Below are 72,089 nucleotides of genomic sequence, written 5' to 3' on the forward strand. Positions count from 1 at the left end.
AAAAACAAAAGCATGACCTTTACAGACAGGTTTGTTCCTTTCCTAATTTTACTTGTACTGAGAGGTTAATGCTAGACCAGTGGTGATGTCCTGCACAATTCTTCCATTCACTTCAATGCTCAATGTTGGCGGATGCCCTCTGTGAATACTACATGATCAAAACTCTGTGCAAGTGCCATAGTTAACAAGTTCTGACTGTCAAGAGTAGCTCTGTGGGTAAAATAATAATTATTGACTCAGGCCGAACGCTCTCTTAGAAGGACTTCACTGTGCCTGAAAAACAGCGGGATCTAGAGGACATTGCAAATTATGTACTTAAAGTGCACTCCAATTGAAAACTAAACAAAAAAAAAAGGAAATCAAATGCATGTGGTCGGCTCAATGCAAGTTGAAACAGTTCCTTTTAGACTGAAGCATAAATATTTAGACAGACAGCATACAATTGTTAACCCTTTTAAGTTACTTTTTATTCTGGGGTCTCACTGTTTATTGTACTCATGGTTTTCCTGAGCTAAATTTCTGTGTCAATGCCAACTGGTGAAGCATTAAAGGGTAATATTTTTCCAATTGCTCATTATTGACTGGGACTCAGATTAAAATTGCACAAACTACTTACTAAAGGACTCTAGGGTCATACATTTCTCTCTTCAATAATATTAGCAAAAGAAGTAGCAAGAAGTAAAAAGTGGTGCAATATAGGTAGCAAGTAGTGACAGACTCTGCAGTGTGTTCAGTGCTTTGCTGAGGATTGTTGCAACATATCTTTGTGAGAATCGGGAACAGTTAGGGCATACCCCAGATTTTTATTCATTGTGGCTCTGTTAATGTCTGGTCATGAAATCTTTGTGCTAAAATTATGCAGCAGTGGATGATAATCCAGATGTGAGTATTTTACTTTACAAAGAACAAAGAACAAAGAACAGTACAGCACAGGAACAGGCCATTCGGCCCTCCAAGCCTGCGCCGATCTTGATGCCTGCCTAAACTAAAACCTTCTGCACTTCCGGGGTCCATATCCCTCTATTCCCATCCTATTCATGTATTTGTCAAGATGCCTCTTAAACGTCATTATTGTACCTGCTTCCACCACCTCCCCCAGCAGCAGGTTCCAGGCACTCACCACCCTCTGTGTAAAGAACTTGCCTCGCACATCCCCTCTAAACCTTGCCCCTCGTACCTTAAACCGATGTCCCCTAGTAACTGACTCTTCCACCCTGGGAAAAAGCTTCTGACTATCCGCTCTGTCCATGCCGCTCATAACTTTGTAAACCTCTATCATGTCGCCCCTCCACCTCCGTCATTCCAGTGAAAGCAATCCGAGTTTATCCAACCTCTCCTCATAGCTAATGCCCTCCAGACCAGGCAACATCCTGGTAAACCTCTTCTGTACTGTCTCCAAAGCCTCCACGTCCTTCTGGTAGTGTGGCGACCAGAATTGCACGCAATATTCCAAGTGTGGCCTGACTAAAGTTCTGTAAAGCTGCAGCATGACTTGCCAATTTTTATACTCTATGCCCCAACCGATGAAGGCAAGCATGCCGTATGCCTTCTTGACTACCTTATCCACCTGCGTTGCCACTTTCAGTGACCTGTGGACCTGTACGTCCAGATCTCTCTGCCTGTCAATACTCCGAAGGGTTCTGCCATTTACTGCATACTTCCCACCTGCATTAGATCTTCCAAAATGCATTACCTCACATTTGTCCGGATTAAACTCCATCTGCCATTTCTCCGCCCAAGTCTCCAACCGATCTATATCCTGCTGTATCCTCTGACAATCCTCATCACTATCCGCAACTCCACCAACCTTTGTGTCGTCCGCAAACTTACTAATCAGACCAGCTACATTTTCCTCCAAATCATTTATATATACTACAAAGAGCAAAGGTCCCAGCACTGATCCCTGCGTAACACGACTAGCCACATCCCTCCATTCAGAAAAGCACCCTTCCACTGCTACCCTCTGTCTTCTATGACTGAGCCAGTTCTGTATCCATCTTGTCAGCTCACCTCTGATCCCGTGTAACTTCACCTTTTGTACCAGTCTGCCATGAGGGACCTTGTCAAAGGCTTTACTGAAGTCCATATAGATAACATCCTCTGCCCTTCCTTCATCAATTATCTTTGTCACTTCCTCAAAAAACTCAATCAACTTAGTGAGACACGACCTCCCCTCCACAAAACCATGCTGCCTCTCGCTAATAAGTTTGTATGTTTCCAAATGGGAGTAAATCCTGTCCCGAAGAATCCTCTCTAATAATTTCCCTCCCACTGATGTAAGGCTCACCGGCCTATAATTTCCTGGATTATCCTTGCTATCCTTCTTAAACAAGTTCAGTCTTCACATTACTGGTGAAATAGGGAAGATTTCGAAGTATCATGATAGCATTAATGGGAGTGAACATTGCACAGGAGTTTTGTGTCCCGGAGCATGAGTGCAGCGGCTATTGCTGAGCTTCTGAGAGGAGGAGGAGAGAGAGATGGGCAACAGCCTCAGAGCACAAAGGACAGTGGAAGCATGCTGTGGCCCAGACAGCAGATCTATTGCAACAAAATCACTTAGATAGGCATTATGCAAAAGCAGTGGTCTGCCCTTGGAGCTAAGCTTAGGGCTTTTGGATACCAATTTATATATGGTTGTCATCCAAGCCTCTTGGAGATCTAGGCAATTCGTGAATCGATGTCTGAGCCCCATCATCATGTCTATTCACTTAAAATGCTATGTGCTTCAGGTATGGTTGGTGAGCAGGGAGCCACTCCATTGACTTGACCTTGGGGTTTGAGCTTGGGGTGTTGCATGCCATGCCATGCCACAAACGTCCATACTGGCTGACACGCTGGCCCTTATATCTCAGATTTATAGGCGGTTGAGCGCCTCTGAGCTGCTGCCATCACTGGAACCAGGGTGAACAAGGAGCTGGTGAAGACATTGATGAAAGTCAGCTGTACATGACAAGTCATCCCAACATGCACTGCAAGTAACATGTTTCAACTGAAAGGGATGTTGAATGAGGAAGATTGTGAGCCTGTCAAAGACATAGGTGATAATAACAAATTGGTTTTCAGTGAGTCATGTGACTCCTTGGTGCCCTTGACCAAGTTCCCTCTCATAGGAACATTCAATACGATCATGGCTGATCTACCACTTCAATGCCTTTTCCCACACTATCCTCATATCCCCTTATGTCATTTGTATTTAGAAATCTGTCAATCTCTAAACATACTCAATGACTGAGCTTCCACAGCCCTCTGGGGTAGAGAATTCCAAAGATTCACAACCCTCTGAGTAAAGACATTTCTCCTCATATCTGTCCTAAGTGGCTTCCCCCTTATTTTGAAATTGTGTTGCCTGGTCCTAGACTCCCCAGCCAGAGGAAACATCTTAGCTTCATTGACTCTGTCTATCCCTTTAAGTATTTTGTAGGTTTCAATGATCACCTCTCATTCTTCAAAACTCTAGAGAATGCAGGCCCAGTTTCCCCAATCTCTCTTCATAGGACAGTCAGGTTATCCCGGGAACAAGTCTGGTGAAACTTCGTTGCACTCCCTCTATGGCAATAATATCCTTCCGAAGGTAATGGGACCAAAGCTGCACACAGTACTCCAGGTATGGTCTAACCAAGGTTCTATACAATTGAAGCAAGAGTTCCTGGAGTGGAGGTTCATCATTTTTGCAAGAAAGCTGTCATCAAACGAATAAAGTACAGCTTGCCCTAGAGAAATGGTCTGACATAATGTTGTTTATTTGATTTATCATAGAAACATAGAACCATAGAAAATGTACAGCACAGAAGGAGGCCATTCAGCCCATCGTGTCTGCGCCAGCTGAATTAAACCATCCGCCCAAACTAATCCCATCTTCCAGCACCTGGTCCATAGCCCTGCTGGTTCCAGCACCTCAGGTACATGTCCAGGTACCTTTTAAACGAACTGAGGGTCTCTGCCTCCACCACCATTCCCGGCAGTGAATTGCAGACATCCACCACCCTCTGGGTGAAAAAGTTTCCCCTCATGTCCCCTCTAATCCTTCTACCAATCACCTTAAATCTGTGTCCCCTGGTAACTGACCTCCCTGCCAGGGAAACAGATCCTTCCTGTCTACTCCTGTCTATCTAGGCCCCTAATAATTTTGTACACCTCAATCAAGTCACCCCTCAGCCTCCTCAGTTCCAAGGAAAACAACCCTAGCCTATCCAATCTTTCCTCATTGTTGCAACCTTCAAGCCCTGGTAACATTCTTGTAAATCTCCTCTGTACTCCCACCAGGGCAATTAGGTCCTTTCTGTAATGTGGTGACCAGAACTGCACGCAATACTCCAACTGTGACCTAGCCAATGCTCTATACAGTTCCAGCATCACATCCCTGCTTCTGTATTCTATACCTCAGCCAATGAAGAAAAGCCTTCCATATGCCTTCTTCACCACTCTACCCACCTGTCCTGCCACCTTCAGGGACATGTGGACATGCACTCCAAGTTCTCTCACTTCTTCTACCCCTCTCAATATCCTCCTGTTTATTGTATATTCCTTCACTTTATTTGCCCTCCCCAAATGCAATACCTCACACTTCTCTGGATTGAATTCCATTTGTCACTTTTCCACCCACTCAACCAAAACATTGATATCATTGTGGAGTCTACGACTAACCTCTTCACTAATAACTACACGGCCAATTTTTGTGTCATCAGCAAATTTCCCAATCATGCCACCCACATTTAAGTCCAAATCATTAATATATATACCACAAACAGCAAGAGACCCAACACTGATCCTTGTGGAACACCACTAGAAACCGCTTTCCATTTGCAAAAACATCTATCGACTACTACCCTTTGTTTCCTGTCACTGAGCCAATTCTGGATCCAACCCACCACCTTCCCTCGATCACTTGATTGATTCCAGAGATGAAGAGTTTGTCTCATGAAGAGAGATTGAGCAGTTTATGCCTTTACTTTCTAGAGTTTAGAAGAATGAGAGGAGATCTAATTGAGGTATATAAGATGATTAAGGGGGTTGACAAAGTAGACGTGGAGAGGATGTTTCCTCTTGTGGGAAAATCCAGAATGAAAGATCATAGTTTTAGGATAAGGGGTAGCAGATTTAAAACAGCGATGAGGAGAAATTACTTCTCTCAAAAGGTCGTGAGTCTGTGGAATTCACTACCTCAGAGTGTGGAGGCTGCCGGGGCATTGAGTAAATTTAAGGAGGAGTTAGACGGATTTTTAATTAGTAATGGGTTGAAGAGTTATGGAGAACGGGCAGGAAAGTGGAGTTGAGGCCGAAATGAGATCATCCATGATCGTATTGAATGGTGGAGCAGGCTCGAGGGGCTGAATTGCCTACTCTTGCTCCTAGTTCTTATGTTCCCCAAAGCTCAAGCTTCTGCAACCAGAGACACTTCCTGCAGAAGTGTCTGTCAAGGACACATGGTGCGTCCACGACTTCCCACATACCACAGGAGGCACATTCCACTTGGCCGATCTGCCCTGCCATTACGAAGCTTTACAATCCAATTATTGCTAGTGCAATAAGTGTAATAACATACCATTTATTTGCAATCAGCTTTATCCCCTGCACCATGGAGGCTGAAAAAGCAGAAAAGAAAGAGACCAAAGAGCACCTCCCCCATCCCCAGCCAGTGAAATCCCCCACACACAACTCAGCCTCACTCTGTGCAAACAGCACTATTCCAACTATTAATCACTAATAAATTACAGGTAGCTACCCTTGGGCTTTATTTTAAAGAACCTTTTTTTTTACTCTGCTCTATCTAAGCTATCCACAGGAAACAATAACTGCCACCCACCGACCAATCAGCCCACAGATTTCCTGTGATGGCATTGGTAGCTTTTTCCCACTTATCAAACAAAACATGCGTTGACACAGCCAGAGAGCCTGCCACTACCCCAGACTACTGGTAAGTGAGGGCCTTGAACCCCGTTCTTTAATTTATATAGTTTCGCTCAGTCCCGGTTCCTTGCAGGTCCGCTGCTGAGTGCCGCTGCCCTGGACTTCTGGTAAGTGAGGGCCTCGAGCCCTGCTCTTTAATTTATATCGCTCCGCTTGGTCCCAGTTCCTTGCAGGTCCGCTGCTGACTGCCGCTGCCCTGGACGTCTGATAAGTGAGGGCCTTGAACCCCGTTCTTTAATTTATATAGCTCCGCTCCAGTCCCGGTTCCTCGCAGGTCCGCTGCTGAATGCCGCTGCCCCGGACTTCTGGTATCAACACCATCTGTAAGTCAAACCAGAGAAGACCAGCATTGCCATCCTTCCAATGTGCACTTCAGTTCGGCATTATTATTTTCTGTTGGACATATTTACAATCTATAAATTGCTGTTTGCCTTACCCTGTACACTTTTTGCAGAGAGCTGTATATGTCCTGTTAGGTCTATAGTTGGACACCTGTGCTTTCTTTCCCATATAATGAAAGAATTTCAAGTGAGCAGATATATTAAAAGTGAATGATAATTGTTATAATTTTGGTTACAACTCATGTACATGTCCCAGGGGTTTTGTTGGTGCTTTCACCAGTAATTCTTGTTAACTTCTCTACAAAGGTTGGAGATGTGCCTGTGAATTATAAAGTGATTCTCTAGCTGATAATGTAATCTTTTGAACAGCTGCATGACCAATAGGCTATCTGAGGGATACAGAGGCCTGCTACCTAGATCGGTGAGAAACCCTGTTATACCTGCATTTACTTTGCTATACTCACTATTGTTATGACCAGGTGAGAAAGGGGTCTAAGGGTTCCCACTCAGCCTTTTCCTGATATGGCCATAGCAGGGTTTAATTTTTAAAAACACCATGTTTTCAGCTTCCCCTTACTGAATCCTTGTTCACTGCTCTCCAATTGCAATGGCAAAGAAATCAGCCCGACAGGTTTTCATAGATTTAAACAAGAAAGGTGTAGGTTTATTAACCTTAAAACCCTAATTTGGTTAAAACTACTACGAATACATGACGTGACCACACTAGCATGCATACGCGATAAACACACACAGATGGAGACAGAAAAGGAGAAAGAATCAAGGGGAAAGGTTTGAAGCAATAGCTGGAGTTCATTTACTGTCTTTTGAATTTGATGTAAAATCTTTGATTGTTGTTAAATCTTGCCATCTCGTTGGGGCTCAGTGCACTCTTTCAAACTTGTTTTGATGGTTTTCTGTCTTGGCTTAGTTTTTTCTGTGGATCCCCATCTTTGCATGAAAGGGAGAGACAGCGAGACAGGGAGATGCTGTCTTCATTCAAGTTCAGTTGCAGTCTGACCCAAACTGTTCTGTGAACACAATTCAAACCAAACCTGGACCAGCAGGCTAGCCATGTGACTAGCTCCCCACCTGGATTGTTTGTGGATTCTTTCAATCTCAGTAGACATCCTCAGTAGGGGGTCTGGAATGCTAACTTTCACACACTCAATGCTTTTTGATCAAGCTCCATTTGGTTAATTGAATCAGGGAGCAGTTCCATTGTCTTCACCAGGCAACTGTCTCTTAGAATGCAAATGTTTCCAGCCACTGCCCTTTTAGAATGCAGGTGCCACCATGTTTTCAGTCCAGTAAGAGTTTAAAATTAATGTTCCATATGACAAAATTAATATTCCTCCTTCTTGGCAGGTGTGGTTTTCCTCGCACTATGTGCTCAATATTTTCAGAATCAGCACCTATTGTCTTTATGTGGTTATGTGTTGTAACAGAACAATTCTGACATGAGTAGAACAACCAGGATTGTAGCACCCATGGGCTACCCAAATGGCACCTAGACCCATCCAGATCTGAGCCTGTGTGAATGTATTAATTGCACTCCTGCTGCCTGACAGTAAGGGGTGTACTCCTGCAGTCTCTCTGACCCCCAGCCTACTTGTCCTTAGGATATTTCCAGCTTCTCTATCCGTCAATTGTGCTGACAGAGTGGATTGGGAAATCTGTGTTGACAAAATGATTTGATCTTGGCCTCCCAACTCCTTCCTTAATACATTAAATGACAGACCGTGAGATCCTTTACTCCAGTGTGGCACTGTTAATCTGCCATTGGTTCTTCATCACTGTCTCTGTAGCCACCAAACTTGCTGAGTCCTTCTCATTAGTTGATTGTGCCAAGAAGCAGAGGAACCAGCTGAAACTACGGGTGAGCTGCCTTCACCCCACCTCGAATCATCCACCAATATTTGGGGCCACCCAAATGTCCATTCCCAGAAAAATCCACGGGCTTTATGTCTACATACATTCTGTACTGTTTCCACACTCTAATATAGTTGTTAAATTTTGTACTTGTTTTTCATTCTGACAATTGCTCCAGACTTTCTCCCAGGTATTTCAAGTTATTGACGTGGAGCTCACATTGCATATGACATAAAGCCATTGTTGTTTATTTCTGTATCCTAGTTGGAGACCATTATCCTGTACAAAAAGCAATGGCCCAGATTTTGCTAGAATGGGGCATCTAACACCATGCCCTAATTGTTATACTTGTTCGTTCATATTTAGGTTTCAACATTTTTGCCCACAATGTTGCTGAAGGGCAAACTGATAATAACACATCTAGGATCTTGGTGAACAACAGAACCAACAGCATTTCTTCTTAACCAATGAAATTTAAGCATTGAAAACTAAATAGAGAAAGGACTGAGAAGGATAGTGAATTCAATGTCAAATCAGGTATAGAAAGAAAAATAAAGAGAGCCAAAGAAAGATTGGATTAAGAGAAATCTTAAAATCTTCAACAGCAATTCCCAACCTGAAGGAATGAGACATCACACTTTTAATTGTTCGCTTTCTGAGCCAGAGAGGTTGATTGACAGTCATTAACAATTATCACATAGCTATGGTGTTAGTTGCTGGACTTAATTTTCTGTGGTGAGTTTAATGGGTATTAATTTCTTCTTCAAAAACCAAAGTTTGGCTCTAAATATGTGCCAGAGGGAGAGAGAGAGAAAGAAATGGAGCAATTGTGCAAGAAAAAGAAAAGGAGAGACCTTCAAATGCCAGCCACCTCTTGAGCTCTCCGTTCCTCCTTTTCTTCCTCTTCTTTTTCTTCACAGTCCTCCTCCGAGGTGGAGTGATGTTCCAGCTCCTCCTCCTCATCCATCTCCAGGCCTCTTTCCAGTGCCATGTAGTGCAGGGTGCTGCAAATGACCATGGTATGGAACACTCTGGCTAGCTCATACTGGAGGGCACCACCTGACTGGTCAAGGTAGCGGAAGCGCATCTTCAAGATGTTCAATGCAGGTCCATGTTAGGAGATGGCTCTGGTTGTAGTGCCACTCCCCCTCCATGTTTATGTTTTGCATGGGTGTCAGGAGCCATCTTCTTAGCGGATACATCTTATACCCCAGCAGCAACCCACAAAGTCTGGATGTGGGCCTGAAGAGGTGCAGCAACTGGGACTCTTGCAAGACAAAGCAGTCATGACAGTTGCAGCCCTGCAAGATTCACTTCCTGTGGTTACTGACCAACTGGACGTTCAAGGAGTAGTAGCCCTTTCTGTTCAGGAATCTAACTGGCTGGTTGTCAGTGCATTGAGGGCTACATGGGTACAATCAATGACCCCCTAAACCTGAGGGAATCCAATGATGGCAGTAAAGCCCAAAACCCGATGTGCCTGCGCTGGCCTATCTGTGTCAAAGTGGATGTAATCCCTCACCCTCCTGAATATGGCATCCATGATCTGCCTGATGGCATGATGAGCAGCCGATTAAGAGATGCCCCCGAAGTCCACAGCTGATCCCTGGAATGACCCAGTTGCATAGAAATTTAGGATAATGATGACATTGATGGCTGTAGGTAGGGGACTGCCATGGGGGTCGTGAGGCCTCAGGTCATTGTGGATCAGAGCACACAGGACCGAGACCATCTGCTTGGATAGGCATAGCCACTTACAGCACTGAGGCTCTGTCATTTCCAGATAGCTGACTCATGTCTATGGCAGCAACCTCTTCCACTTGCGGCCCTCGCTGTGCTCCTCTGGCCTCCTGCTGTCCACGAAGTTGCATCTGCTGAAGCTCATCCCATTTGCTCTGTCCAATGTCAGAGTATCCTGTTCCAATATCAACTCTCTCAGCTGGGTTTTGCGCCTTTACCAGGCCTTCCCCTACCAGCCCCAGATGTCTAAATGATGCCAGTGGGCTCACGTCCCGCTCCGGATTCCTACTACTCACCAATGAGAAAAACAAGTCTTTCAGCGCCAGCAATGGCAACTCTGTAGCACTTTTGGAGAAGTTGAGCTTTATTTGGGGCCTCTACACTATTTAAGTCAGCCTGCCCATTGCCCTCATGCAGTGTTCATGGCTTGTCCACCCTGCTGTGTTCCAGTCAATGGTGGGCTGGATTTTAAGGGCTGCCTGAGGCGGAGCCAGAGGCGGAAGGCACAGTGTATCACAACAGGTGGCGGGGGCACGGTGCCTATTAATGGCCAATTAAGTGGCCTCTTCCTACTGGCACTGGGTTCTTACCAACAGCGGGTGGAGTGGGGTGGGTACCTCCACCATATGGGGAAGCACCTTGTAAAATATGGCGCACTCCCTGTGGACTTGGCTGAGGGTGGGGGTCCTTCCTTCGTGGGAAATTTGTGGTCCATGGAAGATCTCTGCTGGGAACCACTTCACCAGCCCCCCCCCCACCCCCGGGAAACACCCACCCCCAGACTGCATGACTACCCCCTTGACAGGCTGTCTGGACTGGCCCGGCAACCTGGCTTCACTTACTTCTGCTCCAGGGTCGAGTGCCAGGCCTTGGTCCCAGGCCTCTGCAGTACTGGCCTTGGCCGTCGCTCCTAGTGTTGCTGCAGTTACAGGCTGGCAGCTCATGAAGGCGCGATCCCCACCTTGAAAGGGACAGGGATCTCGACTTGTGAAACTTTGATGTAAAAAGACTGAAGGATTGCTTCGGGGCGACACGAAAAGGCCAAGGTGGGGATCCCCCTGCCTTTTCAGCCCAACGTCGGGAGTCCCGTCTTCTACACAAACACCAGCACAGTGTTTTCCATGTTCTCTTCTTCTAAAAATTGAAAACTGCTGATGACGAGCCTGCAATGAGTTCTGCAATAATCTCACCAGGCAATTAATTGGAGGCATGCAGGGTTGTTGTTTCCTCCTTCCCAGCATCCCTCTAAAAATGGCTTTGCATTACAGAAACGGTGGGACCCAGAGCCAACCTCAAAGAACGCAATCTTCAAATCACGCCCCTGCCCCCACCCTGCATGCAGCGGGCTTTAAAATTCCAGCCCCATATGTCTGAGTTCAGCTCAAAAACTGTTAGAATTGAATGGGAAAACCTGTTGAATACAGTGAACATTTGTGTCCTTCATTATTCATTCACAGGACACTAGTGTCCCAGTTGAACTAAAAAAGAAACTAGAGCAGTAGCTTGCTGTTACATTTTACACAAGAGTGGAAAACGTTCGGAATTTGAATAAATTATTTTATGCCCTGGAAAGTAAGTGGAGGAATATAACTATTTCTCATTATCAAAAGTGGCTTTGGAAAAAATATAGGTAGAAGGATGTTTTTCTTCAGTTAATGTGCTTGGTGCCGCATTAAACTGCCATCTGCACAAATTATACTATCACTAGTGTCATGCAGGACCCCATCTGCCAAGAATGAGGCATATTAATTTTGTCATATGAACATTGATTTTAAACTTGCTGGGAAGAAGAGAAGGCCTGTTACAAGGGCTGTCAGACACTTAGCTGAAAAACATTTGCATACTAACAGACAGTGCTTGTGGAGACAAAGGGACCATTCCCTGACACATTCAACCCACAATGGATTCTGATCACCAGACAGTGAATGTGTAAGGAAGAGCATTCCAGAAACTGCTAAGGTAATACAATCTACAAAAGCCAGGACTGGTTAAACCAGCTGGTCACATGACTAACTGGCTGGTCCAGGGTTTTTTGAACCAGCCACAGAGTTTTTGAACTGAAAAAGACTGTTTGCTCCTGGAGTGAGAAGAACTCTCCTGTCTGCTCCCATCTCTTTCTCACAAACCTCGGGACCCACTGAGGGCAATTGAACTTCAAGAGAGAAAAGTCTCCTGCATCAAATAAGATTGAAGAAGAAAACTGGGCCCCAACAAAAAGCAAGACTTACCTATAATCATGGACTTTACAGCGAGCTCAAAGAACAGTAACCAAAACCATCCTCAGATAGTGCCTCAAACTTTTCCACTTTATTTTTTCTACTCTTTTCTGTCTCTAGCTGCATGTGTGTATCACGTATGCATAGCGTCGTGTATCCGTAGGCATTAACCAGATTAGAGTTTAAGTTTAATAAAGTTCAACCTTTAAGAAAACCTGTTTGACTAGTTTCTTTGCCTTAAATTGGAAGTTAGTGAGCAAGGATTCACTAAGGGGGAGCTAAAAAAAAGTGTATTTAAAATTAAACCCTGTTACAGTAAGACCAGTGAAGTCTGAGAGGAAACCCTAGACCCCTTTCTCACCTGGTCGTAACATGAGCAAAGAATTGAAAGCTAAGCATATGGTTATTAAGTATAGTAATTACTTGAATGACATTCACCTTTCAAACTAATGTTAAAATCCTGAAGAGGCAGTGCAGATCAATGACTTCATTTACACTTTTGTTATCATGTTACCAGCATCATTAAATGACCCATTATCCAATGAAAACTGACAATATTTTGACTATGCCATTGATCCTACTGATATGCTTTCAGTTAGCTTGGTGACCTGGGAACCATACAGTTCCCAGTCTAATCTGCAGATGCCTTTACAGAGTGTTATATCATTTGTTATTAATTCCAAAGCATAAGCCAAAAAAGGGTCTCAGTTTAAGCATTGGATTGTTTGGGCATCAGTGCCACAAAACATGTGTGTCTGGTTTGAAGATCTGCCCAATCCTGGAATCCCATGTGATACCGATAAAAGCCAATTTAAACCGAGGAAAAGAAACAGACCAGACCCAAGTACAGGACGCCCTGTTTGTTGTGCAAGTGTAAACTCAAGGGAAATTACTTCATCAAAACCTGATCCAGGCTGCAGTAATAAAGACTGTGGTGTACCCAATCCACAGCCATGTTGACTTTACGGTACTGGAATGAATCCATCTACATTGCAGTGAAATGAAATCACTTCCAGTCCCCAGTCTCGCAGACTGATTTCATCCTTTAGGCCCAGATGCTTCATCACAGCACTAAAAGGAATTTGTGTCTCATCACAGAAATGCAGGTAACCTTTTAAAGTGACACTGACTTCTTCACAGAAACTTTGTACAGTTTTAGCACAGAATTTAGATATTGGAGGCACACCAGCAAGGGATAGATATAAAGTTTTGCCAAAATTAAGATTGAACACGGGAACCTATAAAGACTGCACATCTGAAGTTAGTTGTAGGGCATGCAAAAAGTCATTGATGCAGTGTTTTGTGAAATATTTTAAAATGTATTCATGCAAAATACACTTCTTAATGTCATTTGACAAGCATATGTTACACAGAAAGATTGGCACACTACAGCATTTTCTCATTTTTACATTACTCTTCTAACAATTTGTACTAAATACAATTTTATTGTGTGTGTATATATATATATATATATATATATATATTCAACATTGTGTGTTGGAAATGATGAAGTTATCATGGTTTTGTTTGCATACCCATTATATTCTTTTGCATTCACTAAGAAGTCACAGCTGGTGCAATTATACATTTTATGCTTTACCCCAAAAAAAGAAGTAAATACAAAATGTTCTGTGAGAAATGTGATCACATACAGATTGATATGGTAAGACATTTGTGAGTTAAATGCAAGCACATTGCATACAGTGGATTGCATGGAATAAAGTGTGATTATCCATAACATTCAAAAAGTCTGGTAATTTAGTAAGAGTTGATGGCTTTGTGTTATCCATGCTGTTAGGCTTTGGTGCTGAAAGCATGATAACAGTTAGATCATTGAATAATTGGAGGTTTGCAATTGCAATAGATGTAGCTCCAGTTGGTCTTGGGCCAGTATAGGCAAAAATCAATGATCCACACCATACATGTCTGTAGTTCATCCCTGACTGAGTCTCTGGAAATTTATATACGTAGTCTTTGTTCACTTTTGCAGATGGAAATTGGTCCTAATTATATTGCAGTGAATTGGCTGCGTCAGTGAGCAGACTGTCAATAATGAATATGTAGGCCGCCGCTGAAATAGGCAGCAGGCAAAAAAAATGCTGGCCCCCACATGTCACGGAGCCGCCGCTATTCCAAATGTGGCGGCTCATTAGCATGGCTGGGGCAACTGAGCCCCCCAAAGACGTGGAGGGGATGGGTGAGCTGTCCCCAGCAATGGCATCCAGCGTCAATTTTAAAGGGCTTAGAGTCCTAAATGACAATATAAATGTTTTAAGGTAAAGTGCAGTACAAATTATTGTAAATAATTTTTAAAATCTTTTCAGCCGCTCTCCTACCCCCCTAAATAGCATTACACATCAATCCTGCCCTTCCCACCCCAACACCCCAGAATACCAACCTTGAATATATGACCTTTCCCCCACAAAGTTCACAACTTTGTCCTTTACCCCTTCCTATCACCCCCTCAACCAATCCGAAGGGTTTGACCCCGTTTCCCCCTTCCCGCACTGAGAAAAGTACCTCCTCTCCCCTTCTCAGAGGTGGCGCGCCTCGTTTCCCCAGACGGGGATTCGAAGGCACGGCAGTGCCGGCCACCAGGATTAAGATGGGTGCGGCAAATCAGGAGGCAATGGGACATTCATTAATTCAGGTAGGTTTATTTATTTACATGTGGAAATTGCAGTCCCGTCACCGAGTGGCAGGGGAGGGGACTGCCACGAGGCCGCTCTGCCTCCGTTGAGATCGGGCTGGGCCTTGCCAGCATTAAGGTTGGGGTCAGTGGCGTGCCTCATCTGTAGCGATCTTCATTCAGCAGCCACCCACCCGCCGGCTACCGTTACCGACATAGGGCACCCTATAAAATCCAGCCCGTGATGTCATAAGTTCAAGAGCAATGGGTGGCTAAAGTTTGAATTGCTTAAATCAAATGATATAATTAGAATTTTCTGACATTGTAACGTACAATTGGTAGATAGAGATACAATTTTCAAACATTATTGGTAATATGTATATTGTGCAGAGATTCATCTACATCTACATAAAATATACTGAATGATCAGGAATTTGTTTATTGGGTAATAACAAAATGATGCAATGATCCCAAAAAAGAAATCGGTTATGAGATTCCCAGTGTCACAAATTGCAGTCATAAACCCACCATTCCCACAATAAGAATTATTTTTTTATCATGTTCAGAGTGGTACACGACAATTTGATATACAATTTCAGAGTTAATAATTGCCAGATTAAGATGTTGCTCCAATTCACTGTCCCACAGATTAGTGGATGCGAGTACAATGAAAGCAGAGTTTCCATCCATGCATATTTTCTCTAAAATTTAGATTTTATCGCATTTCATAATTTCAAGGATGAAAATGGAGTCCAAGTCGTCCTTGGAATCTACATTGGTGCATCTGTGCCAAAGATCCAATTGCATTTGTCTCCAAATTAATCAAATTATTGGGTCTTTGAGAAGGACGTAGCTTATATATGATTCCACATATAGATGTGGTTTCAATTATCATCAGGTCTCAAAACCAAATGGACTTCTAGCTCACCAGGAAACGTCAGTCCACACTTTATCTACCCATGTGTAAAAATGGGTAACATTTTTAACTGACAGACCATGCAGAAGAAGTTCCATTTTGATCACTAACTGTGCCCTCATTTAAATCAGAGAAATAAAATTTATATAATTCAGGAACAGCTTCAGTAGTCCCCAGTTCCTGGCTTGGCTATGTTGCTATAAGAGACAGAGTTAAAAGGGCCACCATGAGCGTCATCTTCCATATAGCTTCCACCAATAACTATTACTAAAAGGGACTATAAGGAACTCAGGCTTTTTTTTTTGAAAGAGCTTACACATTGTCATTGCACATTCAGTATCTTTCTTTATTTGTCTTCCACCTGCACATAGATCTGTCCAAATAAAGTAAGAAAGACTTGCATTAATATCGCACCTTTCATGACCTCAGGACATCCTAAAGTGCATTAAGCTAATGAAGTACCTTTTGATACATAGTCACTTGTTATAATGGAGGAAACATGGCAGCCAATTTGCCCACCACAAGGTCCCACAAGCAGCAATGAGAAAATGACCAGATCATTTATTTTAGTGATATTAGTTGAGAAACAAATGTTGTCCAACTCTGGGGATAACTTCTCTACTCTTCTTCAAAAAGTGCCATGGGATCCTTTACATCATCCTGAGTGAGCAGATGTCTCAACTGAAAGATGTCACCTCTAAGTGTGCTTCATTTCCTCTTGTATGTATTGGTTTTGTGGTGTTTTATTTTCCACTTTTCAGAAGGAAAGGGAGGGTGTAATGGGCACTCTTCAATGAATAATAGACCATTAAGTGTTCATATTTAAACTTGGTCATCCTAATCCATAAACAGAATGGCTTGGAGTAGGTGTAGCTGGGGAGGTACACCAATATACCAAATGTTGCACCCAATTATCCTCCCTATCCTCCCAATCTCGTTGGAATACATCCAAATTTAAAATGATGTAAATGGTCATAAATTAGCGTAAACAATCGGAGCCCAAGGAAATGACAAACCCACATCAGTATATTTATTCTTTAAGCATGAAGATTTAAGTTTTGACTCATCTTACCATCATCATATCCATCAGACCCAGTATTTTAATAACCTGCAATTGGGCAACTGTTTGTATTTTTATTGCAACTTATACTTATACCATAAAAATTGAAAAGAATTACAGACCAGGTCTCAGTTAGGATAATTTCTTTAAAAAAAGCTCTAACAATTGTAGTTAAAATACAAGGAAAATGAATTTTTTTCCCGTTGCGCCGGAAAATCTGGTTGAAATGCCCGGAAGAAAGGGCAAGCGGAGGATGCTCGTATTTGAGAGTTGGGCGCAGCAAGACTTGTGGCCAGAGATTCGTTCAGAAGGAGGGTTTGATGGATGGACATAAAAGATCGAGGCAATTGGGCGTGTTATAGTTATGCACGCAACTCATTTTCGCCCAAGATTACGTGATCTTTTAGGCCATCTAATTGGTTTGTGTCCAGGTTATAAGGGTGTATCTAGGCAAAACGCAGAAGAAACGCCAGGCCAAAATTCAAGGTTTCAGCTTGTACAGAGAATAGTTTGCTCATGGAAACTGCTGTCGAACTGCACCTGTAACAGCAAGGTTTCGGGAAGTGCAGACTGTAACAGTGGGGTCACATATGTAGTTTCTGATATTGGTCTTGTTAATGAAATGTAGCATTGCACAAAGTCAAGTCCTTTTCCAAAAGACAAGGCTGAAGTATTTGCAACTATCTTCAACCAGAAGTGCCAAGTGGATGATACACCTCAGCCTCCTTCTGAGTTTGCCACCATCATAGATGCCAGACTTCAGACAATTCAATTCACTCCACATCATATCCAGAAACGGCAGAAGGCACTGGATACTGCAAAGGCTATGGGCCCTAACAACATCCCAGCTGTAGTAAGGAAGATTCGTGTTCTAAAACTAACCATTTACTTCGCCAAGCTGTTCCAGTACAGCTACAACACAGGCAGCTACCTGACAATGTGGAAAATTGCCCAGATATGTCCTGTCTACAAAAAAAAAGCAGGTTAAATCCAATCCAGCCACTTACTGTCCCATCAGTCCACTCTCAATCATCAGCAAAGATGGAAGGTGTCATTGACAGTGCTAACAAGCAGCACTTACTCAGCAACAACCTGCTCACCAATGCTCAGGTTGGGTTCCACCAGGGCACTCAGCTCTAGATCTCATTACAACCTTGATCCAAACATGAACAAAAGAGCTGAATTCCAAAGGTGAGATGAGAGTGATTGTCCTTGATATCAAGGCAGCATTTGACCGAGTGTGGCAACAAGGAGCCTTTGCAAGGTTGAACTCAATGGGAATTGGGGGAAAACTCTCCAATACTTGGAGACATACCTAGCACAAAGGAAGATGGTTGTGGTTGTTGGAGGCCAAGCATCCCAGCACCAGGACATCACTGCAGGAGTTTCTCAGGGTAGTGTCCTAGGCCCAACCACCTCCAGCTGCCTCATGAATGACCGTCCCTCCAACATGAGGTCAGAAGTGGGGATATTCGCTGATGATTGTACAGTATTCAATTTCATTTGCAATTCCACAGATACTGAAGCAGTCCATGTAGAAATGCAGCAAGACATGGACAACAGTCAGGCTTGGGCTGATAAGTGGAAAGTGATATTTGCACCACACAAGTACCAGGCAGTGGCCAGAGAGAATCAAACCATCTCCGCTTGACATTCCATGACATTACCATTGCTGAATCCCCCACCATCAACATCCTGGGAGTTACCATTGATCAGAAATTTAACCGGACCAGCCATATAATACTGTGGCCACAAGAACAGGTCAGTGGTTGGAAATTCTGTGACGAGTAACTCACCTCCTGAATCCTCAATGCCTGTCCACCATCAATAAGACACAAGTCAGGAGTGTGATGGAATACTCTCCACTTGCCTAGATGAATGCAGGTCCAACAACACTCAAGAAGCTCACTGCTATCTACGACAAAGCAGCCCACTTGATTGTTACCCCATCCACCGCATTCACTTCCTCCACCACCAGCGCACAGAGCCTGTGGTATGTATGATCTATAAGATGCACTGCAGCAACTCACAAGACTCCTTTGAGAGCATCTTCCAAACCCGTGACCTCTACCAACTAGAAGAACAAGGGCAGCAAACGCATGGGAACACCACCACCTGCAAGTTCTCCTCAAAGTTACACACCATCCTGACTTGGAACTATATCACCGTTCCTTCATTGTCACTGGGTCAAAATCCTGGAACTCCCTTCCCAACAGCACTGTGGGTGTAACTACACCAGATGGACGGCAGCGGTCCAAGAAGGCAGCTCACCACCACTTTCTCAAGGGCAATTAGGGATGGGCAATAAATGCTGGCCTTGCCAGTGATACCCACATCCCATGAAAGAATGAAAAAAGAATTGCAATTCCATTGTGCTGTTTTCAACACTACTCACATCAAGTTACTTTAATAAGCTGATCTGTTTATTCTAAATGTTCTAACTGTGTACTAAAATTAATCCACAGACGAACTTCAATCCCACTGAAAGAAAATCAAAAATTGAGTCATCCCAGGTTATTATTGTTCATCTCTAAGCAGCCAGTCGGCATCATATTAGCATTGCCCAAGAGACAGTTAATCGCTTGGCCATAACTTGTGAAACTTGCAAGAGGGAAAAGGATGCATATTGAGAACCGTGAAAATTGTGGCTGTTTTAATCATAGAGACCATGAAGGTCAGAGATTTGAGGCAGGATGTTCAGGCCCCACTGGGAACAGTAACGGAGGCGGATGGGGCTTAAAATGCCAGCACCAGCCAGCATGATGCTTTCCCGATGCCATTCCCAGCACCTGCCATTTTAGAGGAGGCGGGATCTGGATCTGCATAGCTACCCGCTCCCATGCAGCAGGTAGCATATTAGGCTCATTAAGAGACTTGGTAACAGCTATTAAAGGAGGCTGACTGGAATTTTCCAGTAGGCCTCCAGTTTCTCGCACTAGCGGGGGCTAATTTAGGTGCCTGGAGGCGGGTACTTGGCAGCAGACTGGGAGGTCAGTGTTCCAGGCAATCCTAGTGGCCCTCCCTGTCAACCTGGATGAAAGAGCAACCACAGACTGCCCTGTAGAAGGGGTTTCCTCCACACCCCCACCAACAGGAATGGCCTAGCTGCTGGAATCATTTTTTTAAATTAAGGTTTTAAATAAATTGCTGAGATGGTATCTCCATTTTGAAGTGCCCTCTCTGTTACTTACCCGTTATAACAGCCTGCTCCTTCTCTCAAGCTGGATTGTCCCTCCAGCTTCAAGACGCCACCTGCAACCCTCAATTGTAACCTGCCTCCATGCCAATTAAGGGGGCACCTCCATGAAATCCCAAAGAATTACTGCCTCCTCCCAGGGGCAGGTTCAAGACCCAGAAACAGTCCCACCTTCTTTTCCCACCCGTGTTGGGAAAATCCTTATCTTGATTGCTGTCATGTGCTCTGGAACTCAATTGGGTAAGTTTGAGGGAAAAACTGGATATTGTTACTGCTATCTGGTGACCCTCCGACTGTGTGTAGACTGTGTTGGACACAGATACGGCTGTTGATTGCTCTGATGACCCTCCGACTGTGTGTAGACTGTGTTGGACACAGTTACTGCTGTTGATTGATCTGGTGACCCTCCGACTGTGTGTAGACTGTGTTGGACACAGTTACTGCTGTTGATTGATCTGGTGACCCTCCTGCTGCATGTGCTATAAAAGAATTGGAGGAGCAGCTTCTTAAAAGTCCAAATATGCAAATGTCTTAAAGTGAGAAGTGGATAAAGTTGGAAAGAGATAATATAATAGCCTAGATTTTATAAATGGCAGACAGACCACAAGAACATAGAATAATGCTAAACCTATGCAAATTATTGGGTAGGCCATAGTTGGAATATTGCATGCAGTTTTGGGTGCTTTATGTTAAGAAGTATGTCAAGGTCATGGAGGGATAGTGAAGAAAAGATCACTAAAAGGAAACCATAGAAGAGAGGATTAGTTATGTAGAGACTGGGCTCTTTTTGTTGCAGCAAAGAAAGTGAAGAGGAAATCTGATGGAGGCATCCAAAATTATGAGAGGGTTAGATTAAGTAAATTAGGAAAAACTATTTCCACTGGATGGTGAATTTATGATACATGGGAACAGAAGGAGGCCACTTAGCTCCTCAAGCCAGTTCTGCCATTCAACGAGATCATGGCTGTTCTCTGACATAACTCCATATACCCACCTTTTCCTCGTATCCCTTAATACCTTTGGGGAACAAAAATCCAACAGTCGCAGAGTTAAAATTAACGTTTAATCCAGCATCAATTGCCATTTGCAGAAGCGAGTTCCAAATTTGTAAAATAAGAGCAAAATACTGCGAATGCTGGAACTCTGAAATGAGGGCAGAAAGTGCTGGAAATTCTCAGCAGGTCTGGCAGCTTCTGTATTGGGGGGAAAGGTGTTAACATTTCAGGTCTGTGACCATTTATCAGCACTGGCAAAAGTTAGAAATGTAACAGTCTTTGAGCAAGTGAAAGGTGGGGGGGGGGGGGGAGGAGGGGAAGTAGAACAAGAAAGAAGGACTGTGATAGGACGGAGGAGGGAGAGATAAAATGACAGGCGTCATGGACAGAATGCAAATGGAGTGCTAAATAGTTGTAGCAAAAAACAAAACATGAGTCCAGAGAGATTATTAATGACAGAATAATGAACAGCTCTGTCTGAAAGCAAAAACATGAAAAACAAGTTTAAGACAGGCACATGGTTAAAAAATAAACATAAAAAGTATATAAAAATAAACAAAAATAATAAATAATAAATAAATAGTAAATTTATAAATGATGGGACTCATGCTGTGAAATTATTGAACTCAATATTGAGTCCAGAAGGCTGTAAAGTGCCCAGTCAGAAGATGAGGTGCTGTTCCTCGATATTGTGTTGAGCTTCACTGGAACACTGCAGCATACCGAGGACAGAAATCTGGACATGAAAGCAGAGGGCTGTGTTGAAGTGGCAAGCAACCAGAAGCTCGGGGTCATGCTTGCAGGCCGAGCGGAGATGTTCTGCAAAGTGGTCACCCAGTCTGCGTTTGGTCTTCCCAGTGTAGAGGTGACCGCATTGTGAGCAGCAAATACAGTATACTAAATTGAAGGAAGTACAAGTAAATCACTACTTCACCTGGAAGGAGTATTTGGGGCCTTGGATGGTGAGGAGAAAGGAAGTAAAAGGGCAGGTATTATGCCTCCTGTGATTGCATGGGAAGGTGCCGTGGGAAGGTGCCGTGGGAAGGGGATGAGGTGTCAGCAGTGATGGAGGAGTGGACCAGGCTGTCGCGGAGGGAATGATCCCTTCGGAATACTGACGGGGAGGGGAAGGAAAGTTGTGTTTGGTGGTGGCATCACGCTGGAGGTGGCGAAAATAGCAGAGGATGATCCTTTGGATGTGTAGGCTGGTGGGATGGAAAGTGAGAACAAGGGAACCCTGTCGAGGTTCTGGGAGGGAGAGGAAGGGATGAGGGCAGAAGTACAGCACATGGGTCAGACACGGTCGAGGGCCCTGTCAACCACAGTGTGAGGGAATTCTCAGTTGAGGAAAAAGGAAGACCGATCAAAAGCGCTGTTGTGGAAGGTTGCATCTTCAAAACAGATGCATCGGAGACAGAGAAACTGGGAGAATGGAATGGAATCCTTATGGGGGCAGGGTGTGAGGAACTGTAGTCGAGGTAGCCCAGTAGTCTGTTCTCTAGTATTTATTATCAGCCCGCCAACTCCCACAGCTACTTGTTCTGTTCATGACTCCTGTCAGTTAATCTCTCCCCTCCATCTTATCACAGTCCTTCCTTCTTGTTCTTCTTCCACCCCTCCCCCCTTTCACTTGCTCAAAGACTGTTACTTTTCAACTTTGCCACAGTCATGAAACATTAACTCTGTTTCTGTCTACACAGATGCTGCCTGACCTGTTGAGTTTTCCGGCACATTCTGTTCTCATTCCAAACTTGTACCATCCTTTGCATGTGGCAGAATTTCCTAATTTCACTCCTGAAAGGTCTGTTTAGATTATGCACCCTAGTCCCAGACTCCTTAACCAGTGGGAATATTTCTCTCTAGCTACCCTATCTGTTTCCTTTAATATTTTAAAAACTTGTATCAAATCACCCCTTAACAATCTAAATTCCAGAGAATACAACCCTAGTTTATGTAACTCTCCACATAATTTAACTCTTGGAGTCCAGGTATCATTCTAGTAAATCTACGCTGCACTCCCTCCAAGGCCAATATATCCTTCCTAAGCTGTGGTGCCCAGAACAGTTCACAGAACTACAGATGTAGTCAAACCAGGGCTTTGTACAGCTGAAGCATCACTTCTACTCTCTTGTATTCTAGCCCTCTAGATAGAAAGGCCAGCATTCAATTAGCCTTTTTGATTTTCTGAACCTGTTCGTGACATTTTAATAATCTATGTCCATGTACCCCCAAGTTTATTTGGACCTCCATTGTTTCAAGCTTCTCACCATTTAGAAAGTGCTCTGTTTGATTCTTTTTATGTCCAAAGTAGATGACCTCACATTTGCCTATCTTGAAATCTATTTGCCACAGTTTGAGGCCTGAGGTCCGAAGGGATCGTTCCCTCCGCGACACCCTGGTCCACTCCTCCATTACCCCCACCACCTCATCCCCTCCCACGCCACCTTCCCATGCAATCGCTGGAGGTGTAATGCCTGCCCATTTACCTCCTCTCTGCTCACTATCCAAAGCCCCAAACACTCCTTTCAGGTGAAGCAGTGATTTACTTGTACTTCTTTCAACCTAGTGTACTGTATTCGCTGCTCACAATGTGGTCTCCTCTACACTGGGGAGACCAAACACAGACTGGGTGACCGCTTTGTGGAACACCTCCGCTCAGTCCGAAAGCATGACCTGAGCTTCCAGTTGCTTGCCATTCCAACACCCTCTCATGCTCACATCTCTGTCCTGGGATTGCTGCAGTGTTCCAGTGAACATCAACGCAAGCTCGAGGAACAGCATCTCATTTACCAATTAGGCACACGACAGCCTGCCGGACTGAACATTGAGTTCAATAATTTCAGAGCATGACGGGTCCCCCATTTTACTTTTCTTTTCAGTTATTTTTTTCTTTTTTGTGTTTATTTTATTTTAGTTTGTTCAGTTTGTTTCTACTGTGCCTACCCTCTGTGCTTTTTGTCATGTTTGTGCTTGTGGCTGTTCAGCTTTCAGTCCATTAACACTCTATCTGTACTAATGCTTTGTCTTTCAACACACCATTAACATATTGTTTGCCTTTGCTCCATGACCTTCTGGTCAGATATTCTGTGACCCTGTCCTATCAACACCTTCTCTTTTGTTATCTCTTGCCCCACCCCCCCGCTTTACTTGCTTAAAATCTTTTACATTTCTTATATCTGCCAGTTCTGAAGAAGGGTCACTGACCTGAAATGTTAACTCTGCTTCTTTCTCCACAGATGCTGCCAGACCTGCTGAGTATTTCCAGTGTTTTTTGTTTTTATTTCAGATTTCCAGCATCCGCAGTATTTTGATTTTATTATGCCACAGTTTGTCCTTTCACTTACTCTATTAATATCTCTTTGTAATTGAATGCTTCCATCTACACTGCTTATAACGCCACCTATCTTTGTGTCCTCGGCAAACTTGGATTTGTGGTTTTTTATCAGAAGGCTGTTAGTATGTGAAATGCCTTCTAGAAGCAGACGCGGAAGCAGAATCCATTATAGTTTTTGAAAGAGAAATGAATAAATATTTGGAAAAGGAAAACATTAAAAGGGTATGGGGAAGGGGTGGAAAAATGAGACTAAGATAACATCTCTTTCAGAGAGCCAGCATAGGCACAATTGGATGAATGGCCTGTGTTATTAAATTCTATGATTCTAAAATCAGGTAGTGCAGTGAATCAGGAGTGCTAACCTCCATGCCCAATTCTCTAATCTGTGCACTTAACCAACACATTCCTGCATTGTTGACAGAGTCTCAGAAAATTTACCAAGAAGTTTATACCACCGTGCATTCTAAACTGGTATTACATCACAGTGTATAATAGGGCTGGCACTTTCCAGTCCCATGGGTGTGTTAGATTTTTGGTGAGGTTCCACATAGAACTCTCCTCTTCTGCTGCCAGCTGAGCAGGCTGAACTTGTTTGAAATGACCAAGTTCCACAAAGGCACCCAGTGTAAATACTGCATTAGCCATTAATATATGTGCCTTAAAGATGGGTCTTATATTGTTTTGAGGCCAAAAACCGTTACTTATTCTGGTAAATCATCATTCTGACAGTGTTATATTGTAATTTCACCATCTAACGGACATTTTTAAAAAGCACAATAACCATGCAAGGAAAGCTTAAAATCATTTACTTTTCCTCGTCTACTCTCATTATATTTCCTCATAGCAATACTTATGTAGTTCACTCCTTTAAGAAGGGTGGAAGGAGTTGACACTAATACAAAGCTTATCCAGTGAAACTTAGAATCATCTAATGACTATAGAAATAATAAAAATAATGAACAAATTCCCTATAATCTTCTGAAATTTATATGTAATAATTTGCTCTGTAATTTGCATTGCTAGAAACACAATTATGTAAAAAAGTCTATTTCTGTTTGATGTGTATTCAATTATTTAAAAAATTTAAGGTCATAATTCATATATGTAGTTCAAAGTCCTTAAAATTTATGGTTTTAAAACATGTATTTAAAACAGGATTACATTTAAATATAATAATAATAATGATATAAAAAGGCAGTCAGCATTAATAAATACAGCAAGATGCAATAAATTGAAAATAATATTGGTAACTCCCATTTCAGGACTCCATAGATCGGAAGCTTTATGGAGAGAAGATCTCAGCTGAGATTTAAGACTGTTTAGATGGCTGATTAAATCAATGATTCCAAATCAATCCAGTATAAGATCATAATTAAAGCTGGATGTAAATTGTCAATATGAACTGTTCTATATGAAAGCTGTGATTGGAGTTTGTGGGGGAGGAATTGCTCTGCTCACTTTATACTGCAAAACCTCTGCCATTTTTTTGACTAGATTTACTGTCGCTGCAGATTTGTGACTGGAACAGTTCTTTTCCTCTCATTTATTTGGTTGAAGATTCATGATCTTTGGGGATTGTTGTATTACGGCATTAATTTTTAGTTTGAAACAAATCTGATTATATATTACCTACACTTCCAACCTGAATATGAGGGATTTAAATTCCAGAAATTCTACAACCAGTTTCCTGAGCTCACGTTGCCTGCAGGAAGCCTCACTCAGCGGCCATTCTTATCAGGAAGTCACGCCTACATTAGCCATTTTCATCTATCCTTTTGTTTTAATGCAGCGTGCCTTTGATTTTCAGGCTTGTAGGGAACGTGGGCTCATAAATTTGACCATTTTGTTTCAACATTCTGAACTTACACACATTTTAACAGTCTTAGCATGTTCCACTGCTGTCTCACTTTATTGTCCAGGTGAAAATGGTCTCAGCCTGGGCTCAGAGGTGGCATTCTTGCCTCTGAATGATAAGGGCATGAGTCAAAGTCTACTCCAGAGATTTCAGCACACAATGTAGACTTGTACTTCAAAGCACAACTGAAGAAGTGTTACACTGTTGGAGCTGCTGTCATTTGGATGAGATGTTAAACAGAGGCCACATCTGCCCTCAGGGTGATGTCAACACTCTCTTAGCACTTTTCAAAGAAGAGCAAGGAGTTCTCCCAATGTTCTAGCCAAGAATTATCCCTCAACCAACTCCTAAAGCAGATCAGCAGGTCATTTATTTCATTGCTGTTTGTGGAGCCTTGCTGTGCACAAATTGGCTGCCACATTTCCCTACATTACACTGTGAGCTACACTTCGAAAATACTTAACTGGCTGTAAAGCACTTTGGGGTGATGTCTTGCGGTCACGAATGCCACCATATAAATGCAAGTTCTTTCTTTCTGAAAATTAATCAATGCAAGAATATATCATTTGTGCAGTACAAACAAATCAGGTTATGATCAGTTCAGATTATGAGTGCACAGATTTCTGACACTGATCTGTATACTGTGCTCTACAGTCCCTGTGTTCTGTAAATGATCACTAATAGTGTCATGTGAAAATGCTCCTGACCATTTCCCATCTACGGACATTAAAATGGTCAACAATATTTAGTTTTATGTTTTATTCAATTTTTGAATACTTGGGTAACATTTGTTATCCTGCAGCCGTTAGGTACTTCAAGAATCCCTTGAATTTGATGTTTGTAATGTAATTGCTACACATGGCCAATGAGCCTCCATGATATGCAGCTAAGTAAAACATAGTCGCACTGTCTTGGCTTTTCCATCCGTTAAGATACTTGGCCATTCCTCATTTTGGGGATTTTTCCTCTTTCCAGGTGTCATGCCAGCGGCATGACTCTTACCTGAGAATCAAGCCCTACTCCAAGACATGAGCATATAATCTAGGATGGCAGCCCGGTGGAGTACCAAGAGAATGCTGCATTGTCAGAGATGCTGTTTTTTTTCGGGTGAGGCATTAAACTGAGGTCCAATCTGTCCTCTCAAGCGAGTGTAAAAGAATCCCTGGCAATATAATGAAGAAGACCAAGGGAGTTCTGCCGGGTGTCCTGGTCAGTAATTATTCCTCAACCAAAGCCACTCAAGTAGTTTGATTGGTTATTTAGCAATAAATATCTGGATATTTGAATTTATATTTTTATAAAGATATTTTAAAAAGAAAAGCTACAAGGATGACTTTGCTGGCAGCTTAAGATGGCCACCTAATTTGCAACACTGTATCCAACACTGCAATACTGTGAGGAGGGAGATGAAATTCTGCTCATATCCCAGCAGGAACCAAGACCCAGGAATTTTAAGGGAACTGTTTGCTCTTTTTCTTTTCAACAAGAGAGAAATACTGCTAACTGCTATGCTTGAATGATTTAGTGACTGTCATGTGACAAGCCCCTCCCCATCTGTGGTTTTAAGCTTGTGTCTTTCTGCAGCAGAGAGATGAGAAGCAACTGGACTCTGATAGATGCAGACCCGAGTAGACGTCTCTCTCTCTCTCTCCATTCCAGCTTCAAAGCTTTCAAATCCTGCCTGTTACCTGACCACCATTGCATACTCCGGCTACAATCTGAAACTCCATTGGAGGAAATCATCCGCATCACTGTCTCCAAGAGACCCACTGAACCAGTCATCTATCTCGTCAAACTAAAAGCCTCAGGACCACTGAATTCAACTGGAAGCCAGTTGAATCACTAAATGCCACAGACTGCAGACCCTTTTTCTATGGACTCTAACTCAACCAATCTAACTTTCCCCATTCTGTAACCTATTTGGTGTGCGTGTAAACCTCCAGAGTATGTGTGTGAGTGGAAGTTGGCATGTAGTTTATTATTTTCATTATTTCAGTTTTGGTACAATAAAATTAACCTCTTTCTTTGTTAAACTCAAGAAAACTTGTCCAATTGGTTCTTGTTATGATTATAGCAAGTAAGTAATCAAACACCCACTGAATTGGCCAGTACATCCACTTTAAGAAAGAATTAAACCTGTTGTGGCCAATTAAGGAGAGGGAAAAGGGGGAAGCCCTTCGGCCCCTCCTCACTTGATCATAACAGCATGAAAAATAAACTGGCAGTTAAAATAAAACTGGAACCACTTTGAAATGAATGGACCATTTTACACTTGAGATTGAGAGATTGGTAGAGATGCAAAACAAATATTTTACTTCAGTTTTTAAAGAAGATGAAAAATGGACTGGAATATTAAAATGCAATTTATGGGCAGTTAGACATGTCAGTTGTGGGTTAACTTTTAAAATTCATAATATTGGATGAAGTGAGTAAACATTTAGAAAGGCATGGCATAATCAGCATAGAATTATGAAGGGCTGTATGTGATTGACAACATTAATATCGTGCTTGGAGAAACCATAGCCTGTATAGATAAAGGGAATGTGATGGATATATGTATGAATTTTCAAAAGGCACTTGATAAGGTATCATGCAAGATGCTTATTATGGAAATTAATGCATATGGTATAAAAGGGCATGTAGCTGTATTAGCTGCAAGCTGGCTATGGGATAGAAAGCTGAAATTAATTAATGTTCTTCAAATTGACAGAATATATGTAGTTACATGCCACAGAAATCTGTTGTTACGGCCATATGGTGAAGGGTGTGGGTGGTTCCCACTGTTCAACTCTCAATTGACCACAGCAAGTGTTTTTGTTTTATTAGGGCTTTAACCCCTTTGTGTCTTATTTGTTAAGTAAACAGACTGCGACAGGTTTTCTTGTAGGTTTAAAACGGAAGGTTAATTATTTATTGAGCAATAGGTTTTACCAAAATCGTCACAACTGCACCTGCACATGCATTCACTCGCATACACATATACACACACATACATACACACACACACATACATACACACACAAGAAGAGATAGATAGAGAGGAAACAGGTCTTCTTTAAAGTTGCAGGCCTGGGTTTTGTAGGCTGAAGCATTTGCAGCAATCTTCAGATAGAAGTGCCAAGTTAATGATCCATCTCGGCCTCTTCCTGAAATCCCCAGCATCACAGATGCCAGTCTTCAGCCAATTCGATTCACTCCGCATGATATCAAGAAACAACTCAAGGCACGGATACTGCAAAGGCTCTGGGTCCTTACAACGTTCTGGCAATAGTACCGAAGACCGGTGCTCCAGAACTTGCCGCGCCCCTAGCCAAACTGTTCCAGTACAGCCATAAGATAGGCATTTACCTGGCAATGTGAAAAATTGCCCAGGTTTGTCCTGTACACAGAAAGCAGGACAAATTGAACTTGGCCCCATTAGTTAACTCTCGATCATCAGTAAAGTGATGGAAGGTTGTTGTCGACAGTGCTATCAAGCAGCACTTGCTCAGCAATAACCTGCTCAGTGACGCTCAGTTTGAGTTCCGCCAGGGTCACTCAGCTCCTGACCTCCTTACAGCCTTGGTTCAAACATGGACAAAAGAGCTGAACTCAAGAGGTGAGGTGAGAGTGACTGTCCTTGACATCAAGGCAGCATTTGACTGAGTATGGCATCAAGGAACCCTAGCAAAACTGGAGTCAATGGGAATCAGGGGGAAAACTCTCCACTGGTTGAAGTCATACCTAGCACAAAGGAAGGTGGTTGTGGTTGTTGGAGGTCAATCATCTGAACTCCAGGACATGACTGCAATATTTCCTCAGGGTAGTGTCCTAGGCCCAACCATCTTCAGCTGCTTCATCAATGACCTTCCTTCAATCATAAGGTCAGAAGTGGGGATGTTCACTGATGATTGCACAATATCCAGCACCATTCGTGACTCCTTGGATACTGAAGCAGTCTGTGTAGAAATGCAGCAAGACCTGGACAATATCCAGGCTTGGGCTGATAAGTGGCAAGTAACAATCACGCCACACAAGTTCCAGACAATGATCATCTCCAACAAGAGAGAATCTAACCATCTCCCCTTGACGATCAATGGTATTACAATTGCTGAATCCCCCACTATCAACATCCTGGAGGTTACCATTGATCAGAAACTGAACCGGAGTAGCCATATAAATACCATGGTTACAAGAGCAGATCAGAGGCTAGAAATCCTGCCGTGAGTAACTCACCTCCTGACTCCCCAAAGCATTTCCACTATCTACAAGGCACAAGTCAGGAATGTGATGGAATACTCTCCACTTTCCTGGATGGGTGCAGCTCCAACAACACTCAGGAAGCTCGACACCATCCAAGACAAAGCAGCCCGCTTGATTTGCACCCCATCCACAAACATTCACTCCCTCCACCACCAACGCACAGTGCCAGCAGTGTGTACCATCTACAAGATGCACTGCAGCAACGCACCAAGGTTCCTTAGACAGCACCTTCCAATCCCGTGACCTCTACCAACTAGAAGGACAATGGCAGCAGATGCATGGGAACACCACCACCTGCAAGTTCCCCTCCAAGTCACACACCATCCTGACTTGGAACTATATCTCTGTTCCTTCACTGTCGCTTTGTCAAGATCCTGGAACCCCCCTTCCGAACAGCACTGTGGGTATACCTACTCAACATGGACTGCAGTGATTCAAGAAGGCATCTCACCACAACCTTCTCATGGGCAATTAGGGATGGACAATAATGCTGGCCTGGCCAGCAATGCCCACATCCCCATAAACGAATAAAATAAAATTTCTTTATTAGCTGGATCTTCAATCTAGGGATGGTAGATCACTTTCAGTTCTCTGCTGCCCAAGTTGAAGTATAGAACTCACAGCAGGTCACCTTCTTTTGCTTGCTGATTTTCTTCCATCTCTCAACTGGACAGGCTTTAGTAATATTTTTCTTGTGTCTCCCTCTCCCTCTCCAGAGAGCTATTTTTAAGGTCAAAATGGTCTCACATCTTGCCTCTGTTGGGATACATAGATCTTCCTCCCTGTGGTGATCAACAATGACCCAGGATGTGGCTACGTCATGCCTTCTTTGTTTCAGAAGAACCCATTCAATTCAAAAAATGTCTCTTGATGGGCTCGGGATGGGTGTAATTGACACCTCTTAGCTTTGAATGTATTCTTTTGTTCTTACCAGACCGTAAGACAGTTTCAATATGCAAGTTTGACCTTCGGGGCCATTTTTTCCACTAGATGCTCCACATTTTAAAAGTCCATTTTTATAACTCTTCAGTTTGAGTTCTTGTATTTTCAATCACTGCACTTCACGTGAGCATAACACTATATTTGGACCACTTTTGCTTTCCATTTCTATAAATTATTTGGGCTTTGGCACCAGAGGAATGGGTTTCAAGATTACTAATGATTTAGGGTTCACTTCCAAATTTGGCGACAGGGAAACCGGTGAGCCGGAATGAAGGGGACTACTAGAAGGCAGAGAGATTTGCAGAATAGGCAGATGGCTGGCAGATACACTTCAAATGTAGAGAAATATGAAATTATACATTTGGCAGACATAATAGTGAAAGGAATTGAACCCTAAATGATAACATTTTTTTCAGAATGAGGAAAGAGAGATCTAGAGCTTTAGATGCATAGATCTTTAAAAGTGGGAGTGCAGGTAGAAAAGGATATCAAAAAGATAAATGTGATTCTGAATTGTGCATGGTTTTGAATGTACGAAACATAGGTTAGGCCTCACTGAAGTATTGTGTCCACTTTTGGACACCTATTACAGGAAAGATAATGGGTTCGTAGAAAGAGTACAGCAAAGATTTACTAAAATAACACCAATAATGATGGGTTGTGGTCATGAAGGAAAGCTCAGAAGTTTATTTTTTCCACTGCAATGGAGAAGGTTAAGAAGGGCATAATAGAGATTTTCAAAATGATGAAAGGTTTTGAAAGGGTTAATTGTAAAAGATTGCTTCTTATGATTAGCAATTTACTAACAAGGGGGCATAAACTTGGGATTATCATTGGCGGTCCAAGAGGAATTGGGTCAGGCTTCTTGTGCCAAAGTTTAACATTAGAAATGCCTCTATCATCAGTTACGTGTATGCAGTTCCTGGTGATCCTGTAGTTGGAGGGTATAGCCACTAGGTAGTGCTGTCGAGTACATTTTTTGAAGTCTCCTAATTCCTTTGCCATCTTGCACATAGAAACACATTTATTTTCATCAACTGACTATCGGCAATTACTAGTTATTTAAAAAGGGAATTTGGATGATTATTTGAAAAGGAAGAATATAAAAGAATATAGGTAAAAGACAGGGAAATAGGATAGAACAGATAGTTTCAACTGAAGACACAGCACGGGAACTGTGGTGGGCGTAATTACTTCTTCTGTAATCTCTTTGATTCCTTGTACTAGTTATGATGTTACTTCCTAATCTTCATCATCTTTCATATGACTAAACCTTATTCTGAATGACCGTTTTTATATCTAATCCAGCCCCCATGCATATTGTTGCACAATTTTATCTTGACTCACCTTAAAGCCCTTAAACAACCCTAAATAAGCCTTTTTTGGCTAATTTCCACAGGCCCATTATGGGTTGCAAGTAAGAACCAACATCTGGCAATAACCAACCAAAGATCATACACATTAATTCACGTCTACTGTTTCTTTGAAGATGAACGCTCAGGCAAATCCATGTCGTAAATTCTACTCCACATTAATAACATGTTATGTGGTATTTATCTAAAATAGAAACTTGGAAGTCCAAAGTGAAGGCTGGATTTTAAGAAGCCCTTAACGTTGTGATCTGTGGCGGGGCGGGGCCTGAAGATGGCTCGAATGAGGCCCGCCATGGACCTCAATGCTGGCAGGGCATGGCCTGATCCTCCCGGCAGCGGGAAGGCACTGTGGCAGTCCCCCCCCACCGCTGGGCAACGGAACCATAATTTGCATATTCGAATCAATAAAATTAATTAATTTACATACACTTATCTAAGATTTTGAGGGCCCGCCGCGATCTTTGGCACAGCGGCCGGCTCTCTCGTGTCTTCAGATCCCCATCCAGGGAAACGAGGCGCAACACTGGTGGGGAAGGGGGTGGAGGTAAGTTTGTCAGTGCGGGGAGGGTGGTGGCGGTGGTGGCTACAGTGGAAACGGGGTCAAATAAATGTAATGGGTGCAGGGAATGGTGGGAAGGGTTGAACCTTAAACTTTGTGCAGTTTGGGGGGAAGGTCAGTTGTAAAAAGTAAGGGTTTTTTGGGGGGAAACGGCAAATAGTTATCGTAACTGTTATTGGGGGATGGGAAAGGTGCAAAAGAAATGTATTTATTTAATTTTGGTGTATATTTCTTTAAATATTTAAATAAGGCAGCAGGGCTGGCTGCCCTTTAAAAATGGCACCAGCGTCTGCGCACAGGCAGCTGACGCCAATGGCGGAGACGGACAGCTCGCCCCCTTCGTGTGACTGGTGGGGGAGGCGGGGCCACCACGACTATTTAAATGAGCTACTGCGCTTAAGATCACGGCAGCTCTTTGGCGTGTGGCCGGCACTGGCTCATAGAATCCAACCCTGAGTCTGTGCAGTAGGATTCAGCCACTGGGATTGGCAGTGTACTGTGCTTCTTTTGACTATAGATGAGGTTAAATCTCACCACGGCAAATTATGAACTGAGTGAAATAAATCTGCTAGATTGTCATTAAAAACCCAAATGTTTTACTTTCACCATCAGGGTAGGGAACATGCTGCCATTACCTACAAGTGACTCCAGTTGCAAACAACATGGGTGACTCTTAATGCCATCTGAAGTGGCCTAGCAAGCCAACCAGTTATACAAACAACTGATCACACACCACTTCCGGGTGTTCCATTGCAAGGCATCCATTCCCATTAGTTAGCAGTCATTATCTAAGCATAATCTTCATCCAAGGATAACATACATTGGAAACTTTTTGTGTCAGGAGAAATATGTAAACATTCACTCTTTTTTTTGCATTCGTTCCAAATTTATGTGCCCAAACCAGTTAAGAACATGTGTGTGCACATCAAAAAGAATGAATGTAATCTGATTTGAACAGTCAGTTGTAAGGTGTGACTGGTCAGTGGGGAGGACATGCCAAAAGCTGTGGTTTGTTCACTCAGTAGATGTTGAAAGAGTGGTTAATTGTTTCATGCAGTACAAACTCTCTGTGGAATAACCCAGAATACCAAATCCGTCAGTATTCATTCTTCCAGTTCACTCTGGAAATGCAGGCACTTTTCCTACATAACATGTGAAACTACCTTTCACAGACTGAGGTTAACTAGTCTGTTAGTGCAGCAAATTGTAGAATATAATGGATAATTAGGACAAGGAGGCAGCCTTGGATGAGTCAGTATCTTCACTGGAAATAGAAAAAATATTTTAAACATTTTCCAATGATAGAATCCTGCCATGAATTACCAGCATGTACCATTTTAAGGGCTGTTTTATGTTAGAACAGAGGAGATATTATTGTGATTTACAGAGGTGTTTAAAATTATGAAGGTTTAGGGAACAGTAATGTTACGAAAGTGCTTCCATTATTTTTAATATTTTTATTTTTTGAGGACTTGTGTTGTAACTGAAAAGATTCCATGGATGTGTTTTTTTTTTACCAAGTTCACTGACAGGACAAGATGCTGTTTGAAAGTCACCAGTACTGGAGACCACCTGAGATTTGGGCTCAGAAAACAGCAGAACCCTTGGTGACTTGGGGAAAACTCGTAACAGAGAAGCCACATGTCAAGGTTTACGAAGGTCAGGAGGTGGACTCTTTGGCCAGAATTTTATGCCACCCCAGCGAGCTGGATGGTGGCGAGGGGGTGGGGTGGCGTAAAATTGAGCAGGAGGCTCCAGGAGGCCTTTCCGACCTGCTCCCGCCTCTGCCCCACTTTCCGTGGACCGGGGGGGTGGGGGGGGGGTGGGAAATGGGCCACCCACCCCAGTCTAATCAAGACCCTTAAATTTAGTTTAGTTTAGTGATACAGCACTGAAACAGGCCCTTCGGCCCACCGAGTCTGTGCCAATAATCAACCACCCATTTATACTAATCCTACACTAATCCCATATTCCTACCACATCCCCACCTGTTCCTATATTTCCCTACCACCTACCTATACTATCGGCAATTTATAATGGCTAATTTACCTACCAACCTGCAAGTCTTTTGGCATGTGGGAGGAAACTGGAGCACCCGGAGAAAACCCAGGCAGACAGAGGGAGAACTTGCAAACTCCACACAGGCAGCACCCAGAATTGAACCCGGGTTGCTGGAGCTGTGAGGCTGCGGTGCTAACCACTGCGCCACATAACAGCCACTTAAAGGCTTTCACCTGCCTCCACAGGGATTTTACCCGTAGCAAGCGGACATTCGGGAGACGTGAAATGCCACCCAGTGAAACCAGGCAGCCTCTCAGCGCACAAGGTGCCCGATTTGAGGGTTGCCCCCGCTTCCTCAACCACCCCCAGGACCTGAGACATCCCATTTCCCCTGCATGACCACACTTGCCGTGCCGGGACACAACCGATCACACCAGCGAGGCAAACCAAACTTACCTGTAGCCCGAGCGCCATGTCCTCGGCTGGGCTGCAGTCCCAGCAGTAGCCACCGCTCCCGGTGGCACTGCTGGGACTAAAAGCTGCCGGCTTGATGATTGGCCGGCAGCACAATGAGACTCAACTTCCTCCGTCAAACGGGTGTAAGTCCCGCCTTGGAAAAATTAAAGCCCGGGAACCCGTAAAATGCGTGTTGGATCCTCAGGCAGGGTGGAAGCGGGTACGCCACCGACTTTTATGTCAGTGGCCAGCTCCCGTCCGCCCAACGTAAAACGCCCAACGTGTGTTAATGCTTTGCTTCGATACTGGTTAAGTTATTTTTTTTAATAAACTGATAATGTTTTTGTTTATTAAAGATACCTGGTTGGTGTATTTTATTCGAGGATAAAAAAAAGAGAACATGATTGGCTATATCAGTAACTGGGTAAACATTTAAATAGATGTTGTGACCTGTGGAGAATGGAACTAGAAAAGCCAGTGAACTCCTCCTGCCTTGGTCGTAACAGTAGATAGAAATAGACTGTTTCCAGTCATTGAGGGGTCCAGAATGAGGATTGTTTCAGGTATTTAGGATAGAGTGCAAGAGAAACTTTCTTCCACAGAGGTTGTAATTGGATAATAGATAGTGACTGAAGCAGTAACCATGCCAACATTTAAGAACAGATTGGATGGATGGTTGAAGGAAAGGGGGATAAAATGGATATGGGAACAGATTGGCCACATGGATTTTACATGTGCTAATATTCCAACTTTTCATCAAAGGTACATGACAGCTTAATGCAGTTGGTAGCATTATGCCTTTGAATCAGAAAGTGGTTGGTTCAAGCCCCACTTCAGGATTTGAGCAATTAATTCAGGCAGTTTCCCCAATCTGGTTCTGCAAAAGCTTTACTGTGTATGTGATGTTGTGAGAGATGTGAATACAAATGCAAGCCTTACTTTCTCAAAATATTAATTTGGGACCTCCTGGTAGATAGGTAAAGTAGGAAACAGACTAATTGCTGCCAAAAACAAAACCTACTGGTTCTTCAGCAACTTAGTATTTGATTTACCAATGCCAGGTAAACCCTAGCAGCTATTTTCAGTGAACCTAAATGCTTAGGTTATTTCACTGAGCAAAACTAACAGGTGGACTCACAGTAAGCAGCCATTATTGAACCAACTTTATTTACACCTCCCCAACAGAGTAGCAGCAGAGAGGGGAACAGATGTAAACAGGTATGATATAGTCGGGATTATGGAGACATGGCTGCAAGGTGACCAGGGATGGGAAATGAACATCCAGGGGCATTCAGTATTTAGGAAGGACAGACAAAAAGCAAAATGCGGCGGAGTTGCATTGCTGGTTAAAGAGGAAATTAACGCAATAGTGAGGAAAGATATTAGCTCTGACACTGTGGAATATGTATGAGTAGAGCTGAGAAACACTAAGGGGCAAAAAACATTAGAGGCGGTTGTATATAGACACCCAAACTGTAGTGGTGATGTTGGGAATGGCATTAAACAGGAAATTAGAGACGCATGCGATAAAGGAACATCTGTAATTATGGGTGAGTTTAATCTGCATATAGATTGGGCAAATCAAATTAGTCACAATACCGTAGAGGAGGAATTCTTGGAGTGTATACGGGATGGCTTTCTGGACCAATACGTTGAGGAACCAACTAGAGAACAGGCCATCCTAGACTGGGTATTGTGTAATGAGAGAGGAATAATTGACAACCTAGTGGTGCAAGACCCCTTGGGGATGAGTGACCATAATATGATAGAATTCTTCATCAAGATGGAAAGTGACATAGTTGATTCTGAAAGTAGGGTCCTGAATCTTAGTAAAGGAAACTACGAAGGTATGAGGTGCGAGTTGGCCATGACGGATTGGGAAACGTTACTTAAAGGGATGACGGTGGATAGGCAATGGTAAACATTTAAAGAGTGCATGGATGAACTTCAACAATTGTTTATCCCTGTCTGGCACAAAAGTAAAACAGGAAAGGTAGCCAAACCATGGCTTACAAGGGAAATTAGAGATAGCATTAGATCCAAGGAAGAGGCATATAAATTCGCCAGAAAAAACAACAGACCTGAGGATTGGGAGCAGTTTAGAATTCAGCAAAGGAGGACCAAGGGATTGATTAAGAAGGGGAAAATAGAGTACGAGAGCAAGCTTGGCCGGAACATAAAAACTGACTGTAAAGGTTTCTATAGGTATGTGAAGAGAAAAAGATTGGTGAAGACAAATGTAGGTCACTTACAGTCAGAAACAGGGGAATTTATTATGGGGAACAAAGAAATGGCTGACCAACTAAATGTATGCTTTGGTTCTGTCTTCACAAAGGAGGACACAAATATCATACCAGAAATGTTGGGGAACACATGGCTTAGTGAGAGAGAGGAACTGAAGGAAATCAGTATTAGTAGAGAAATGGTGTTGGGGAAATTGATGGGATTGAAGGCTGATAAATCCCCAGGGCCTGATGGTATGCATCCCAGATTACTTAAGGAAGTGGCCCTAGAAATAATGGATGCATTGGTGGTCATCTTCCAAGATTCTATAGACTCTGGAACAGTTCCTACAGATTGGAGAGTAACTAATGTAACCCCACTATTTAAAAAGGAGGTAGAGAGAAAGCAGGGAATTATAGACCAGTCAGCCTGACGTCGGTAGTGGGGAAAATTCTAGAGTCCATTATCAAAGATTTTATAGCAGAGCACTTGGAGAACAGTGGTAGAATTGGGCAGAGTCAGCATGGATTTATGAAATGGAAATCATGCTTGGCAAATCTACTAGAATTCTTCGAGGATGTAACTAGTAGAGTTGATGAGGGACAGCTAATGGATATAGTTTATTTGGACTTTCAGAAGGCTTTCGACAATGTCCCACATAAGAGATTAGCATGTAAAATTAAAGCGCATGGGATTGGGGAATAGTATATTGCGATAGATAGAAAATTGGTTGGCAGACAGGAAACAAAGAGTAGGGATAAATGGGTCTTTTTCTGAATGGCAGGCAGTAACTAGCGGGGTACCGCAGGGAACGGTGCAAAGACCCCAGCTATTCACAATATATATTAATGATTTAGATGAGGGAACTAAATGTAATATCTCAAAATTTGCAGATGACACAAAAGTGAGTGGGAGGGTGAATTGAGAGGAGGATGCAGAGAGGCTTCAGGGTAATTTGGACAAGTTGAGTGAGTGGCAAATGCATGGCAGATGCAGTATAATGTGGATAAATGTGAGGTTATCCACTTTGGTAGCAAAAACAGTAAGGCAGATTATTATCTGAACGGCTATAAACTGAGAGAGGGGAATATTCAACGAGACCTGGGTGTTCTCGTACACCAGTCGCTGAAGGTAAGCATGCAGGTGCAACAGGCAGTAAAGAAGGCAAATGATATGTTGGCCTTCATAGCGAGAGGATTCGAGTACAGGAGGAGGAATGTCTTGCTGCAATTATACAGGGCCTTGGTGAGGCCACACCTGGAACATTGTGTGCAGTTTTGGTCTCTTTATCTGAGGAAGGATGTTCTTGCTATAGAGGGAGTGCAGCGAAGGTTTACCAGACTGATTCCTGGGATGGCGGGACTGACGTATGAGGAGAGATTGAGTTGGTTCGTATTATATTCGTTGGAGTTCAGAAGAGTAAGGGGGGATCTCATAGAAACCTATAAAATTCTAACAGGACTTGACAAGGTAGATGCAGGAAGGATGTTCCCGATGATGGGGGAGTCCAGAACCAGGGGTCATAGTCTCAGGATACGGGGTAAACCTTTCAGGACTGAGATGAGGAGAAATTTCTTTACCCAGAGAGTGGTGAGCCTGTGGAACTCGTTACCACAGAAAGCAGTTGAGGCCAAAACATTGTATGTTTTCAAGAAGGAGTTAGATATAGCTCTTGGGTCTACAGGGATCAAAGGGTATGGGGCAAAAGTGGGAACAGGCTACTGAGCTGGATGATCAGCCATGATCATAATGAATGGCGGAGCAGGCTCGAGGGGCCGAATGGCCTACTCCTGCTCCTATTTTCTATGTTTCTATGTTTCTATAACAAAACGCTCAGCTATTACAATATATGTCACTCCCTCCCCACTTAAAAAAACGAGTTATATAGTAAAATGTAAAATGGTACATGTACATAATTTCCCAGAATACAATAACAATACCTGAAATTTAACAGATCATGTTGCACGCTTATTACTGTAATCACAGCTAAAACATATATGACCAATATTTCCAGAGTAATTTACATGTATTTTTTTTCCTTAACACCAGTATGTCTTGAACAAAAATATCATTATTTGACAAGAAGTAATAAAAAGAATAACTTATTTATTCTTCCTTTCTACATACTTTCAATTGACCTATCTGGCTTCTTTCACTTTTTGTCTCGGTATCTTCTTCCATTTCCATTGGCTTGACTTTGCTCTCTCAACATCTCAGACTGTATCAATCTCAACCCTGAACTTTAACTTTGACTACCGTCTCCACTTAATGGCTGGGACTGTGAACTTGATTGATTAGTCAATCAAAAACCTTGACTCACTTTGCTCTACCGATGGATTCTGTGATCCCGGCAAACTTTCAGTTGCTTTGTAACTTTCACTCGCTTTCTGACTTTCACTTGGGACTGTAGGAATTTCGACTGTAAGAGGTTTCTCATGCTCTCCCTTTGTCAGATTTCCTCTTTCAATGAAATCATCTACATGACACTAACAGAGTCTCTCTCCAATATTCACTAGATATGTGAATGTACCTAGTCTTTTTAAAACAACTCCAAAAACATACTAATATAAAATCAAAATACTGCAGATGCTGGAAATCTGAAATAAAAACAAGTAATTCTGGAAATACTCAGCAGGTCTGGCAGCATCTGTGGAGAGAGAAGCAGAGTTAACATTTCAGGTCAGTGACCCTTCATCAGAACTGGCAAAGGTTAGAAATGTAATAGGTTTTAAGCAAATAAAGTGGGGGTGGGGCAAGAGATAACAAAAGGCAAGGTGTTGATAGGACAGGCTCACAGAGAATAACTGACCAGAAGGTCATGGAGCAAAGGCAAATGGTATGTTAATGGTGTGTTGAAGGACAAAGCATTTGTGCAGAGAGAGTGTTAATGGACAGAAAAATGAACAACCCTGGCCCAAAACACAAACATGAAAAAAACAGTGGGCAGGCATATGGTAAGAAAAATGAATGATGAAACAAACTAAAATAAAATAAAAAGAAAAAAGAAAAACAAAAAAAAAACTGAAAATAAAAAAGGGTGGGCCTGTCATGCTATGAAATTATTGAACTCAATGTCCGTAAGGCTGTTGCGTGCCTAATCGGTAAATGAGAGGCTGTTCTTCGAGCTTGCGTTGATGTTTACTGGAACACTGCAGCAAGCCCAGGACAGAGATGTGAGCATGAGAGCAAGGGGGGTGGGGGTGGGGGGTGGGGGTGGATGTTGAAATGGCAAGCAACCGGAAGCTCAGGGTCCTGCTTGCGGACTGAGCGGAGGTGTTCCGCAAAGCGGTCACCCATTCTGCGTTTGGTCTCGCCAGTGTAGAGGAGACCACATTGTGAGCAGCAAATACAGTATACTAAATTGAAAGAAGTACAAGTAAATCGCCGCTTCACCTGAAAGGAGTATTTGGGGCCTTGGATAGTGAGGAGACAGGAGATAAAAGTGCAGGTAGTACACCTCCTGCGATTGTATGGGAAGGTGCCATGGGAAGGGGATGAGGTGTTGGGGTAATGGAGGAGTGGACCAGGGTGTCACGGAGGGAACGATCCCTTCGGAATTCTGACAGGTAAGGGGAGGAGAAGATGCGCTTGTTGGTGGCATCACGCAGGATGTGCCGGATGTGGCGGAGGATGATCCTTTGGATGTGGAGGCTGGTGGGGTGGAAAATGAGGACAAGGGGAACTCTTTCGTGGTTCTAGGAGGGAGGGGAAGGGGTGAGGGTAGAGGTGCGGGAAATGGGCAGGACACAATTGAGGGCCCTGTCAACCACAGTGGGAGTGGGGAATCCTTGGTTGAGGAAAAAGGAAGACATATCAGAAGCGCTGTCGTGGAAGGTTGCATCAGCAGAGCAGATGCGTCGGAGATGGAGAAACTGGAAGAATGGAATGGAAGCAGCGTGTGAAGACGTGTAGTTGAGGTAGCTGTGGGAGTCGGTGGTCTTTTAATGAATATTGTCATGGTCCTGTAGTATTTTTTTCCAGGAATATGCAGTGTACCTTTAAGACTTGCAAAGTACCAGTACTGCTTTAAGAACCAGCAGTCCCTTGGAGTTACTGAGAGATGCATTTTCATTGCCTTGGATACAGCCATTCAGAGACTGCGATTCAAAGGGTGCATTCTCGTTACCATGGATACAGCCACTTGGATTGAGCATCATGCGATACATTTGTTTCAATTCAATTTTGAACTGGCTTTTAGTTGAAGACAGTCTGTTCTAAGAGAACACAGACAGACAGCTGGTGTTAGCACCTGAAAAAATAGCTCTCAGCCATTTAAACTGAAGGAAGAGAATTTTAGTCTTTTTAATTATTATCTCTCAAAATTCTAAAAAAAAACCACAAGCCTAAACAGAGATCTCTGGTAATTTAAACTGTAAGAAGGAAAGTTAGACTGTGACAAGCTTTTATCCCTCAAAAACTGCAGTTGGAATCCACGTGGAATAAGTCGGAGCCGGAGACAATCACTGAGGAAGGAGATGCGGCTGTGAAAACGAGTTTTGGTTATCACTTTATCAAACACCAGGAAGGAAATAGAAAGCAATGAAGGTGAACAAGGTAAAAGAGACAAACGAAAATCCCGTCGGAGAGAAGAGCAGAACTTCTTCAAGGTAGGCATTCCTGGAAGAGAAGTGGCAGTGAATTAAACACTAAAATAAAAGCAAAATACTGCAGATGCTGGAAATCTGAAATAAAAGCAAGAAATGCTGGAAATACTCAGCAGGTCCGACTTATTCCACGTGGATTCCAATTGCAGTTTCACCCATCATGTTTTGAATCCACCCAGGATTACAGGAATCTCCGAGAAAGACAACATTCCTCGGACTGCTACCCTTGCCACATCCTGAGATCCACACTCAGTGCTATGCGCCGCCACATGTATACACTGAACCTCTCTCCCCAGCAGCACCGCCTCACCTTATCTCAAAGCTGTTCTACTCCGCAGTTTCATTTCCTCCTTCGTCTTATCTGAAGCATTAACAAAAACTTTTTTTCTTCCTTTCAGGTGTTAAGGAACGCAAGCTCCAGCAGCTGATGGGGACTAATGCCCCTCCAGATCCTCCTTCCGCTTCACTTCCCTCTGACCCCACCCCTTCTGATCTGACCCCTTGCCGTGTACCCGGGCTCATTTCTTTGACCAGGAGTCCTCCCCCCGATCAGCAGACCCATTCATCTGCCTCCAGCATTCTCCCTCTACCTGGAGCCGTCCCCCGGCCTCTTACCCACTCTTGATCTTTTCATTGAAAACTGTCGACGAGACATTGGTCATCTCAATTTCTCTGCCCCCCTCACTCACTCTAAACTGTCTCCCTCTGAACTTGAGGCACTCCGTTCTCTCAGGTCTAACCCCGACATGGTCATCAAACCTGAAGACAAGGGTGGTGCTGTTGTTGTATGGCGTATCGACCTCTACCTTGCAGAAGCTCAGCGCCAACTCTCAAACACTTCTTCCTACCTCCCTCTGGACCATGACCCCACCACCAAACATCAAGCTACTGTCCACAGGACTGTCACTGACCTCATCTCTTCTGGAGGTCTCCCCTCTACAGCTTCCAACCTCATAGACCCGCAACCCCGGACAGCCCACTTCTACCTCCTTCCCAAAATCCACAAACAGGACTGTCCCAGCAGACCCATTGTGTCAGCCTGCTCCTGCCCCACTGAACTTATTTCTTCCTATCTTGAATCGATCTTTTCTCCGCTGGTCCAGTCTCTTCCCACCTACATCCATGACTCTTCTGACGCCCTATGTCGTTTTGACAATTTCCAGTTTCCTGGCCCCAACCGCCTCCTCTTCACTATGGATGTCCAATCTCTCTACACCTCCATCCCCCACTAGGACGGTTTGAGGGCTCGCCGCTTCTTCCTTGAACAGAGGCCCAACCAGTCCCCATCCACCACCACCCTCCTCCGCCTGGCTGAACTTGTTGTCACATTGACCAACTTCTCCTTCAGCTCCACTCACTTCCTTCAAGTAAAAGATATTGCTATGGGTACCCACATGGGTCCTAGTTATGCCTGTCTTTTTGTGGGATATGTCGAACATTCCTTGTTCCAGTCCTACTCAGGCTCCTCCCCCAACTCTTTTTCCGGTACATTGATGACTGTATCGGTGCCATTTCCTGCTCCCGCCCCGAACTGGAAAACTTTATCAACTTTGCTTCTAATTTCCACCCTTCTCTCACCTTTACATGGTCCATCTCTGACACTTCCCTTCCCTTCCTTGACTTCTCTGTCTCCATCTCTGGGGATAAGTTGTCTACTAATATCAATTATAAGCCTACCGACTCCCACAGCTACCTCGACTATATTTCTTCACACCCTGCCTCCTGTAAGGACTCCATTCCATTCTCCCAGTTTCTCTGTCTCCGGCGCATCTGCTCTTTTGATGCTACCTTCCATGACGGTGCTTCTGATATGTCTTCCTTTTTCCTCAAGCGAGGATTCTCCCCCCACTGTGGTTGACAGGGCCCTCAACCATGTCCGGCCCATTTCCCACACCTCTACCCTCACCCCTTCCCCTCCCTCCCTGAACCTCGACAGGGTTCCCCTTGTCCTCACTTTCCACCCCATCAGCCTCCATATCCAAACGATCATCCTCCGCCATTTCTGCCACCTCCAGTGTGATGCCACTATCAAATGCATCTTCCCCTCCCTTCCTGTCAGCTTTCCGATGGGATCGTTCCCTCCGTGATACCCTGGTCCACTCCTCCATTACCGCCACGACCATGCCCCCTTCCAACATCACCTTCCCCTGCAATCGCAGGAGGTGTAATACCTGTCCATTTACCTCCTCTCTCCTCACTATCCCAGGCCCCAAACACTCCTTTCAGGTGAAGCAGCGATTTACTTGTCCTTCTTTCAATGTCGTATACTGTATTCGCTGCTCACAATGTGGTCTCCTCTACACTGGGGTGACCGCTTTGCGGAACACCTCTGCTCAGTCCGCAAGCTTCCGGTTGCTTGCCATTTCAACACTCCCCCCTGCTCTCATGCTCACATCTCTGTCCTGGGATTGCTGCAGTGTTCCAATGAACATCAAGGCAAGCTCGAGGAACAGCATCTCATTTATCGATTCGGCACACTACAGCCTGCAGGATTGAACATTGAGTTCAATCATTTCAGAGCATGACGGGCCCGCCATTTTACTTTTATTTTTAGTTATTTTTTCTTTTTCCTTTTTTATATTTTTTTTATGTTTATTTTATTTTATTTCATCTTATTTTGTTCAGTTTGCTTACCCACTGTTTTTTTTCATGTTTGTACTTGCGGCTGTTCAATTTTCAGTCCATTAACATCCTATCTGTACTAATGCTTTGTCTTTCAACACATCATTAATATATTATTTGCCTTTCCTCCATGACCTTCTGGTCAGTTATTCTGTGACCTTGTCCTATCTACACCTTTTCCTTTGTTATCGCTTGCCCCACCCCCGCTTTACTTGTTAAAATCTTTCACATTTCTAATATTTGCCAGTTCTGAAGAAGGGTCACTGACCTGGAACGTTAACTCTGCTTCTCTCTCCACAGATGCTGCCAGATCTGCTGAGTATTTCCAGCATTTCTTGTTTTTATTTCAGATTTCTAGCATCCGCAGTATTTTGCTTTTATTCTTGGAGGGTTGAGGGATTTGAAAGCTTTCCAGACACACTCAGTTGCGGGGTTGAGTTTTGGCTCTTACACAGTCAAAGGATGTTGATCACCACTATTGACAAAAAACCCGTCTCGCTAATTGAATCAGTGAGCACTCCCGTTGTCTCTCTATTCATGTCTCTCAGTACGCAAATGTGCCACCATGTTTTCAGCCGCTCAGCTCTGCTTTTTTTAAAACAAGTTATTTGCAATGTCTAGTAAAAAAAGTTTCAAGTAGTGTCCCATATAGTGAAATTAATGTTTCCATTTGGCAGGTGTGATTTCCATTACAAATCATTTCTCATTCTGAGACACACTTCACAACTTTTCACCAACTCTTCAATATCTCTGTCTACCTTTGGATACCAAAAATAGCTTGTTGCTACAGCATTCCTATGGACTATTCCTGTGTGCTGTAAACTGGTCCCCTTTTACCCCAGGTACTTTCCCCCAAATATTGTAGAATCTTGCCTTATTCTTGATATCAATGGCACATATAAGTATTTGTTCTTACAAACTAGTTTACTTACCTTATACCCAAACTACAGACATACTCACTGCACTGGTATTTGGTAACCCTGTGTGCAGGAGTTCGTCCCTGGGTAGTCGGTCCACCAAGAACACAAGAACACAAGCAATAGGAGCAGAAGTAGACCATATGGCCCATTGAGCCTGCTCTGCCATTCAATACAATCATGGCTGATCTTGGGCTTCAATTCCACTTTCCTGCCCACTCCCCATATCCTTTGATTCCCTGCGAGACCAAAAATCTGTCTATCCCAGCCCTAAATGTATTCAACAATGGAGCATCCACAACCCTCTGGGGTAGACAATTCCAAAGATTCACAACCCTTTGAGTGAAGAAATTTATCCTCATCTCAGCCCTAAACGAGCAGCCGCTTATCCTGAGACTGTGTCCCCCTGTTCTAGATTCCCTGACCAGTGGGAACAATCTCTCAGCTTCTACCCTATCAAGCCCTTTCAGAACCTTGTATGGCTCAATTAGATTGCCTCTCATTCTTCTAAACTCCAGAGAATATAAGCCCAATTTACTCAGCCTCTCATCATAGGACAAACCCCTCATCCCAGGGACAAATTTAATAAATTTTCACTGCACTGCCTCCAGTGCAAGTATATCCTTTCTCAAATGTGGAGACCGAAACTGCACACAATATTCCAGGTGCGGTCTCACCGAAGCCCTATACAATTTTAGTAAGACTTCTTTATTCCTGTACTCCAATCCCCTTGCAATAAAGGCCAACATGCTATTTCCCTTCTTACTAGCCTGATGCACCTGCATGCTAACTTTGTGCGTTCCTTGTACGAGTACCCCCAAATCTCTCTGAACATCAACACTTACCAGTTTCATACCTTTTAAAAAATATTCTGCTTTTCTATTTTTACGACCAAAGTGAACAAATTCACATTTCCCGACATTATATTCCATTTACCAACTTGTTGCCCACTCACTTAACCTGTCTATATCTCTTTGCAGCCTCTCTACATCCTCATCGCAGCTTACCTTTCCACCGAGCTTTGCATCATCAGCAGACTTCGATACATTACTCTCTATCTCTTCATCTAACTCGTTAATATAGAGTGTAAATAGCTGAGGCTCCAGCACTGATCCTTGTGGCACCCCACTATTCACTGCCTGCCAAATTGAAAATGCCCCATTTATGCTCACTCTCTGCTTCCTGTCTATTAACCAATTCTCTATCCACACCTTATATCATATATGTATCTCAGATATCACCTTCAAGTGCACTGTATCTGCAGCAGCAAGTGAAGAGTAAAAGTGGAGCATGGTTTTAACTAGCATAGGGCTCAACAGTACCTTGTTTATTGACACCTATCGAACACCTTTTGAAAATCCAGATATACTACATCTACTGGTTCCCCTTTATCTACCCTACTAATTACATCCTCCAAAAACTTTAATAAATTTGTCAAACAGGATTTCCCTTTAGTAAAATCATGCTGACTTGTTCTAATCATACTGTGCTTTTCCAAGTGCAATGTTTAGACTTCCTTAATAATAGTTTCCAGCATCTTCCCAATGACTGATGTTCAGCTAACTGGCCTGTAGTTCCCTGTTTTCTCTCTACCACCTTTCCTGGAAAGTGGCGTAACATTTGCCAACTTCAAATCTGATGGGACCATTCCTGAATCTAAGGAATTCTGGAAATTCATAGCCAGCACATCCACTATCTCTGCAGCTATCTCTTTTAGATCCCTATGATATAGGCCATCTGGTCCCGGGGACTTGTCAGATTTTAGTCCCTCAAGTTTCTCCAATACTTTGTCTTGACTGATATCAATATCCTTAATTTCCTCACTCTTTTTAGCTCCTAGGTTACTGCCTATTTCTGGTATGGAACTTGTGTCTTCTACTGTGAAGACAGACACAAAATATTAGTCAATGCCTCTGCCATTTCCTCATTCCCCATGATGATTTCTCCTGTCTCTGCTTCTAGCTACTCTCTGCCTTTTTATGTACTTATAAAAGCTCTTACAATCTGTTTTTATATTTGTGGCTAGTTTACTCTCATATTCTACTTTTCTCTTTTTATCAACTTTTTGGTGGCTCTTCGCTGGTTTCTAAAACACCCCCAATCTTCATACTTGCTACTATTTTTTATAACATTGTAAGCCTATTCTTTTAGTCCAATACTCTCCTTAACTTCCTGAGTGAGCCACAGATGGGTCTTTCTGGACGAATTTTTGTTTTTGAATGGAATGTACTTTTGTTGAACCCTTTGAATTGTTTCCTTAAATATTTCCCACTGTTCATTTACCACCATACCTTCCAGTCTATTTATCCAATTAACCTTAGCCAGTTCTCACCTCATACCTTCATAATTGGCTTTGTTCAACTTTAAAATTCTTGTTTGTGATTGAAATGTGTCACTTACAAACTTAACATGAAATTTAATGGCATTATAATCACTATTTCTGAGTGGATCTTTTACTATGACATTGCTTATTAATCCTGCTTCATTACACAATACAAGATCTAAGATAGCTTTATCTTTAGTTGCTCCAAGAAACTGTCATGAAAGCATTCTACAGATTCATTTTCTAGACCACTGTTGCCAATTTGATTGTCCCAGTCTATATGCAGATTAAAGTCCCCACAATTAATACATTACCTGTTTTACATGCTCTAATAATTACAGGGGCCTGTAAATTACTCTCACGAGTGTTTTCTGACTCCTGCTATTCCTAATTTCCACCAAAACTGATTCTACTTCATGATCTTTTGAGGCCAGATCCTTTCTTATTAATGTCCTTATGTCATCCTTTACTATCAGGGCTACCCCTCCTGCTTTGCCATTCTGTCTGTCTCTTCGACATATTGTGTACCCTGGAATATTCATTTCCCAACCTTGATCTCCTTGTAACCATGTCTCGGTAATGGCAATTAGATCTAGATCATTTACCTCTCTTCATGCCACTAGTTCATCTATCATAATTCAGATGCTTCGTGCATTCAGATGAAGGAACTTCAATTTAATTTTTTTACCTCTATTCCCTGCAATGACCTTATTTGCCAATGTACAATTTTTGTTAAACTCTCTGCCCCTTCCCTGTCCCATTCTGTTGGGAGTTACCCACATCACTATCCTGCTCCGATGCCCTGACCTCGCTCTTTGGATTTCTAAATTTCCTTTTATTTAAACCCGCCCCGTTTGTTTAAAGGCCTGTCCACAGCCCGAATTATGCGATTTACCAGGACACTGTTTCCAGCCCAGTTTAAATAATGCCCATCCCAACAGAATAGCTCCTTCTTCCCTGAGTACTGATGCCAGTGCCCCAAGAATGAAAACCCCTTATTCCCACACCACTCCTTGAGCCATGCATTTAGTTCTCTAATCTGCTTGACCCTGTGCCAATTTGCACATAGTTCAGGTAACAATTAGTAGATGATTACCTTTGATGTTCTGCATTTTAGTTTAGACCCTAACTCCTTAAGCAGAACATAATTTCTGGTTCTACCTATGTCATTAATTCCCAAGTGGACCATGACAACATGACCCCTCCCACTCCAGGTTCCTCTCCAGCCATGAGGAGATGTCCTTAACCCAGGCAACACAGCCGTCTGAGCTCCTGGTCACAGCTGCAGAGAACATTATCTATCCCCCTGACTGTACTGTCCCTTATCACTACCCCATTCCTCTTCTCTCTCCCCACTGGAATGGCTTCTTTCACCATGGTGCCATGGTCAGTCCGTTCATCCACACAGATAGCACTGAATGAGTTCTCTTCACTTCTTCAGTGACTGACCAGGTCACTCTCTCTTTCTAACTGCAGCAACAATGTCTTTGTGGGCAGTGGTTTTATACCCCTTCCTGACCCTGGTCCCTTGACATATAACGTAATATGTTGAATCGGGTCATCCGATTGGGTTTCAGTGCCTTATCAATCCCACCATGGCTATGCAAGATCACCTACATGTGGTCATTTCCTGCTCTCAGCAGGGGGGGATGGGGGGCGGTGTTCTGAGGTGCATACCAGCAATGGATGTGATATCTGCATCTTGATAAGACAGGAAGAAAGCCATTCACACATATCCAGAGAGGCCATTGTCTATGAATAGTCTGGGCCACCACCTTAATGACATGTCCTGGTGTGTGTGTGTGTGTGTGTGTGTGTGTGTGTGTGTGTGTGTGTGTGTGTGTGTGTGTGTGTGTGTGTGTGTGTGTGTGTGTGTGTGTGTGTTCAGTTCAAACTGTCTCTATTTAAAAAAAAAGTCCAATAGGAGCCCCAGCGATGATATCCTTGGTCATAATTCTTCTCCCTTCATCCCGATGTCCTCCAAACCACAAGCTGAAATCCAGCAAAACTGTTACAAGCAAATAGCTGAATAAAATCATTGTGTGAAAATACATTCCCCTTACAGTGCTGTTGATGAAGTTCCTCTAACAATCTTTCTCTAAACCTTGGTAGAATGATGACTCTTTAACCCCATAGGAGACAGCATTGATCCACACTTAGTTCATTTCTATGGGCTGGATTTTCTTCTCCCGCCGCTGGGAGCAATGGCGGGTGAAAAAAAATGGCAGCCCGCATGGTGGCCATGGCGTCTGCCTGTTTCAGGTGGTAGGACCCTGCTAATATGCACCTTGGGGTCCTATGATGTACATAGAGACACGATTGCCACCTTACAACAGAAGTGATTGGAAAGCATGCCTTTTCTACAATTCTTTACCTCAGCTTGACTAACCCAGCATGAAGTAAAATGGCAACAGAAAGGGCAAAGGGAACAGGCAAGGGCTTTAACCAAAATTTAAAATTTCTACCAGGGGGAAGTATCTGCCGAAGAGAAGGTTGAAGAAGTAAGATCAAAGCAAATTTCAAAAGCCTGGTACTAGTTCAAAAGGGATAGTTCCAATTTCTATTGATTATGTAAGACTGAGTAGCTGATTAATAAAACAATTTTGGTAACCTTGTGAAATTATCAAGAACTAATATCATAAAGTAGCTGGGTAGCCGAGAAAGGCATTGCAGCTTATCCCAACCTATTTTAATCCATGGACACTGAGTAAACTTGTGAGTTCTAACGATTGTTCTTAAACAAAATAGAAGCAAACATGGAGATATGAATTGGGCATTAGCACAAAATGGATGAAAGTGAATCAGCAGTAATGAAAAAGCAAAGCAAGCAGAGTGAAAAAGGGTTGCCAATATGTCAGTGCCCAAGACAGTGCTCAACCCTCAGTACTGCTCCTAGAATATATGCTCCACTCAATGGGCTGAATTTTTGGGTCCTGCAGAGGGCAAGAATGGAGGCAGACGGGGCCAGAAAATACTGGCACCGGCTGGCATGCCAGTTTCCCGACCCTGTTCCAGGTGTTGGTCATTTTTGCCGAGGTGGGTTTAGGGCCGAGAGGGGTTTAGGGCCAAAAGGTCTACCTGCCCCCACGAGGCAGGCAGCCAATTAGGCTAATTAAGAGCCTTGTTAAGGGCAGTTAACGGAAACCAACTTGAATTTTCCAGTTGGCCTCCAGTGTCCCGAACTGACAAGGTGCAGTTTAAGTGCCTGGAGGGCTCCAGGCATGCCCAGAGGCCCTCCTTGCCTGCTTGGGTGCGGGTGCAGCCAAATGCTGTCCTGATCCTGTTGAGGGATAGTCTCCTGCAACACATCTGCACCCCCGTCCCCCAACTTTGGTGGCCTGCCTGTTGTACCTGTTTTTTTGTGCTGATGTCTCTGTCCATGGAAAAAGTCCACCTGAATGGAGCTTCAGACGTGGCAGGTAACAAGTGCATGCTAACTTTGACCAATGGCCTGCACACTTCGTCTGATAGTTTAAATAAGATGGAGGAAAGCCTTGCCTTGGCTGTTCAGCATCTCACTGAAGTGCAACAAAATGCTCTCCAACTCTTAGCTAGGAGGGAAATGTGGGTGGGCTATGAGAAGGAAGATGGAGAAAGGGCACATGGAAGTGAAGACTCTGCTCAAAACCCTCGCACTCCTGGACAGGTGAAAGTAGGGCAGTCTTTAGCGGGGCCCTCACAGGCTCCAAAATCCAGAGGACTTTGGCCATGAGCATCTGAGCAGTCAGAGTAGGGCAATGAGCAGCCTGCCTCTAGTTCTGCTGAAGCCACAGGGGTTGTACCACTTAGGAGTAATATGAAAAGGAAGCTAAAGGATTTGTAGTTTCACAAGGGTAATTACTTGGGTGTTTAACATTATTGCATTGTCATTTTCTGTTCAATGTTTAAGAAACATAAGCTTTATTTCAAAGCTCCATTGTCCTGTCCTCCCTATGCTACCCGTTGTCTGCCAAGTAATTTTCAGCCTTGTGAAGAATGGTATGACAAGAGTAAAAGATGATCAATGGGTGTCAGTCAGTAAGAGGGATAGATTGTTGACTATGGGAATGCTATGTGCTGGGGTCTGTGGGGCGGGGGGATGCCCAGATGACTGCACAGCACTTCACTCTCATTCTGGACACACCTGCCGGTGTCTACTGAAGATCTCTCCCAGATCTGACCAGGCATCTGAATTGCATCTTCAGCATCCCAATGGCTTGCTCAATTATAACTCTTGTGCTCATGTGGCTTCAGTTGTATCTTTCCTGGGCGTCAGTGGGCGGGCTCACCACAGGTGTCATCAACTATGTCCTTAGAGAGTAGCTCTTGTCTTCAAGGAACCACCCGCTGACTCTGCTTGGAGGTGTAAATATCTGTGGGAAACCTGACCAGTGCAGAATGAAGGTATCATGGCAGCTTCCTGGGTATCTTGCACAGACATGCATGTTGATCTTTCAGTGGTCACAGACCAGGTGAACACTGATGGAGTGGGATCCTTTTCGATCAATGAATACTCTTGGATTATCTGAAGGCCCCTTGATTCCTACGTGTGTGCAATCCAGGACTCCCTGTACCTGTGAGAATCCAGCCAGAGCCGAAAAACCACACGCCTTTTCATTCTGACTGGCCCTTTCAGTAGCCAAGTGGATTTAAGTGGCGACCCTGGCCAATATGGCATCTGTCACTTGGGAAAGACGCCTGGGCAGCAGATTGTGAGATTCTACAAATGTCACTAGCGGATCCCTGGAAGGAGCAGAAGGTGAAGAAAGTAAGGGCTGTGGTGGCCTTAACGGCCACTGGCAATGTGTGTGCACGTGGTCCACTTAGCATCAGGTCTTCTTCCAGGAGGCAGCAAATGTCAACAACCACCTGACGGGAAAGTCTGAGCCTCCTGAGGCGCTAGTGCTCAGTCATGTCTAGGAAGTTTATCCTTTGTCTGTATACCCTTTTGTTGGGGTTTTGCCTCATGCGAGATGGAGCTCTATGTTCATTCACTATGTCCTGTGGAGCATCAATTGGTTGAGGAGAAGGCTGCTGGTGCTGCCCCTGCTACGGCTGGTGTTATTGGAGTTACTCTCCTTGTTCCTCATCAGACGTCCAAGGTACAGCAGCATAAGCAGCTCCCATGCTGCTATGAAGCTGGGATGTGCAGATCAAAGGCAAAACTCCAAGGTCGCAGAAATGATCTCCAAAGCAGTGCGCACACCCTCTCAGAACAAGTCCTGTGAGCAAAAGCCTCTCACTTAGGCAAAGAAGTAGCTATCATATCTCAGTATTTAAAGACGTTTTTAGCTGGCGAGTTCAAGGAAGCCCGGGAACCCCGCACGCTAACTGTCAAAGACAGGTTAAAACTGCACTCAGTTGCCTTTCTACATAAGTAAATATTAGACACACCTTTCCCACAGGGGTTTCCCTTGTGCTAACAAAAGGTAGAAGTCAGAAGGTTCCTGCCAGCTGCCCAACATGATGGCATGTTTTGCTCTTATAACCTGCTGCATACACAGACACCCGCCCAGCCTGGCAGGTTAAAATTCAGCCCAGTATGTAGGGGTCAGACTTCAAATTGAGATACATTGATGTAGGGCTTCTTGGATCTCATTGCTGGCTAACAGTCTACTCCCACACATAGATCCCTGAGCTTGTGCCCAATAATTAGAGCTTGGCAAGAGCAGATAAGGCAGCTATCAATCAGGATGATGACACAACAAGAGGAGTTGAATACAAGTACATTCATACAGTAACATCATTCAGAATTCTTTCCAGGTTATACTGGGATTTGTAATTCAGTTGCTCTCAATTCAAAGGTTTCAACCATGTTCTCACTAATTATGAGAATTCCAGCCAGAACAGTTTTGTGTTAAATGATCTTCATGTCAACTCCTGCCAGAAGATATTGCTTCATACGATCCACCCTTGATCTTACGAAGGTCACCGGCAGTCATTTCCCCATCCTCGGGATTTCACACTCTCAGTGATCACTTTGTTTCACTGAATTCTTTCTTTTACTCTTAGTAATTCCCCCAAAAAGGATCTGAACTCTGTGTGATATTTTGAATTCACAGCCTTCTGTTTCTTGTCTGAGAACTGGGTGTCTGGGAGAAGGTAAAGCCGGGACAGTGGGGAGGATGTCACTGGGTGGAGGCAGGGGGCGGGGGGTAGTTGTTGAATCTTGGTTACTCCCCCTCATTGATGCCTAATGCACACCAATAGATGGACAAGCAGCCTGCTCACCTGGAAGAGGCCTAAGGCTACTCAAATATGCAAAGTGGTGTCCTGTGCCAGTTGCAGAACACTGATTGCAAAGTTCAGGTACAAATGGGCAGAGAGGGCTCTGTGTAAGCTCCATCCATTTTGTACTAGTTGTTGAGTAGCCTAAGCTTAAAGTGTCCCTGAAGGTCGCTCAAAATCAACCCAAGAAAATTTTAGTCCTTGTGCTCCTCCTGGGCTCACAAAAAGAACCTGTCCTTCTGACGGCCTGTTCACAGCACTTAAGCTTTGGGCAAGTGGGCGGTGTGGCCCTCTCTACCAACTTAATGCCCTTTATGGGTGGAAATTGTATTTCTCCCCTTGTGTCTCTCTGCCTGACATCACCTGTAGAACTTACCAATCAGCCAAATATTCTGTCTGGGTAAGTCTGTATAAACCTGATTGCCTGTGTGTTTTTTTATATGTTCTTGGGATGTGGTAGTTGCTGGCAAAAATTTATTGCCCATTCCTAGCTGCCCTTGAGAAGGTGATGATACAACTGAATGGCTGACAAGGTCACATCAGAGGACAGTGAAGAGTCAACTACCTTGTGTGGGACTAGAGTCTTGTGTAGGCCAGACAGGGTAAGGATGGCAGATTTCCTTCCCTAAAGGACATCAGTGAACCAGTTGGGGGTTCAAGACAATCCAACAGCTACGTGGTCACTTTTATCCATACCAGCTTTTTATTTCCTGATTTTCTAAAACTGAATTCAAACTCTCAAATGACCACAGTGGGATTTTAACTCACATTCTCAATTTTTTTTGCAAGACACTTAAATAAATAGTGAAGTTTTAAGACTGGAGAATGCTCCCACAGCAGCAATGAGTCTTGAAATGACATCCGAGTGGAGCCAGTGATTAACGGGCTGTATTGGTGAGTTCTGATGAGACTCTGCAGTAGGATAGTTCATTTGGCAGCTTGTGCAACCAATTGTTCAGTCATATTAAAGTCACATGTGGAAAGTACATTAAACAGAACTTTCTGCAATAAGCCTCAATAAGGATGGGCAGGGTCCATCATATTTATTATTAAGATGGTCACCTGGCCCTTAATAATTCTTTATTGTGGATTGAAATCATTGCTGTTTCAATTATGAAACAATTCTGTGGAGCTGCATCTCTTTGTCATCGCATCTTATTGTATGAAGCTGGACTACGAAAATTTGAACTGATCACATTTTTATAATCCGTCTGAGATTTTAAGTATCTGGAATGCAAATCATGATAAAAATTAAATATCTTGTAACCAAAATAATGATGACTTCAAAGGCTCAGGGTTATAATTACTACTGTTATTCAAGGCCCTGAAATTTTGTCATGGGAGTTTACAATTGCTTGTAAATCTCACCTGGGAGTTATCTCCCTGCTATTTTAGTGGCAGCATTAACCAAGCTAAAATAAAAGAATTATTATTTCTGCGAAAAGTTTGGAGAGCGATTTCAGACAAGCACATTATGATTCTCACATGCTCATCTCCAGTGCTCTAATTTCAGGGCCTATGAGCTGGATTTTATGTCGGGCAGACGGGAGCTGTCATGCTTGTCATGGGTAAAATCTCTGTGGAGGCAGGCAAAGGCCCTCAAGTGGCCACTTAAGGGCCTTGATTGGCCTGGGGTGGGCAGCCCATTTTTTGCCCCCCCCTTGCCCTTCGTAAAGTGGGGCGGAGGTGGGAGCGGGTCGGGAAGGCCTCCCAGAGCCTCCCACTCAATTTTACGCCACCCCACCCCCCCACCATAGCTCATTGTGTCTTTTGAATCATGGAGTTCCAGAATGTGGTTTCACCCTGGTTTGAGTCCTGATATCAGCAAACTGACTATATTTAATGGTTTATAAAATAGCAATTTCTTACAGACTTAGAGCATTTCAAAGTAGCAGAACTATGCTCAACTTAAAAGCCCATTTATAATCATTAAAAAAAAAACATCTGCAGTCAACCCCACCTCCCATCCCCCTCCTGTAGTCCTCAGCATGCAAGGATATTGATAAAACTATGATTCAATCCTAGTGGTCTGTTTCTCGTATAAGTAAGGACATACTGTCAGGGATTAGAGCTATAACAGCTTCCATGCAGCAAGTGAAAGAGTCCCATTGGTCCTATTCTTTTCCTCTTTCATTGTGTTACTGCCTGATCCCTCGTTGCCAACACCCCTACAGTGCCATGATTGAATTCAAGAGCTGTATGATGAAGCATGTGATGAAGTGACCTTCCCATGGTGCAACATTCCCAACAGGGCAGCACAGTGGCGCAGTGGTTAGCACCGCAGCCTCACAGCTCCAGTGACCCGGGTTCAAATACGGGTACTGCCTGTGCGGAGTTTGCAAGTTCTCCCTGTGTCTGCGTGGGTTACCTCCGGGTGCTCCGGTTTCCTCCCACATGCCAAAGACTTGCAGGTTGATAGGTGAATTGGCCATTATAAATTGTCACTAGTATAGGTAGGTGGTAGGGAAATATAGGGACAGGTGGGGATGTGGTAGGAATATGGAATTAGTGTAGGATTAGTACAAATGGGTGGTTGATGGTCGGCACAGACTCGGTGGGCTGAAGGGCCTGTTTCAGTGCTGTATCTCTAAACTAAACTAATCTAAACAACAATAGTCCCCGAGCACGGTGCTGCCTGGGATTATGAGCTCGTGCAAAAGTTGGTGAATGACACTTTTTTCTTATTCTTTTTTCTGACCAATTTTCACCCTCCCCTTCATAAAAAGTCATCTTGAGGGAGTATGATTCTCCATGCAATGGCAACTCTCCGGTACCTTGCCCAAGTGTTGATTCTTCATCTGTAATCTTAAACAGTGAACATTGAATATGGGAGGCATTGCAGCCCTGCTCTCAGCTGATATTTGGACTGATGCATTTCCAGCATGGGTAGCAATAAGGAGCAAGATCTGAGCTGATTTCGTCTCTCCCTTTCCAAGGTATTGAGGCTAATTGTTGTGACCCTATTGTGGCCCTGGCTGAAATCAGCTTGTTCAGCATAGACCAGGGATTGAACCTAGGGCTTAACTGGTCTATAATGGTACAACTAACTATTGGCTAAACCCATAGAGCCTTTGATCAAAACAAGTAAAACTTCATAATTCCATTTGTCATTTAGCAGCATTCTCAGACAAAGAAAAAATGTACTGCATTGAACAACTGGAATAAAAAGTTTGAGACATATTGTTCATGACATTAGGCTGGATTTTGCGGTCAGCAGTGAAGCAACGGCATTCACAACTGAGCTTGAGGAAAGCTGCTCACAAAGATTTAGTGATCTCTGTGGCATGGATTTCCCCTTTCCTGGTGTCAGTTTAAATCTGGCACCAAGTCACGAGGATCTCCAGGCATCCAGCAGCAGTGATAACAGCAAACAGGGTAAACTAATCATCATGAAATACTCTCACAGACAGCAAACCAGGAAGGTAAAATCACTGAATCCTTCGCTTTTAATTTAAATTTTCAAATAGCAAAATAAATGATTGTGATTGGATTTAGGGAGAAACTAAAATATCAATATAAACAAAATTTTTGAAAAAACAAAATAAAGAGCAGGGAAATTTGATATATTCCACAAATATAAAACTAGCTTTTCCGGGCCAGTTAGGGTGGTTAGTAGTAAATATGAAGTTAGTATGCTATTAAAAACCTTGTTGCGATCAGGTGAGGAGGGGTCACAAGGCTCCCCTCTTGCCCTTCCTCTTGTTTAAACACAACAGGGTTTATTCCTTTTTAAACAGTGGATGTACTCACCACTTCAGTGAGTGTTTAACTTTTTACCTTTGTTGAGATCAAAAAAGAACCAATTGGGCAGGTTTTCTTGAGTTTACACAAGAAAGAGGTGAGTTTATTGTACCTAAAAATCTAAACCTGATCTAAATAAAATAATAAATTATGCTCCACGTTCACTCACACAAACATGAAAATCACACACACATAAATAGATTACAGAGTGATGAGAGATAGTTTGGTTTGGATCAGAGTTCAGAACTAATAAAAATAATATACAGTCTATGGTGTCTGGTAATCCAGTTTTTTTCCGTCTGAGGTTGTGATCCTGAAGTCAATGGTTGGTAGATGTTCTTGGAGACCATGGAGCAGGTGCTCCCCTTCCCAGGGTTCTTTGTCTTCGTTCTTTCCCAACCAGCAAGCAAGCTTCGAACGCCCCCAAGTTCACCTGGAGAGAGAGGGGGAGAGAGAGAGGGGGGTACCACCTATACTCTGCACACAAAGGGCTGAATATTACATTCCCGCGGCTGAAATCGGCGGTGGGCAAAAATGGCACATGTCACGGAGCAGCTGCAATCCTAAGCACGGCGGCTTATTTAGTTTTTTTTAGTTTTAGTTTTAGAGATACAGCACTGAAACAGGCCCTTCAGCCCATCGAGTCTGTGCCGACCATCAACCACCCATTTATACTAATCCTACACTAATCCCATATTCCTACCACATCCCCACCTGTCCCTATATTTCCCTACCACCTACCTATACTAGGGGCAATTTATAATGGCCAATTAACCTATCAACCTGCAAGTCTTTGGCATGTGGGAGGAAACCGGAGCACCCAGAGGAAACCCACGCAGACACAGGGAGAACTTGCAAACTCCGCACAGGCAGTACCCAGAATTGAACCCGGGCCACTGGAGCTGTGAGGCTGCAGTGCTAACCACTGCGCCACTGTGCCACCCAATCACATGGAGGGGGCGGGCTGTCCGACCCTGGCAATGGCGTCAGCTGCCTGTGCACAGGCACTAACGCCATTTTTAAAGGGCTTTGAGCCCTACTGTTATATTTAAAGATATAAAGCTAAAGTTAATAAAAATTTAATTACATTTATTTTGCCCCTCTCCCACCCGCACAATAACCATAAAATTAATTACTTGCCCACTCCCATGCAAAACACTTACTTTGTCCACTTGACCTTCCCCCACCCCCCAAAGTGCATATATTGTAACCTAAAATCTTTCCTACCATCCCCTACACCAATGATGTCACTTTGACCCCATTCCACCCCACCACCCACACTGAGAAACTTACCTCCTCCCCCCTCCCCACCAGTGTTCCACCTCGTTTCCCTAGGTGGGGGGGAGGGCCGCCACAAGGCCTCGCTGCCGCCAGCAATATCGGGCCAGGCCCTCCCAACGTCAGGGTGAGTGGCAGCCCTCTCCTGGAGGCATTTCCCATAAACCCCCAGCTCCGGCCATGAACCCCGATGTTGGGGGGGGTCTGTAAAATTCAGCCCAAAGTCTCAGCAGCTTGTATCTTTGTAGCAAAAGGTTGCCAGCATTTCACAGGTGGGGAGGTGGTCACAAGGTTGCCCAGTGTCCTTATTTGCAATTTAATTCGATTAATTAGAATTAGAATTAGAACATTACAGCGCAGTACAGGCCCTTCGGCCCTCGATGTTGCGCCGACCTGTGAAACCATCTGATCTACACTATTCCATTTTCATCCATATGTCTATCCAATGACCACATAAATGCCCTTAAAGTTGGCGAGTCTACTACTGTTGCAGGCAGGGCATTCCACGCCCCTACTACTCTCTGAGTAAAGAAACTACCTCTAACATCTGTCCTATATCTATCACCCCTCAACTTAAAGCTATGTCCCCTCGTGTTTGCCATCACCATCCGAGGAAACAGACTCCCACTATCCACCCTATCTAACCCTCTGATTATCTTATATGTCTCTATTAAGTCACGTCTCCTCCTCCTTCTCTCCAACGAAAACAACCTCAAGTCCCTCAGCCTTTCCTCGTAAGACCTTCCCTCCATACCAGGCAACATCCTAGTAAATCTCCTCTGCACCCTTTCCAAAGCTTCCACATCCTTCCTATAATGCGGTGACCAGAACTGCACGCAATACTCCAGGTGCGGTCTCACCAGAGTTTTGTACAGCTGCAGCATGACCTCGTGGCTCCGAAACTCGATCCCCCTACTAATAAAAGCTAACACACCATATGCCTTCTTAACAGCCCTATTAACCTGGGTAGCAACTTTCAAGGATTTATGGACCTGGACACCAAGATCTCTCTGTTCATCTACACTACCAAGAATCTTCCCATTAGCCCAGTACTCTGCATTCCTGTTACTCCTTCCAAAGTGAATCACCTCACACTTTTCCGCATTAAACTCCATTTGCCATCTCTCAGCCCAGCTCTGCAGCCTATCTATGTCCCTCTGTACTCTACAACATCCTTCGGCACTATCCACAACTCCACCGACCTTCGTGTCATCCGCAAATTTACTAACCCATCCTTCTACACCCTCTTCCAGGTCATTTATAAAAATGACAAACAGCAGTGGCCCCAAAACAGATTCTTGCGGTACACCACTAGTAACTAAACTCCAGGATGAACATTTGCCATCAACCACCACCCTCTGTCTTCTTTCAGCTAGCCAATTTCTGATCCAAAGCTCTAAATCACCTTCAACCCCATACTTCCGTATTTTCTGCCTACCCTGGGGAACCTTATCAAACGCCTTACTGAAATCCATATACACCACATCCACTGCTTTACCCTCATCCACCTGTTTGGTCACCTTCTCGCAAAACTCAATAAGGTTTGTGAGGCACGACCTACCCTTCACAAAACCGTGCTGACTATCGCTAATGAACTTATTCTTTTCAAGATGATTATAAATCCTGTCTCTTATAACCTTTTCCAACATTTTACCCACAACCGAAGTAAGGCTCACAAGTCCATAATTACCAGGGCTGTCTCTACTCCCCTTCTTGAACAAGGGGACACCATTTGCTATCCTCCAGTCTTCTTGCACTATTCCTGTCGACAATGACGACATAAAGATCAAGGACAAAGGCTCTGCAATCTCCTCCCTGGCTTCCCAGAGAATCCTAGGATAAATCACATCTGGCCCAGGGGACCTATCTATTTTCACACTTTCCAAAATTGCTAACACCTCCTCCTTGTGAACCTCAATCCCATCTAGCCTAGTAGTCTGAATCTCAGTATTCTCCTCGACAACATTTTCTTTCTCTACTGTAAATACTGATGAAAAATATTCATTTAACGCTTCCCCTATCTCCTCTGATTCCACACACAACTTCCCACTACTATCTTGATTGGCCCTAATCTAACTCTAGGAATTTTTAAAAAATTCATTCATGGGATGTGGCCGGCGCTGGTTGAATTCTCCACCTCTCTCTCCCTCTCTCGTCTCATTGTTTCAAGATGGCTTTGAAGGTTTTGCCATTAGAAGTGAAGTTGTTAGCTGGTTCCAAATTCATGAGGCATTGTACTAGTGGTGATTGGCTCAGGCCTTCATCTCTCCTTTGAAGTGTAAGGTATGCAAAGTGTGGTGGCATCTTGGCTGTCAGATTTTTAAAAAGTTAACTGTAGGATTCCAGCTTCCCCTTTTAAAAGTTTAATTTAGGTTTCCAACCGATGAATTAAAACTCCTCATTTGTCATGGCATGTTTTCTTGACAACCCAGTCACACTTCATTCATCAAGGTGTAAGTTTTCAGCGGTTTTTATAGTGTAAAAATGGAAGTTTCCATCAATTCACTGATTATTTAGGAATTGCACTCTGGGAGGACCACAACAGCATGACCTCTGGAGAAATGTAGAATCACTGACAGCAACGTCTGAATTTCCATGTTATTCTGCGCATGTACAAATTCCTGTGGTTACTGTCAGTTCCAGTGGTGTAATGACAGCGAATGCTGACAGTTTAACTGTCATTGCCCTTGGAAAATCAGGGTCATTATGATATTTGACCCACTTCCTCTCCAGGGCAATGGACTTTGGGAGAACAAAATCTGCAGTGAGAAAATCAGCTTTGGTGAGATTATTCCTGAGAAGTTGTAGTGTTGTGCTGTTTTCTTAAGTCTTCTTTAAAGAGAGAGGAAGACTTTATATTTGGATTCAACACAATCACTATTTATTGTCTTACCTATCTACATTGCATTATTTCAGGTACGGGTCTTTTCCTTGCTGGCATGTATCTACTTCCTATAAAGCCATGTGCTGAGTGTGTTCTCAAAATGGTGTTTCCTCCCTGTATATGCCTGATCATGTCATCAGTTACATTGGTGGCCTGATCTCTCAAAGGTATGGTTTCTTAAAGGTGAAGTCACCACCACACTTTAACCTACCATTAACAAAGACAAGCAAGAAGATAACTGTCACAGAATAAATTTACAGTACAAATCCTAAAATGAAGAAAATGATACAAAGAGCAGGGAGATGGATGAATTTACAAGCCATTAGTGATATAGAAATGACACAGGAACTTATTTCTTGGAGGATATCAGAAAAGAGTAATTTCTACCTTTTTTGTAGTTATAAATGTCTCCTGTTCCACCTCTTGAGTTCTTCACTGCTTTTGGCCCTTCCTGTGATCTGCCCATTAAGTCCTAACTCATCTCTGTAACATATATTGTGATGAGGTCATTTGACACTGCAGCTCTGAGTTTTCTGCTTTTTCATTGGAAATACTCCGGAGAAGCTTGAAAATTGACAGATCTTGCAGTCCCAATAGCAGCAAATGCAGTACATAGGCAATGGATAATCTTGAAAGAAATATTACACAGTTTACAGCAACTATACATTCCTTCACAGCACAAAAACCCCCAAAATAAATGCAGGCAACCGTGGATAACAAAGGAAGTTAAGGATTGTATAAGATGAAAAGAAAAGGCCTATAAAGTTGCCAGAAATAGTTGTAAACCTGAGCTTGGGAGGATTTTAGAATACAGCAAAAGAGGACAAAGAAACTGATAAAGAAAGGGAGAATAGGCCATGAATGTAAGCCAGCAAAAAACATAAAAACAGACTGTAAAAGCTTCTATAGGTATGCAAAAAGGAAACGTTTGACTAAGGCAAATGCTGGTCCAATACAGGCAGCGTCAGGAGAATTTATAATGGGGAATAGAGAAATGGCAGAGAATCTAAATGATTATTTTGTGTCTGTCTTCACTGAGAAAGATACAAGAAATCTCCCAGAATTAGAGATCCAAGGAATTAGAGAGAATGAGGAATTGAAGGAAATTAGTATTAGTAAGAAGGTTGTATTGGAGAAATTAATGGGGCTGAAGTTTGATAAGTCCCCGGGACCTGATATTCTACATCCTAGAGTGTTGAAAAAGGTAGCTTTGGAGATAGTAAATGCATTGGTGATCATCTTCCAAAATTCTATAGATTCTGGAATGGTTCCTGCAGATTGGAAGGTAGCAAATGTCACCCCACTATTTAAGAAGGGAGGGAGAGAGAAAACAAGGAATTACAGACCTGTTCGTCTTACATCTGTCATTGGGGAAATGCTAGAATCTATTCTAAAGGATGTGATAAATGACACTTGGATAATAATGATCTAATTAGGCATAGATTTATGGATGGGCAAATCATGTTTGACGAACCTGTTGAAGTTTTTTGAGGATGTTACGAACAGAATTGATAAAGGGGAGTCAGTGATGTGGTATACTTGGATTTTCAGAAGGCTTTTGATAAATTCCCCCACAGGAGATTGGTTAGAAAAGTTAAAGCACATGAGATTGGAGGTAATATACTGGCATGGCTTAAGGATTGGTTAACAGACAGAAAGCAAAGAGTAGGAATAAACAGATAATTCTCACGTTGGCAAGCTGTGACGAGTGAGGTACCGCACTGATCAGTGCTTGGGCCCCAGCTGTTCACAATCTATATCAATGATTTGGATGTGGGGACCGTTTGCGGATGACACAAAACAAGGTGGGAATGTGTGTTGTGAGGAAGAAGCAAACCGGCTTCAAGGGATTTGAACAGACTTAGTGAGTGGGCAAGAACATGGCAGATGGAACATCATGTGGAAAAATGTGACGTTATCCACTTTGGTAGGAGGAATAGATGTACAGAGTATTGCTTAAATGATAAGAGATTAGAAAGTGTAGATGTACAAAGGGACTTGGGTGTCCTTGTCAGTGAGTCACTGAAAGATAACATGCAGGTGCAGCAAGCAATTAAGAAGACTAATAGTATGTTAGCCTTTATCACAACAGGATTTGAGTACAGGAGTAGTGATGTCTTGTTTCAGTGGCATGGAACCTCGGTTAGACCTGGAGTACTGTGTGCAATTTTGGTTCCCTTACCTTAGGAAGGATATTATTGCCATAGAGAGAGTGCAACGAAGGTTCACCAGACTTGTTCCCGGGATGGCGGGACTGTCCGATGAAGAAAGACTAGGCCTGTATTCTCTAGAGTTTTGAAGAATCAGAGGTGATCTCATTGAAACCTACAAAATACCTAAAAGGATAGACAGGGTAGATGCAGCTAAGATGTTTTCTGTGGTTGGGGAGTCTAGAACCAGAGGACACAATTTCAAAATAAGGGGGAAGCCACTTAGGACAGAGATGAGGAGAAATTTATTTACTCAGAATGTTGTGAATCTTTGGAATTCTCTACCCCAGAGAGTTGTTGAAGCTCAGTCATTGAGTATGTTTAAAACAGAGATTGACAGATTTCTAAATGCCAGTGCCATAAGGGGATATGAGGACTGTGTGGGAAAAAGACATTGAAGTGGATGATCAGCCATGATCGTATTAAATGGCAGGGCAGACTCGATGGGCTGAATGTCCTACTCCTGCTCCTATGTTCCTAACCTCTCCGTTATTGAGGGCCACAGCGGGACCACAACGTCCAATAGGCTGGGTACAATAATTTGGCTTAGCAGGCCAATAACTTCCTTAGGGGATAAAATTGTTGAGGATGCAAGATGGGAGGGAGAGCATGGGCATCTGCTATATACCCCACCTGATGTTTGGTTCCATGCAGTTCAATAGAATACAATATTACACATGGCATATAATGGTTGCCTGCCCTTATATCCTCACTCGTGTCCAACTGCGTCCCATGTGTAGTATGACTAGATTTAAATAAATGGCCACCAGATTAAAATCAAACAAAAAACACTTCATTTTTGTCACATCCTCTATTCTAGGGCATTACACTAACAGTTCTATCTTCCTTTCTCAACTCAGAGATTGTATTCGGTTATCGGAAGTGCCAGATCAAATTATGTTCACTGTTGTCACGTTTTTCTTTATTCTAATACAGTAAGAACACCAGCTTTTTATCATGTTACAGTTAGGTAAGGAGGGGCCAAAGGGCTTCCCTCTCCTTGTTTGACCATAAAAGGTTTAATTCTTTTTTTAAAGTGGATGTACTGGCCAATTCAGTAGGGGTTTGATTCCTTACTTGCTATGATCATAACAAGAACTAATTGGACAGGTTTTCTTGAGTTTAACAAAGAAAGAGGTTAACTTTATTATAATTGAACAGAGCTAATTAAAATAATAAACTACACACCAACTTTCACATGCACACACGCTAGAGGTTCACACACACATAAATAGGTTACAGGGTGGGGAAGGGTAGATTAATTGAGTTAGAGTCCATAGAAAAAAAGGGTATACAGTCTGTGGAGCTTGGTGATTCAGCTGGTTTCTACCAGAATTTGGTGGTCCTAAGGATTTTAGTTTGCAGAGATAGATGACTGGTTCGGTGGGTCTCTTGGAGACAGTGATGCAGATGATTTTCTCCTACAGTGTTTCTGATTGTATCCAGATTATGCAAAGGTGGTCTGTCAACAGACAGGATTTGAAGTTTGCAAGCTGGAACAGAGGGAGAAAGTAGAGGGATCCCCACGTAGGTCTGCCTACATCAGAGTCCAGATGCTTCCCCTTGCTGTTGCAGAGATGCACAACCTTAAAAAACATAGATGGGGAAGGGCTTGTCACAAGGCAGTCACTAAGTGGCTCAAGCATAGTAGTTACCAGTATTTCTTCTTGCTAAAAGAAAAAGAACAAGCAGTTCCCTTAAACATCATGGGTCTTGGTTCTTGCTGGGATGTGCAGACATTTTGTCTCCTTCCTCACAGGCCTTGCAATTTAGGATAGTGTTGAAAATTAGGTGGCCATCTTAAGCTGCTAGCAAAGTCATCTTTTGTCTGCTCCTTTTTAAATTCTTAAAAAAGTATAAATTCAGATCTGTAGTCAGTGGAATAAAGAAAATTAACATTTAACAAAGCACGTTGGCATGACAGTCATTACCTCACATTCCTTTCTGGGGAAATATGTTGGTATTACAGAACAAAGAACAAACAAAGAACAAAGAACAGTACAGCACAGGAACAGGCCATTCGGCCCTCCAAGCCTGCGCTAATCTTGATGCCTGCCTAAACTAAAACCTTCTGCCGAAGTCATAGGTGGGCTTGTACTTATGAGTCCATTTGATGCCAGATACAATTTTCAATCATTGGATCAGAGGGAGCAGTAGAATGAAGTATTTGCCCCTTCTCCAACATACATACAGGGAAGTAGAAGACAAGTCTACTATCCTTCCTCAGAACATTGGTGGAGACCTGGATACAAGTTGCCTTCTGCTGATCTAATCACAGAATGGCAGAGAACATGAGAGAGTTGAAAATCAGTTGATTTGAAAACAGACAAAATAGGACTATTTTTATATCATTACAGAACAATGTAAAGATGGGAATTACACCCAATGCTGTTCCTGTTTCAAAGTTTAAGGTACCTGTATGAAATTTCCCTCTGCGTTATTTAAACATAAAGATAAATTTTGAACGCGCATGCTTAGGACCCACCAGGAAACAGCGCTAATTTTAATTTCTGCCCTTTAGAAACATACTTCAGACAATCATCCAGCCTGCACACCCAATTAACCCTTTCTGTCCTGTAAGAACTCTCTACATCATTTATAAATGTAACAACCATCAATCCAGCCGCAGGATTATAACTAATTCTTTTCTGAAGCTTTAAAGTTTCCTGTTCAACCACCAGTTTACTCCATACATTGATGTCCTTATGCAAGAAGAAGTTTTATCTGAATCTTGTGCTCCTTATGCTTAATCAGATGCTTGCCCAGTCACCTCACACTTCTTTTTGCATCCTACGTGAGATCTCCTCATACCAAGTAACTTCAAGCAAGGCTGATCCAGATAAGAACTATCCCCCATTCCTCCCTTGCTGTTGCTCTTCCAGTCTGACTTCCCATGTCAGCTCAACTATGCTAGAAAAAAGATGAGCATGTGGCAATCCCTGGGAGTCAACCCCTGCCCTACCTCTCAAGTGCACTAGTAAATCAAAGTACGTCCAAGTACCTCCAGGCTAGTTGTACAAACCCCCTGTTTAATATTTGAAACATTGATATGCCGTCTGGGCAAGACTTCGCCTTGAATATAAAGTGCTCAGATTTCCTGCCATTGCAGCATTCTTTGACGGGGATGTTTAAATGATCCAGTGTGTTTAAACTTGGGCAGAACATGCTCAGCGGCTGTACAACCATGACTTCGTGCTGAGAAAATGCACTGTTATTGAGTAGAGGTAAGTTATCACAGAAATGATTGGGTGAGGAAGATGGCTGCAAGCAACAACAGTTTGCAGGAGGGCGCTGACTGTGACATTACTTGTATCAGTTACCTATCTAATACGGAGCTGTCAGCAACACAGCTGCCAAAGGCATCACTCTGAGACCAGATTGGTAAAGGCTAAGCAGGGACTATCAACACCACAGGAAGGCTCTTAAAGCACTGTCAGAAAAAAGAAGTCTTTGTCCCTTTCCCTTAAACATGAGCTGAGAACAATATGAAAGTAATTATGTGTGTTGTTGGATTTCGAGCCCCTAAGCAAAGATACTACATGACATCATATATAAAGTATGGTGTCTAATGGGTTTCTTTATCCCTCTGAATTTCTGTTATGGGCATGACCCTCTGACCATAGCTATACTTCATGACTATCTATAGTGAGCTTTTCATAAACATTCACAGTGTTTAGATCATTTCTGTTTGCACCATTTTCTACATTTATTACCAATTTAGAGTAAAATTTTAAGAATACTCTGCTGCTTTATTTCCTGCACAGTTCATGCCAACACTGAGGTCTGCAACCCCACCACCCTGGTCCTTGTTACAATCCACTAGCTTCCTGTGTCCCAACCAACTGATTTTACCATGGAATTTTAACATGGATTAACATGTAGAATTATGTGCGGGGCAGCAAGAAGGGGCTTAACGTGGGAAAAATTCCAAATGTGTCAGGAAGCCAGCTCCAACCCACCAACTTCCAGCTTTTACAGAGGTGGCCAACCCTCTCTCAGGAGATGATTTGGCATTTTAAATATGCTAATAAGGCTGGCAGTCTCTAATTTAACTTGCTTTGCAGATTTAACAGTGTTGGTTGGGTTTCCCAGCCCTCAGGAAACCCAGCAGCTGAAGTGAGGTGAGGACAGCATCATGGAGAAAGTAGGTGCCTTTTACAGCACTGCTTGTGGTCGAGGAGGAGCAGGAGTGCTTCTCCCTGGTTCCCCAAGCTCCTGTCCATCAGACCCACAGCTGTACAAAGACTCCCAAGGTCAAGAAATAGACTCCCAACGTCAGACAACCCTAGGATTGTGGATCAGGCCTACCGGGTCCTGCAGCCTGCTCCAGAGTTCTCAGGCTGACGTCAGGGCCACAAGATGCAAACTGTGGAGTTAAAACTCCAAAGCATGCGGGGAAGCCTGGACTATGGGGTGTCCTGTCCGCCACTCCGCACCCTCCCCACAAACCTAATAAATATACAGGTCTAAGAGTCTCGCCCTCTCCAAAGCCTCACCCCTCCCTATCTCTGTCATTTCCTCCAGACCAATACCCCTGTGTGCACTCTCTAATCCTCCACAGCCAGCCTACTTCTTATTCCCTACTCCCTCCACTACTGTTCAGTTACATCGCCCCTCCCATCCTCTGGAACTCTCTCCTTCAGATCTCCAAGAGCTACCCACGTTACATAAAAACATAGGAACAGGAGTAAGCCATTCAGCCTCTCAAGCCTGTCCTCCCATTGAATGAGATCATGTCTGATGTGCACCTCAACTCCTTTTATCCATCTTTGTTCCAGATCCCTTGCTACCCTTACTGAACAAAAATCTATCGATCACAGTCTTCAAACCTCTAATGGTGCCCCAGCATCTATAGCCTCTTAGGGAAGAGAGCTCCAGATTTCTACTACACTTTGTATGGAAAAAGTGCTTCCTGCTCCTTAATGGCCTGGTTCTAATCTCATATTTTGCCCTCTTGTTCTGGATTCCCCACCACAGAAAATAGACTCTTGTTATCTATCATATTTAACTCTTTATCATTATAAACTTTTCATACAAATTAGGAGCAAAAGTAGGCCATTCGGCCTATCACGCCTGCTCCACCATTCAATAAGATCATGGCTGATCGGTTTGTGTTTTGAATTCCATGCTCCCATCTACCCCCGCTACCCCCTGATTCCCTTGCCTAACAAGAATCTATCTACCTCTGCCTTAAAAATATTCAATGTTCCTGCCTCCACCACCTTCTGAGGCAGAGAGATCCAAAGTCGCACAACCCTCTGAGAGAAGAAAATTCTCCTCATCTCTGCCCTAAAGGGGCATCCCCTAATTTTAAAACAGTGCCCCCTAGTTCTCGACTTACCCATAACAGGCAACATCCTTTCCACATCCACTTTGTCAAGGCCGTTCAGGATCTTATAAACTTCAATGAAGTCTCGTCTCGCTCTTCTAAACTCCAGTGCAAACAAGCCCAGTCTGTCCAACCTTTCCTCATAAGACAACCCACTCATACCAGGTATCAATCTAGTAAACCTCCTCTGAACCGCCTCCAACGATTAGACCATCCCTCAATCTTTTAAACTTAATGGAATACAAACCAAGTTAATGCAACATGGCCTCATAATTTAACCCTTTAAACTGAGCTATCACTCAGTTGAATCAGTGCTGCACCCCTCCAAGACCAATATATCCTTCCTGAGGTGTGGTGCCCAAAACTGAATGCAGTACTCCAGGTAGGGGGTGGCCAAGACTCTCTACAACTGAAGAACTCTATGTACCATGTGGTGAATGGCTGGCCTGATGATGGAGTTTAACCAGCAGAACTACAATTGGACAGAAGACATCCAGATGAATTGTCGATCAAAGTCCTGCATTTGCTTCATGAACTTTGTGTTGTCATCACATGCTTTTTGCGTCTACGACATCTGAAATAAAACAGCCAATAAATTGCCACACCAGCTTGAGTATTTAGTCAAACATAAAAGCCACCTCCCTGCTGTCTTCAAGACCCTCCTTAAGACCTTCCTCATCAACTGTGCTATTTCCTCTTCCTTCACTCTACTACCCTCAGAGTCCACTCATTGTAAAATTGTTGGAGTCCTCTATGGTATGGAATGGGCATAGTAGATGTGCGAGTCATGTGTGCGTTTCACTGTAATGTAACATTTTAAATAACATGTCAGATGGTGTGTGCCAACTGGAGGGGATCGCTACCCAATCACAGTTTTTTTTATTCGTTCATGGGATGTGGGCGTCACTGGCTAGGCCAAAATTTATTACCCATCCCAATTGTCCTTGAGAATGTGGTGGTGAGCCGCCTTCTTGAACCACTGCAGCTCATGTGGGGTACGTACACCCACAGTGCTGTTAGGGAGGGAGTTCCAGGATTTTGACCCAGTGACAGTGAAGGAATGGTGGTATAGTTCCAAGTCAGGATGGTGTGTGGCTTGGACGGGAACTTGCAGGTGGTAGTGTTCCCATGCATCTGCTGTCCTTGTCCTTCTCGGTGGTAGAGGTCGTAGGTTTGGAAGGTGCTGTCTAAGGACCCTTGGCACTTGCTGCAGTGCATCTTGTAGATGATACACACTGCTGTCACTGTACGTCAGTAGTGGAGGGAGTAAATGTTTGTGGATGGGATGTGAATCAAGTGGGCTGCTTTGCCCTGAATGGTGTTGAGCTTCTTGACTGTTGTTGGAGCTGCACCAATCCAGGCAAGTGGAGAGTATTCCATCACACTCCTGACTTATGCCTTGTAGATGGTGGACAGGCTTTGGGGAGTCAGGAGATAGTTACTCGCCACAACCCATACTTTCCAAAAAGCAGTGACTGGATGATAGCACATTTACAGTTTTGATGCATCTTCTTCATTTTTTGCTCCCGGCCCATTAGAGAAACCATCATTTGCATGTAGACAACAAACTAATTACAATTTTTTAAAAAAATGAGTTTGAATAAGTTTAACAAAATGTAATTTTGACACCGTGACTCCCTCCCAGCAGAATTGCAGCCTCGTTATGCTGGAAAATTTACTGGAGTGGTAGTTTTAGTTCGAATCCATCTTTTTGCCCAAAATGCCTTTCTGCAAAACATAATTGTTGTGTTTAATGGTTTAATTAATCTGTCTTTGCTTGTGTTAGTCTGTTCACTGATTAATGTTCTTTGCTTAAGCCTGTGGATGGAGCTTAAGAGTTAAGGAACTGCAACCATACAAGAATGTTCCGGATAAACAGACCTGAGTTCTGTTTGAGACAATATGTAGAAATCTTGTAAGTGCTGAGATAATTTAAATTACTGTAAATAAACCTGTTGTTGACTTAGAACTAGAGTCACCTCTGCATTGCTGTGAAATAAATCAGATATATAAAATATCCAGCAAACCGGCGAATAGATAACAAAAGTGGCAATGAGGATGGTAGGGAAAAGTTTAACTTAATGATTTCCAGAACCATTTCTTTAATTGCCAGGAGA

The sequence above is a fragment of the Heterodontus francisci genome, chromosome 15 (assembly GCF_036365525.1).
Source record: "Heterodontus francisci isolate sHetFra1 chromosome 15, sHetFra1.hap1, whole genome shotgun sequence".
Classification (NCBI taxonomy): domain Eukaryota; kingdom Metazoa; phylum Chordata; class Chondrichthyes; order Heterodontiformes; family Heterodontidae; genus Heterodontus; species Heterodontus francisci.